Below are 67,550 nucleotides of genomic sequence, written 5' to 3' on the forward strand. Positions count from 1 at the left end.
TACCAAACTATATGTTCTCCTCCCTAAGGCTGTGTCAGCTGGGGAGCATATTTTTAGCTCTGCCATCAAAGGAGGCTTGATTGCTAGCTACTGTGATCTCAGCAGCTCATCACTGGTGTCATCTCCAAAAGCCAGTGTTCATCAGATTGGAAAGTAACTCCCAGATGCAGGAAAGAGACTCAACAGACCTCCTCATTAAAGATAAAAAAAAAAAAAAGAAAAACTTTGATTTGTTGGTCTTCACTGGAGCAAGGACAAGAGGTAAGAGGACTTGTGGTACTGAGTATGGCAGCCTGAATGAGGCTGCTGGGTTGTTACATCTGGAGTCCTCAAGAGAGGAATTGTCAAAGGACTTATTTGAAAATCCGGCTCTCCTGCCTCCTCCCTAGCTTGACCTGCCTCTGGCCCTTGTTCTCCAGCTCAGCTTCCAACTGCCAACTAGATTTTAATCTCTCTGTTTATTTCTTTCTCTGATGCTTTGCTTCATTTTCCTAAATAGATACAAGAAAGTGGTTTCTGGTTCCTTCCTGAGAGACATCACTGCCAGGCAGGGGCTGCAGACCATGCTCCACACTTGGAGGCATGGGCGTGCTGATGCCTAATAACCTCCCCAGCACCTGATTCTGCAGATCACAGCCTGTTTTTCTTTTCAGAGAGCTTCAGGCTCTGAAAGATCCTGTCAGGAAGTCATTGATGTTCCAGTAAAAGGGTCGTCATTGATGTTCCAGTAAAAGGGTCATCTGCTTCCTGACAGGCATGATGGGAGAAACAAGACACAAGTAAACTTTCCCCACGTGAAGTGCCATGGCATGACAGTGAGAGTTTGCTGTTTCATCCTGATGGAAGGAGGAGGATATTCTCCTCCACAGCACTGGTAAATTCTGTCCCTACTTAATGAACTCGTCATTTCTACAATCTGTCCTCCCAAGGAACTCTCCCCTTGTTTCCATCAAACTCCAAGATACAAGGAAATGTTTATGTTTCAAAAGCAGCTTAAATGAGTGGAAAGAATTCAACTATTACCAATAAACACTTCAGAAAGTGATTTAACACTCAGTAATACATGTCAGAGTAAAATAACACATTCAGCAATGCAAGTTTGGAAGCCAATCACGCTGCCAGCTGAGATGGATGAGGAGCTAAATTGCTCTTCTAGGGGCCTTGCCAAAGGTTTTGTCCTGTGACACCACACATGGTATCTGACTGCGGAGCAAGGCAGATAATGACATTATGAATGACTGTTTAATTGTGAGCCCAAACTTTTAAACTAAATATGGATAAATCAATAAATAGATCGCAGCTCTTCACACTAAATACTGGCAATGGCATTTATAGGGCAGAGGGATTTTTATGCTGGAGCAAACTGAGGAGGAGAAACTATTTACTTGAAATGTAACAGAAAAGTTCTGTTTGCTTTATTTAATACACTTGTGCAGCTTTACTGATGGATTTCTGCCTGTGAGCTTGCTGCTTTTTCCTTGCCATTGGAAAAAGTTACAAGCTTCCACACCAACTGCAAGCAGGGAAATCAGCTCTTGGTTGTCCAAGAGATGTCTTACATGTCCCTGTGGAAAATCACGATTCCTCTATTGAGGGAAAGTGTCCCTATTGTTCACTGCCAAACAGAACAAGAGAAGGTGGAGAGCAAGGAAGCAACACTTCTTAAGAAAGGTTGATTTGGGCAAATAAATAGTATGTTATAGACTGTCATGACTGCATAGAAGACAGGAATGAATTTGTTTGCATAAAACAGAAATCTGTTGGAGATGAAGGTTCCTCAAATATTAACACTCCACTAAAGATGGCCTTACTGCCATATCAGTTCCATGAAACCAAAGACCAGAAGCATTTTAAGTTTTTGAACTATTCAGAGCTGAGGACAGGGTACGACCCTGCTCTGTTGGTGTCAAGGGCAGATCCTCTAGCAGTTACAGATATTGTTGCAGTCAAAGGCATCTTCCCACTGCCTGCTCCTTGCCAAAGATGCATCCGTGAATGACCACCAAGCCGGGCTCCTCTCTGCAGAGCTGGCCCTGGTGTTACTGACGTGGGATGGAATGACTCGTGTCAATGGCACAACAGCTGATAGGGATAAGGCATTTCATTACAGAGTTAGAAACATGGTGACAAAAATGAAAACGAACAAGTGTTTCATCAGATCTTGTCTGGAAGACAGTGTTGTTCCTGGTGCCCAAACGAATTCCCTCTAGGGCTCCTCCTGACTCTTGCTGACATCCTTCTCAACATGCTGCTTCACTGAACTGACCCGAGAGAATTTCACAGCTTTTAGGAGAGAGGTTCTGAATTCCCTGAGAAACACCCTATTTCTCACGCTAGGACACTCCTTCTGGTCACATCATACAAATTTTGTATTACAAAAGGCACCATTGAACAGTTCTTAATTGCCAAGTGACCCCTAGCACGTGATTAACTTTGAATAGACACCACAGGTGGGGATGCCTCTAACTATCCCATGCAACCATTACTCACATGCCAGACAAATACAAGAACAGCTGAGACGTGGCAACATCATCATTTAAAAACAGCAGCATCAATAACTGTTGTTCCATATTACAGGCTGCTCTAAGGGTGCTCCAGAGTCACGGAGTCTCTTACCATACTTCCAGGCTTGACAAAGCGCATTGAAATTTGCAGAGCAAAGGCTGTGCTTTGGACACAGGAGGGTCTCCGAGCACTAGAAATTTTGCCTCTAAACCACTTAGTTTGCTCTGAAAATCCCTTCCCATTTGATTTCCAAAGCATATATGTCTGTAACGAGCTAATGCGCATAAAGAGAGCAAAGGTTTGGGCTTCTTACTTTTCTTTGTCTTAAGGCAATATATACAGCTGGCATTCAGATCAATGCAGGGCGAGCTGGGTCCTTCGGTCAGGGCTCTGTTCAAATCAAAGACGTGACACGCCCCTGCGTATGCCTGTGCTTCGTGCTGCTCCTGTAAAGGCCAGACCCACCCCCTCGTGGCTCTCTGCTTTGCAGTAACGTGTGCCCTCTCCCATTATCCATGGCAGCCCAAGCGAACAATGTCAAATGGCACCATGTTTTATTCAATGTGCCCACAAATGTATCGGCAGAAACATTGCTCTGAGCTTTTCACAAAGGCTCTGTAGGGAAATACATACCAGACCAGGAAAGAAGCAGTTCCCCTAACATACACTAATACAGGAGGGGCTGGAGTGCCATTCTGCTGAAGGAGGTCACAGGCAGCTCAGCGTTTCCCTTGATACCAGGTGTTAATCTTATCATCGTTACAGCTAACATGGTCTGAAACCAAATTATCTTTTGTTTGGGCAGGAGCTGTGGAGTTGGTGCTTGCATGCCTTTGTCTTTCTGCTCTGTTATTCTGTGTTTTCACCAGGGTGTCTGAATCTGCTGGATTTTAAATAAGGCCTTAGGATCAGCTAACCTGGTGAAAATCAGGAATTACTGCAATAATCCAGAAAAAAGAAAGGATTCTGGGTTCATATGGGTGAGCAGAATTTGGTCCCTTGCATTTGAAAAAACAGAGCTTTGTCTTCCTTTCAGTTTTCCCTTATCTAGCCTGAGATTCTTCAAGTGCCAAAAATAATATTGCATATTACTGCCAGAACATTTATCTTCTCTTTGAGCTCATTTCAGAGAAGGGTTTTGTTCAGGAGGGCTTGGGAGGGGAAGAAAGCTAGATTTTTAAAGCTCATCGTTATCTCTAGTCTCAGTGTTTTGTAAGTTAAAAGACAAATCAGAAAAAGACAAAGCCACTCACACACACCAAGGGAGGTACCAATTTATCTTCAGACAACACAACCTCTATTTAATTTTCTGTCCAGACACCCCAGCACCCTTTGCCGAAGTGTTGTATGTATATGGGGCTGAATGGGGTTGTGGGAGGAAAGCATTTTTCTTCTGCTAATAGCAATATCTTAGTGTCACTCATGATTTATAGTGAGAAAAGAATGCTTTTTCTGGTCTACGTTCTGCTCAGTGTAATGAGTACAGAAGGAATAGTGCAGATGCCTCATGGAGCTCACAGGAGGAGATCTTCATTAGTTCAGTCCTCTCCAGTGTGGTAGCAAAGACTGTGAACATTAGAGGAGAAACCCTTTTGTTTATAACTAGCTTATTGAAGTGCACAGGCATGGAGTTGTCACCGTGTCACTCTGCTAATGTGTCACAAAGTTTCAGACACTGTTCATTGTCTGGATGCACAGGCAGCTCAGCTACAAGGTGCTTCTCCTTGCTGCTGCATGGAGGGAAGAAGGAAAATAGGTAACAGAACAAGATTTCAAGATATTCAGGAGAGGATGGGCCTCGATGAAATCTGGAGGTTAATACGGTTCTTTATGGAATCGCAGGTAGATTGTTGGCTCTATTGGGACCAGGATGAGTAACATCAAAAGGGGAATGAACTCTGCCATGGTGCAGGAAGATCAGAGCCTCTGTCAAACTAGAGACAAGTAAGAAATAACAGCAAATGTGGATCCATCATGTCCAGTATTCTGTCTTAGATCGAAGCAATAAAAGATGCTGTTTAGGGAAAGCATGCTAACTTGGCCACTTTAGTGGTCCATTCCCCTCATGCCCCTAGCAGCAGCCATAACTGTAGTATTAGAGGTGTTAGGGGGACATCCCTGTCTAGACCATTTAGTACCCATTTCTAGACTTTTTGTTTGTGATTTTGCCTAATCCCTCCCTGACTGACAATTCTGTCTGCTTCCACAGCCTCCTGAGGCAGCCAGTTCCAGAAGTTCACTCCCCACCATGTAAAAAAGTACTTTCTTTTATCTGTTAAAACCAATCCCCTATTAGTTTCAGCAAATGCCCTCTGGTTCTAGTACTGTGGGACTTGCTGAACAGCAGCTGAACTAGTGCTGACCCAGTGCCTTCTTCCTTTTGTAAATCTTGATGCTGTCTGTCCTCCTCCTCCAGCTTTCTCCTCTCCTAGCTCAAGTCACATCTTCTCCTAAGGCAGCTTCTTCATCCCTGTTCATCTTACTTGCTCTTCTGTGGACCTCCTCTAGTTCCACAAATATCACAATGGGCTGAATTTTGCTCATAATTCCTGTGAAGGAGTGGGATCTATCAGCTCTGTTCCAACCCTGCTTGAGATCAGCCATATGAGGGCTTTTAAGTATGTGTTGGGGAAGGACACCTTTTGACAAAATGTCAGGCTGCCTCTCCCTGGCTGCAGCATCGCTGTATTCTTGAAATCTCATTACACTGGTCACTGAGTTAGTTCAGTGAATCATGAAATGCATCCCCAGTTTTGTTTTTGATGTTGAGAGCCACAAGGGCAGTCAGACCGCTACCTCACCTTGAACTCTGTATCCGACAGATTTACCCAGGGGCAAGACTGGAACCTGAATGATCCTGATCCCAGACTAGTGTCCTAAATCACAGCTTCATCTGTCCATTCTACAAAACAGAAAAACCAGGAATTGTGCATTTCAGGAAAAGAGTGACGAGTTTTTGTTACTTGGCAACTGTCGCTCCCACGTATTTTGGAAGAATTTCAGAACATCCTGCACCTCAGAGAAATCAACCAGCTTAGGTGAGGAGGAAGGGAACAGGCAGCAGATCTCCAAAACTTGGAGCTGGGAAGATCTCTTGGGGCTCATGGAAGCAAAAAGTGCTTTATGTCTGCATGCTCCTCAGCTTGTCTCCTCAACGTGACTGTCTGCATCAGTTTCTGGGCTCTTCATGGTGAAATAATCCGTTGTTCTGCCATTTCTGTCTCACAGAGGCATTTCACAGTCATCTGAATGTGCTCTAATCCACCTGCCAGCTGCAATCAGCACACAGCATGATTGCATTCCTGTCAGCCAAGATTTGAGCACCAGAAACAAAAATCTTCAAAAGACGAATCAGCAAGAGATCTGCATGTGAAAACTGGGGAAGGGACAGTCAAACCTGTGGGCTTGGTGAATGTATATACAGCGATAGCAAACCTGGGCAATGAGGCCAGAGTAAAATTTGACTTGCTTCCTGCAGTGGCAGTTGACTTCAGACAGGAATTCAGACATGATTGTTAAAACAATAATTTAGGGCTTCAGTTGCTGGGAGCTAATCTCCAAGGTTGAACTCAGCAGATGGCTGTGTAAGTGGACACTGGCTAATGCATTTATGCAGTGGTTCAGCATTTTTGGTCCAGTATTGTTACTGACAACTTTGCTATGTGAAATCCCATTTCTCTTTCCTAGGTTAGATAAAATAATCTAGTGGTTTCAAAGTGCAGATCTCAACTCTCTGAGACAACCCTGCAGTACCCAATTAAGTAAAGCTAAGAGAGCAAAACTAGCATGGCAAGAACTGACTGAAATTGTCTGTTGCTTCAAGGAGTGCAGTGACACGAGATTGCTATGGTGGCAAAGACATCTTACTAAAGCATAGGGTTCCTTGGTCTTTGTAAGGTCTGCCTGGTACTACTGCAGTCCATCGTTGTGTGAAATTCCAATTGGCTTCATGCAAAATCAGTGAGAGTTGGGTTGTCAATACCCAATAGTTTGTTTGGAATCCTGGTCTTTGTTAGCTCATGTCATTAAAAGGATGTGAGCTAACCTCACTGCAACCCAAGCAGCTAGAACAGCCTGGCAAGAACTTCTCTCTCTGAAATGCAGCTATTGAAGTACTTCTCATAGATTTCCCAGGCAGCGGGGAGATGTTCTGGGGTATTTTAATCATGTACATACAATAAGAATAGTATAAGAAAAGATCATAGGAAATAAATGGAAGGGAGTTGGAACTCCTCTGGCTAAACTGTTCCTGTTTGCAGGGTGTCTCACCTCTTCCAGGGCTCCTGTGATGGAGATTTCATCCACTCCCTGCACAGTCTATTCTGAGCCCTTCCTAATGTCTAACCAATAAATCTCCCTTACTGCAATCTATTACTTCTTGTCGCCTGGCAGACACAGATAATAGTTTATTACCTTCTGTACCGCACCTTTACATATTTAAAGGGTATTATCACGCATCTCTTCCACCCCCTCCAGACTAAACCAAGTCATTTTTCTCTGTCCTTCCTCACAGGGCTCATTTGCTGTCCCTCTGTTCTTGCTGCTCTCCTCTGGACTTTCTGCATTCAACAGTGCGTAGTTTTGCAGGTAAACAAAAGGACTGAAGGAGGTAAAAAGGTTCTGCAGAAATCTTAGGCTCTCTGAGCAATCGCTCTGTATACTGGAATGCATAATTGGGAACTGCTGCTTTCCAAACACAGTGACTGCCTCTACTCTATGGCAGGAGACCAGGGGTCTTTGTTTCGCTGTCAGCAGAGCCATTTCAATGTTCTGATTCATCACCAGCTGTTTCTACACAGGTAAAGGCAGCAGCACTTTGCAAGCGCTCACAGGTGAAAACAACCACGAGGCAAAAGTTTCCCTACAAGTTGCATCAGTCGTGGAGTTTTGCACCTTGTGGGTGTTGCCTTGTGTGTGCAGCTCTGGGTATGTCCATAGCACAACCATGCATGTGGCCCTGTTCTCTAGGACACAGGGACACAAGTGACAGGAGGCCACAGTCATCATCACCAAACTTGCCTTTCCCAAGGAACCTGGTGCCTTGCAAGTGCGTCCCTCTCTGAGTCGACCTCAGGACTATTTCTTGTGCTGCCTGGCAGCTTTCTGCACTCCCCATCCCTGTTGTGAGCGCAGCAGTCGCTTCCTTACCCCCTTTCATTTACAAAGAGGCCCAGGGAAACTTCAGGCTGCAGTTGGATCCCCACTCTTGGACCCAGTGGCACTGGTGGAAGAGGTTGCAGTCCCCAGCCCCACCAAGGTGCCCGAGCAAACAGCTCTGCCAGCAGACCAGCAACGCAGGGGCAGTGCTGACTTCTCACTGTCCCTGGTATCCCCTGTTCAGGGGACCTTTAGTTGCTACTTCTTCCACTTCGACTCAAAGAACAGCACTTGTATTTCCTTGTATTGTGGATAGGAAGTAAAATTCTTTTCAGCTAGTTCTCTCTTCCAGCTTTGTTAAATCCTAGATGAGCTGATCTTAAACTGCTGAGCCTTGCTTTCCTCTTATGTGAAACAGGACAAGTGCAGCACCCAGAGGCTTGTAAAACATGTTGTGTGTGCCAGCTGAATTGCGCTACTGCAGTAAAAAGCATTTTAAGTGAACACATCTTACAATAATTATGTTTTCATCAGTCGTGTATTAAGGAGGCAGACCTTACTTAGAAAGTGCTGTTAAATACTCAGAGAAAAGCAACTTTTGAATTCTCAGGGGTAAATATTTATTCCAGACTCTCAAAAAAATAATGATTTGTGAATCCAGGTGTGGGAGGGTTTTTAATGGTGACTGTGCCCGGAATTTTTCAGCAGCATCCACTGCTTTCAATGTGGAGTATGAGTATTGACTGAAGGATGACCGCAGGCTTTGCTCCACTGCTCATAACTGTTTCTGAATTGTTCGGACAAGAATGATTCTAAAGAAATACCAACACAGTTGTTTTCTGTTCCAAGGAAGCTAATTTAAAAAAAGCAATTTTTAGCCAATTCTTATTGTTGTTGTGTGCTGCCTTGGGCTTCCCTCCCTGATGATTGCTAAGATGTGCAACTGGAAGAAGGAGCTTCCTCTGCTGAAACCACTTTGGAAGATGACAAGCTCTGGGCTGCAGCACCAGTGAACAGCCTGAAGAGAAGGATGGGGTACCCTGGCTGCAAAGCAAATTTACAACGTTGTGTGCATACCCCAGGAATCAGCAAGAAAAAAATTTAGGAGCCACATGGAGGTGACCTCCTGAGGCAGAACATCTATCACAGCCAGATTAGGCAGCTAGAAAGCAACCTGCTGTCATGGCTTTTATGATCAGGTCATGTCTTCACTAATCTGTGGTCCACATTGCATCAATTATTAGTGGAGACATTTATTTCTCTTTTTAGCAAAATACTTTTTTTTCCCCCACCTGTGACCCTTTTATTCAAGGGTCTCGAAGCAGCTCACGCTCCCCAGAGGCTGGAGTCTATCCTGGGAAGTGATTGAGCTGCTCCTTGTGGAAGTGTGAGCTGCAATTCATAAGAAATACATTTGCAAGTAGTTCAGTGAGCCACAGAATGAGGAAAGCCGCATTTCCTAATGGCCTTATGCCTGCTGCCTGTTTCTCTGGCATCTAATAATATGTCAGCTCACGCAAGTGGCACTCTCTACCTGCTGTGTTCTTGCACAAAACTTTTAAAATACAACATCGTGGAGACCTTGACCCCTCTGTCAAATTTTGTTGAAATTCATCAAGAGGTTTAAAAGTTAAATGTGGCTTTCTACCCCATTGTCACTTCATGAATTTTGGAGCCATGGGGCATGAGGGTAATTGGCTTTCTTGGGAACTGTATCTTAAAGTTACCCTCCACCACAGGACACCCCAAAAGATGTCAGTTGTTATGTGAGCATTAGCAGCTCTTCTCTTTTTCCTTAGAGGGTTGTGTGTGTGTGTGTGTGTGTCCCCTGGAATTTTTAACCTACTTCTCCACTGTTAAAGACAAATCACAAGTCTGATCTCTGGCCGAGACTTCTCATTAACAAGCACTAACGGGCATGGCACCAGCTGCACGGGAGTCCTGTCAAATGGAAGAGCTGGGGCAGAATATCCTTGCTCTCTCCAGTGCACTCGTTAATGTTTTGTCTCTTCAAGTTCTGTTTCAAGTCATGCGTTCCCCTTGGTTCCTTACAGGGCCATTCCATAGATGAATGGATCCAACTCTGAGCAGCTGCTTTCTGTTTCTCAGCATATATTTCCCCTTTGCTACAGTCTTCTCATCAGGTCTGGTCATGCCCCCATGTATTCTGATATTTCTGGTACCCTGCACCATCTTAGGAGAAATAAATTAATAATCTCCTTCCTCACATGCACACCTTTCACTGTGCCCACTCAAAAACCAGAATGCCAGTTCTGTGGCAAAAATTCTTCAGTTATGCATTCAGATGACCTGTGATTTATAAAAGCAAGTTAAAAATGAGGTTCCTAAACAGAATTTAATATACCCTTGTTGCAGTGGTTCTAACTCAGTGCAGATTTGATGTTTTCAATCCAGTGTTGCAAGGATATGCACTCTTTTATCAGTCTGTTTTGATTTAAATATTCTTATCTCTGTTGGACTGTAGGCATTAGGTTAGCTCAACCTGCTGTATTAATAAACTGTCTCTTGGATGTTTGTAGCCCTTTTACAATAGCCAGGACTTCTTGAGTTTTATGGTTAGTACAATGTTATACAGAGCTCATTCCTTCTATTCCTGTGTGATTGTACTAATAAATATGAGATAGATGCCTTTTGGCATTAACAAACAGGTGCAGACCCTACAGTGTGACAAAAAAATTATTTTGGCTGGGACTTTCCAGCGGTATATTATCAGAGGGGATCGTATAAACAAGCCAGCACTTGTTAGAAGGACGCATGGGGATGTGACTTCATTCCTGGATATCATCCTACTTTACAATCCACAAAACCTCTATAAGACACTGGAGCTCTGAAGGCTGGAGGCAGCTTGACTGTGTCTCTCCATGCGAACTGTGCTGCACAGGGTCTGTTCAGGGACCCTCCAGAGTGATGAGTATGCCAAGTCACTCCGAGGTATTACATGAAAAGAGACCCTGGCACTGAATTCTGCTTGCCAGAGACTTGCAGACATTTAGAAATGCTCTGTTGTGCAAGGCAAGCCACAGCTCAAAGTTCTTTTAATTCTTGTAATCAGCAGACAACTGCTGAATGTGATAAGGGTTTCAGCTCAAAATGGACTAGGGAACAGGGAGGGGAGACGGCAGAGACAGTAGACAGATACCAGGTAGGAGGTGCAGATGTTAAAGCTTTGATGTTCTCCCCTTCAGTGGAAAGAGCGGAGGCAAGATTAGCAGTATTGCACTCAGTAATGGTGTTATCCTGTTCAAAACACCAGGAGATGCAGTTGTTCTGAATGTCACTGTAAAAACGTGAACTGTCAGGGTACTTGATTCTCCACTCGGTTGCTCTGTTTGAAACCAGATTAACATCACAGATACCAGGATCGCACCTTTTGTATTTGACAGCTGGAGCTGCTTTTTGTATTCAAGAAAACTGCCTCCTTGCTGGGGTGGCACTTCCCTACCTGTCACAGAGCACCAGTGTGGCATAAGCCATCAGCTACCACTGAAGGGGAAGCCGGAGGATTTCTTTCCTAGCTGTGCTACTGAAGGTTGGGCAGTGGTGCACACCGTCAGCATCCCAGATGTACCTGAAACGTGACAGAGAGCAAAACAGAGCCCCATTATTTCCACACACACTGCAGAGCAGGAGAATGAGCAAGACTCTGGAGGGATTCACATGTACTCTATATATCCCAGACTAGCCGTACCGGTATCTGAGCTCTTTCCAATATACCACTAAGTGATTCACATCTCTCCTGTTGTTCATTCTCCCATTGTATCTCCAGGGGAAGATGTGAGTGTAAGGAGTGTCTTGTTCTGGTGGCTATCTCTTAAAAAAAAAGTATTTCATTATCTTGCAGGAGGCAAGATTAAAAAAAACAGCCTCATTGCTTTGGGACCAGAAATTAGTGGAGTATATCATGGCTCCTCGGTCCTGAGGGAGCTCATTTTGCAATCCCAGCTCAGCTCCAAGAAGGCTCTGCTGTCTCCCACCCAGTCAAGCTTTACTCTTTATTGCAGGCAACCAGCTGTGCCATGCCAGGAGAGAAGCCGTTGACTCCTGCTTTCTCTCCTGGCACTGCACTGCCTTTTACTATATGTCCACGCTGCAGTGAAAAGTGTGGCCATAACTTCTGTCAGCCTTTCTGAGTAAGCTTTAATCTAGCAGGGGTGAGGACCAGCACTGCTGTGACACAGCAAGGCTCAGCCTTCCTGAGGAATCTTACCCAGCTCCTTCAGAGGAGCTGGCTGCTGCAGCTACACAGCAACCAAATCCCTACCCAGGCCGGCTAATTTACAGCCGTGTGCACGACACGTGGGTCTTTTGTCTGCATTGTAGACAAAGACTTTAGACAGTCTCAGCCAGAAAATACGGGCCAGGGCCAAGACCTTGACTCAAAGATTCCCTTTCCTTCCTGGCTCTCTGCATTTCTGAGAAAGCATTAAGTTACAGTGGGGGGGCCACACTGGGGTCCTGCTGTTTTGGTGACAGCTGTGGCTATGGGCAGTGGTGCTAAAAGGTGCAGTTTCACAGGGATAGGAACAGATGTTTATCTGGATCCAGTTCACCTTTCTTGGGTTGAGAATATTTTAGGGCATCCCAAAAGTCATGCATGACTGTTTTGAACTCTCAGGGATGCAGGTGTGCAGAATGCTGTAGGATACAGGTGGAGAAAGTCTTTAAAAAATGTATTATTGTATGGTCATTCCCTGTTTGTTAACCTGGGACTGCCCCCCCCCCCCCCCCAACTGATTGAGATGGGGTTAGAATCAATGATCTGCGTCAACCAGTGAGTGACTTCAGTGGGTTTGTGAGATACCCATCTTCAGGTATTCTTTTTCATCTCTTTGCGCTTCAGTTCTTTCATCATTGAAATTGGGAGGGAGAAGCAGTGTTTACTCACATCACATACCCAATTACTGTTGCTGGTAAAGTGTCATATTAGAGCTGCAACACAAAATGCCAAGTCTTTGAGTAGCTTTTCCTTCACAAACCATGTAGACCAAGTCAAGCTTGTCATACTTAACAGGCTCGGCACAAAGGACACTAATTTCATAAGGTGATGCCTTCATAAGGGGCAGCTCCTTACTAATGAATGCATTTACTGTTCAGTGAAACACATTTGTGTACTTCACAAGCTGTGAAAGGATCTAAGCAAACACACTGCTTGGATCAACATGGATCAAAATCATTAACATGTTCATTAAAGAAAGAAGGCAGTTATCTTGACTGATTTCAGAAAAATGTTACATGCCACTTAACAAAACTGTAATGAAATAAAGCAATATGTCCTGTCAGAGAGAGCAGCACAGCGTGAACACTGGAAAATAATAACACTTTCCCAGCTGCAATCAGCAGGAAGGACAGAATTCACATGCCTTCTGGGGGTGAGCTGTCAGGCCCAGCGCGCAGCCCTGTGCTGGCTCCATCTCGTACTCACATTTACTAGAACCAAGATAACGACTCCCTCCTCTCACGCAGGCGCTGCTCCTGTCAGAGCGCAGAGCTGCCGTGCCGTGCCATGCTGGAGCCGCTGCACTGTCACGGACACCGGCTTTCTGCTTTCTGCAAGGCTGATTCTTCCGCAGCTATGTCAGGACCTGGGCGCTGCCACGGGTGTGCCACAGAAAGACCGTGCAGCATCTCAGGGCTCCATTGGTTTTTTGCAAGCAAACAGTGAGCACAACTTACAGATAGCGGGAGAAAACTCAGAATCTGTTTCTTGAGGCTCTCTGGGGAGAACTCCAGCTAAAACAGGGACAATGACACACTATTCCTGATGTTCCTGGGGAATTAAAAATGTTTAGTTAAAGAAAATATATTCAGGACTCTATAGAGAAAGTGTCAGACCTAGTCAAGTCTCTGCCTTTAAGAGCCACCAGCACTGTCTTCACCCCTCTCTAATAGACTGACGGTGACATGGGGCCTCGGGGAACTTTTCCTCGTCCCTTAGATAGTGGTGAGCTTATTCTTTAAACAGGAAGTCGTTTAGCTTGCAGTTTTCTAGATAGGTGCATTATCCATATGAAGTTTGAGTGGGTTTTGCATACTTGCCCATGTACTGTGTGATATACTGTGCAAAGCTGGGGGTATTTCTTCCTGTGAGCTTTGAATGGTTATGCTCCAATTTCACTTTCCAAATCTGAACAAAATTAGAATTTTCAGTTTCAAAAGCTATCCCTTTTCCTTTATCTGCAATAAAGAAGGAATGGGAATGCTTGCCTAGCCTTTTCTGTACTGTTCATTATTTTACACAAATGTATCACTAGGTTTCTTTTCTTCATAAACTCTCTAGACAGTCTTTTTAACTGTGGCTCTTCTCATAGCTTTCATTATTTTCATCACCTAACATATAATACTTTTATACCTCATTTAGTAGAAAACCGTGTAGAGATCAAATTTTAGTTTAAAATATGAAGGTCATCTCTAAGCCTTGTTAACAATTTTATTGAAATAACTAGAATAGAGAAGTAACATGAATCATTGCGCCTATTTTATTGTTTAAGAAAAATAGAATAAATGTCTTGAAAATGTTTTATGTAACCTTTTTGAAGGAAACGTATTTAATTTACTGTAAAATATGTGCTAGTTTGACTAGTCTTGAACAGATTTGGTTGAATGGCGACTCAGAAACCAAAGCAATTTCAAAGAAGAGAGGCGGGTTCTGTTTTATAAACACAGAAACCCCAAGTACTACGTGCAGCTATAGCAGCCTCACGGAGAAATTGAAATTTTTATGATCCTGGAAGATTAAATGAGAGGTTGGTACAGTAACTCTCTCGGTTTAAAGGCTGCTTTGTTTTGGATAAAACAAGAAGATACCTTTTGCTACCCAAATCAAATACATCACTTTCAGCCCCTTTTCTTGTTTGATAATTGTGTGCTGTGAGTTACCTGTTCATTAAAGACAGCCACATTTAAGAGCCAAAGCTTTGTTGTTTCATAACCCCCACCCCCCCAAAACCTGTGTATATAATTAGAAACATAGCAAATGTTAACATTTCTGAGATCCCTGATGTTTGTTCTTGCAAACAGCTCCCAAACACGCCAGAATTCATCAGAAATACAACAAATCCTATTTTGCTTTTCCACTGGTGCCATTTTAAAAATAGTAACATCGTTATTGAAACATTTCTGAGGGAAAAGGGGCTCCTTTACCCTGCTAGAGACAGACAGATGCTCCTTCTTTGTCTCCAGTCCTCCGACTGCAGCTCTATCATGCTGCTGCAGCTATTATCAGCAGAAAGGCCACGAACGGCGGGGTGAAGCGGGAGCTACAGCAGATGTGTGCAGAGCCACAGAGGAACCAGTTCAGTGTGCGTTTGCTCTCAAAGGAAACCATGACCAGCGTAGTGTCCTAGCAAATCTCAGGGAGGTTTAAAATGACTCAGAAGGACTAAGGAAAACTGTCCCTGGTGACGATCGCTGGCCACAGGTCCGCCCGACGGCTCTGAAATCCCCTGCACACCTCCCTCACCATCGGCGAGGCTCAGAGGAGGTCCCATGGGGGTTTTAAGCCCTCTGCCTCCACTGTGAAAATGACCCCCCCAAAGTTCTCGGCAGCGTTTTCCTCCTCGCTGCTGCGCTGTCTCAATCCCACGTAGCTTTCGTTTCAGGGGCCGGTGTCATGAAAGCCTCTTGGACACTGGTGCTGTTTGAGGGCTGACACGGGGATGATGTTAAATCGCACTCAAAAGATGCCTCAGCCCCACGTTACTTGCACGACAACATTAATTGACTGAATAGAAGGGATTGAGCCTCGGAAGGCTTTGCAGGTGAGGGAGCTGGAGGTGGACGAAACTAATAATAATCTGCTAAGATTTCTGATCTATTTAAGCCGACTCTGAAGTCAACTCTTCAAAAATAAACGCGGGTACCCGCCGTAGTTCAGTGTGCCTGGCTGTCTTTTGAACTCCTTCAAAGTGGCCCTTGTACTTTAGCAGGGAAATGGAGAGGGAGATCCCTGCGTAATCGCTATCGTTACCTTTCATTTCTTGAGGTGATGATACATGAAGTGTCCTGGGGGGAGAGTGCCTTTCTCCCCCGGACACAGCAGGTACTCCTTTCTAACTTTCCTCGGGCTTACAACAGACAGCGCTACATAGCAGCTTCCCCCATTCCTCAAAATACTATTACAGCATAGTTAAAATAATTTACATGCTGTTAATATCATTTTTCCAACATGCCGTATGTCCACAGGTGAGTCAAAATGCCCATTTTTTGAAAGAGTTTGAGTTTCTAATGCCATTGACAGCATGTACGCCGTGAGAAACTCCTCTGTGAACGATGAGGGAAACACGGCTGCTTTCCTTCAAGTTTTTTTTCTCTTATTTTTTCAGTTGTTCATTACCCCTGTGAAGCCAATCAGCCTTTTTTATTTTTTTTTTTCCAAATATTTGGCTAGGTAATAATTCCACCAAAATTCTAGAGGTTGTATATTGATCCAGATAAAAGTACAGATAAAGATCCAGATAAAAGCTTCGGAAAAGTACGCGGGTTGGATGAAGCCACGCAGCGTTTGACGTAGAACGGAGAGCTTGCCACCAATTACTGCACGTAAACACTAGCAGAGCACATAAACAGCTGCAGGGCTTCACGAGAATAAATAACTGTTTGCAGATTTAATACTGGCCGTCATATGACTGCTTTGTGGTTTTATTAATGACTTACAAGACAAGAGGAGCCCTTATTCTGCTCCTCCGAGATCTGAGAAGACACGAGATAGATGTGGTTTACATTTCTCTAAAGTTAGAAATCGTGATGTAAAACACAGAAATAGACATGAATAGAAAAAAAAAAAAAAAGCCAAAACATATAATTTGAAAAGCGTGTGTTAAAGCCATAGCTGCACAATATACCCCTTTCAAAAGGTTCAAAGGAAGAGGGTTAGGGGTAGAGAGCCCTGTAAGGTGAAAAAGCAACTATTTTGTCATGTATGGAAACTTTTTCTTCAAAACTGAGTGAAAAATGTCGGTAAACCGATGCGGCAGCCCCGCACTGGCCTTACGACCGGCTGGCTGGGGAGCAACCACCGCCTCAGCTGAGCGGCACGGAGCTTTCCCGGATTTTCAGCTGGATCTGAATTTCGGGTTGCCACGCATCACCGGGAACGGGAAGCGGGGCTGACTGCACGGGTGGGCTGACTTCAGCGGAGCCCGGGAGCAGAGCTTCGCCCCGGTGCCTCCCCGCCTCACGAGGGGAAGGGGGGAGAGCGGCTGGGGACAGTCAGGCCAAACGCCCGCCCGGCACCACCGGCAGACGCGCGGAGGCGGTGTCCGTGCTCTCTGAGCGCTCCCCGCCGCCGGCGGCCGAGCCCTGCGCTGACCGCGCTCTAACCGCGCTGCGCTCCCCTAACACCGGCTCCCGCCCGCCCGCGCCGCCCTGAGGAGAACTGGCGGGAAGGGGACGCCGCGCGCAGGCCGGAAGCCCGAGCCCTCCCGGCCACCGTCCCGCCCCGCCTCCCTCCCGCCGGCGCGGCCCCGCCCCCCGCCTGCCGTCACGCCGCGACCCGGATGCAGTTGCCGCGAGCGCTTCCGGTGGCGGCGGGGGGTCGCCGAGCCACGGGTCCGGTGCTCTCCCGCCCCGCCCCGCGGCCCGGGCCCGGCCTGGCAGCCGGCCCAGCATGCCGGGGCGGCCCGCTCCGCCTAGCCCGCCCGCCCGCTCTTCTCTATGCGGCTGGCCCGTAGCTCCGCCGCTGCCGCCTCCGCGCCGCTGCGCCCCGGCTGGGACGTGACCGCAGCTCGCTGCCTGGCCGGCCGCTCGTCCCCGCTGCTGCCCAGTGAGTGGCCGAGGCGCCGGGGCCTGTCCTCGGGGGGCACCTAGGAGGGGGCGCGGAGGGAAGGTTCGCCGGGGCCGAAGGGGGACCCCGCCGCTTCCCTTCGCCCTCGGGCGCTGTGGAGGAGACGGGGCCTCGCTTTAACGGGCTTTGGCTTGCCCGGGATTAGTGACCGCGTGGGGCCGAGGCGCGGGTCATGCGTGGCTGCAGCTGAGCGCAGGTAGTGTTGCCCGTTGTCTCCTGAGGCTTCTCGTGTCCTCTCCGCCTCCCAGCGCCGCGGGGGCTGGAGCTGTCATCGGCGCTGAGCGAGGAGCCCCGGAGATCTTCTGGTGGGTAAGAGGATTATGAGGCGTCCATGCTTATTCAGCCTCTGGCCTCGCATTTGTGAGCGTGACCGGGATATCTCCTAGCTGGACACCTGCTTGCTGGGCATAAGGCTCGTTCTAGACTTCCAAACTTACCTGAGAGGTTTCTGGGCAAATGTAGCTTTTAACTGCAGATGCAGGGTGTCTGCACTGAACTGGTGGTTTTGAGGTCATAGTAAGAAATGTGTTTCCTTCTAAAAATCTATAAATAGCTAACACGTAGTTATCTTGGGTAATTAAAGTCAATCTTACGTGCCAGTGATGCTGTTGGTTTATAAAGGTGATTAAGAGCAGCTTTTGTTGGGAGAAATGTTGTATAACTTGGCGAGTGCATAACATAAAATATGTATTTTTAGCAATGGAGGCTCCATATGATGGCACCGAAGTAACCGTGGTAATGGAGGAAATAGAGGGCTCTTACACTTATGCATCGCCGGTGCCGTCTAAGAAGAAAAAGAAATATAAAAGTACTGGTGATCATGGAGAAAAAGCCAAAAAACCGAGGTAAGTTCTTTTTGTCTTCAGTTAGCGCCTGTGTAGGGTGTGGGAGCGGTTTTCCTTGTTTCTGATAAAAGTGAACTTTGCAGTGCACTTGGAACACTTCATGGTATAAAACTTCATATATAAAACATTAGCTTGACACTTTGGGCCCACTCTGACATCCTTGCCTTTATGGGTGCTACCGTTGCTCGATCTAAAGTTTGTGTACCCCAGAATAATTTGCCTTAGGCTCTTTCTCCTTACGTCAGAGGTTCTCCTCGGAATCTTAGTTCTCATTTGGTTAAAAAATTGCATTTATGAGTCAAATTGAATGTAATGTGCTTGTCATTTGACCTTGAGACAAATGTGAATCTTGTGGATTTCTCTTTCCAAAGGAATTTATGTAGAACGACATTAACGTTTCGGTCTCTGGTTGTGTTTCAGATCTGCTTACCTCCTCTACTATTACGACATTTACTTGAAAGTTCAGCAAGAGCTCCCCCACCTCCCTCAATCTGAAATCAACAAAAAGATCAGTGAGAGCTGGAGGTTGCTCAGTGTGGCTGAAAAAAGCTATTACTTGGAGAAAGCCAAGCTAGAGAAAGAGGGATTGGACCCGGTAAGTCATCTTTCTGGCAGTTCTTTGCCATGTGAAGAGAGAGGCACTTAACTGCAGCACTGTGTGTGGGAGAATCACTTAACTGCAGGTTGCAGTTTGTATTTCTGCTTGGGACAGCCTATAAAGAAGCAGCGCGTGAGGCCACTGCCTCTTGCTTTTGCCTTCTGTTCAGTCAAGGGATAATGTGTTGAAATTCAAGATGGATGTGTCTAGTACCTGCTGACAGGGATGGTAGTTATTTTTGTGTCATGTCGTCAGGGTGATTGATGGTACGGTGGATGATAAAACCAGGGCTGAGAGATTCTGCAGGCTCTGTCATGTGGAGAAATTCCCAGCAAATTACCTCAGGAAACCATTTGAACTTTAGGCACTAAATTAGCAGGATTGAGAACTGAATCTCTTCCTTTTCTTGTATTCATTTATTCCATACTCTGTTTTTGCCAACAGAACTCCAAGGTGTCCACTCGAACTGCAGTAGTTCCAGACATTCCAGGTTTCCGTAAGATTCTTCCTCGCTCAGATTATATAATTATTCCCAAAACCACTCTTCAGGAGGACAGGAGCAGGCAGTCGCTGGAACTGTGTGTGACACAGGGTCAGGCAGTGTCTGAAGGGTTAACAGCTTCCACCAATATCACAAATGTCTCCTGTGATGCTGTGCAAAACATCCTTTCTGTGGACTCGAGCCGTGTTGGCATTTCCGAGCAGTGCATTGCCATCGAAGGACTAGCAGAAGAGACTGCATCCTTTGGTCAGCCAGATGCTGTGGAAGAAGTGGTTGCGTCAGAGGTTCTCTCTCACTATGTTGGGCCTGTGACAGAGAAAGTGGCTGGAGATATCCTCTTGGATGAGGCTTCTTTGGAAATAGAAGGGCAACCATATCAGACAGCTCGGGTAGTTATTGAAGAGACTCTAGTTAGCAGCTCCACAGACATCTCCAACGGGAGCATCGCTGTGGCCCGTCCTCAGGTTTCAGATGGTGTGTCTGTGGTGACCGTGGTGACTGGGAAGGTAAGTTATTCTAGTGACACTCAGCCTCCTGTCAGCATCTCACCTGAAAAGTCCAAGTGCTGTTCAACACATTGTACTTGACGTCTTTGGTGGCTGCAGGAGGTCCTGTAGTGCCCAACAAGCTTGTGCTCAGTGGTGAGGGAAACAGCAACTTTTGTAACTCAGTGATTACAGCGTCTCTGCTTGCATATGCCATATGTCTTCTCTTGCCATATGCTGATATAACTTGTGTCTTAAGATGACTGCTTGAAGTTTTTGAATTATTTCTTATAACAATACTTGGAGTGGGTTTCACAGTTGGACTACAAGATTTTGGGGAGAAAATATGTTACCTCTGTGCTCCTGATAGCTGTTTTCTTGGTTGCAGAGAGGTAGAAGGGAGTCCTTTTAAGTTGAGGTGTTAGGGATCGGTTATAGAAAACCTTATTCTGTGAAAAACTGGATCTGCTGTTTTCAATTTCAAGCTGTGAAGAGTTTGGTAATTTTCAGAGCAGACCTGATAAGGCCATTGCTTTTGAAATGATCACTCTTCTTTCCTGCTTTCTGGTCTCATTAGTCCTTAAGACATACGTTTGATGGTAGTGTTCATGGCAGGGTGGGACACAGGTCACCATGTCTCTTGTTTTCTGCATGTATTTTCCCTTTGGCTTCATTTTAGGATACTGAAGAGAGTAGTTCCTCAACGCCTGCTACACAGTTTATTATGTTACCTTTGCCAGCTCATTCTGTTGTGGAGAACCCAGCATCAATTAAATTGGTAAGAATTTCAGACTCCTGTATGGTATTTTAAGGTATGGGTGTATTACCATAGGTTTGTCTTAAAGATGTTAGAGTAGGAAGGGTTTGATCATGGTCCGGTTCTTAAAGATAATCATGTCAGTTGATATATTTCTTGTCCCTGGTTTTATGCCTCGTGTATGCTGATGGGGGTCTCTGACTTCCTAGAGTGTCTTATACAGGCCTGTTTCTGCTGCCTTCTTCCTCAAGGAGTTCTTGGAAACAGATGAAGTAGATAATGCTATCACAACACATCTGGCCAACAGCAGTTTCTGTGTTGCCCTTTTCAGGGTCTGTAGCCATCTGTGTCCTCTACTTGGATGCGTATTTTTGTCTTCATAAAACGCCAGTGTCTATCCCTTTAAGGGCAAGAATCTGCTTTTGTGACAGGAACATGTGATCTCCCCAGTCTCGTGGATGGCTGTCACTTTGGTCACATGACAGGAGAGGAGCAGTGACCTAAGGTTTTGAGAACCCATGTAAAAGGCTGTGTGGCCCATTGCATGAGGAAGAGTAGTATTATTTCTCTAATCTAACAACTCCATCCACCTGTATTTCTGTAGCCGTTGTAGGGCTTCATTGTACAGTCAGCACTGCAGCTCCTCATGCTGTATAAGCTGGCATCAAATCCTGTTTTCCAGGTCCTCTACGCTTGCAGCTGGTGGAACACTGCAGATATTTATAGTGGTGCATAGCATGATATTCTTCCAGGTGTCTTAGGGAGAATGGAAGTACCTCAGGCTTTTGTTCCTGAGGAGAAGTACCCAGCTTAAATTGTCTCATTTCTTTGACAGCAGCACTTGCATTTCTAGGAAGAACCGTGCCTCGTTAGGGACTTACGGCACAACAGCTCCCTCAGGAGTGTTGAGTACAGAATATTGAGAAGTACCCATCTGGCAGAAACTCAATGTGTTAATGCAGTTGTCCTGGCAAAGATGACAGGTTCTGCTTTAGTTGTCTTTATAAATAGCATCTGGTCGTGCTGCTGGTGTTACAGTAGTTTATAGCAAGTTACAGTAAAGCACGAGGGAGTCCTTGACCACTGCATACAACAACAAATTACTGACAAAAACTGCCTCTGCATCATGAATGCTTGTCTTCAAGTCTTGTCACCCTGTTGACATAAGTCTGTTAATCACATCTTGCCTCGCTGCGGACTGCTGTTTGAATCATTTTTATACCATCTTATTATGACTTTTTCATACTTACAGGAGAACTGTGACATCATTGTAAATGCAAGGTTAGCTTCTGCAGTAGGTTATATGCATTGTTCATCTCTGCTCTGCAATTTGATCTCAATTCTGGTAATACTGAAGGCTGTTGTATAGACTGAGCATTTAGAGTCAGAGTAGTTAATGGTGCTGACTCACTCTGATCCAACCGTGTGGTGGTTGATCGGTGAAAGGAATAACAGTGGAGGGCTGTGATTTGCTCAATAAAGTTTGTAAAGTGCTTACGAGGAAGAAGGGAGCGATGAGCACAGCTTTGTGTTTTTCAGATCTGTAGAGAAATTCTTGACATCTCTCATTTCAGACAACCACCTATACTCGCAGGGGACATGGAAACTGCACCAATCCTGGCTGTTCCTTCACTTACGTCACCAGGCATAAGCCACCAAAATGCCCGACATGTGGGAACTTCCTGGGAGGGAAATGGATCCCAAAGGTAAATATGCCTTTCCTTCCCTGGTTTTCAGACAGAAAGTGCTGGTTTTGTGAATGCCTGTGATATTTCTAGACCTGTAGATCTAGCAGAGGAGGTCAGATATGCCAGAATTGATCCCTGCACTTGTGTTCCAATGCTTGTGCTGGACCAAGTCACCATTGCAGAGGACACTCAGCCAAGGTGAGACAGACCCAAAATCACCACACCTTGGGTAGAGATGCCACTTGTAATGGTGTCAGTTAGAATAGATGAGGCTGCATTTGGTAACTCTCTCTCACTGAGATGACACATATTTTTCTGGCCCTCCGCCTGCATTATAATTCCTGTGATTGGAAGGCATTGCCTGTTCCGGCTGCAGCCCTAGCTAAGCTCAGGGATTTGGTTGAACCATTTGTTTGTGGTAATTTATCTGTGTTTGAAGTTATTCTACAAATTGAGGTTTTCTGTGGTCTTTCAACATCATTTTTTCAACAGAAAGGAAGAACAGTTCTCAACTATACTTTGTATACGATCCTTTGGGAGCTAGCTAATAAAGTTGATCTAGTGGAAGCTGAAGTGCTGTTGGGTATTGTTGACTCATGGCCGTGTGTCTGATCATTCGTGATGTTCTGACCTTTGGCTGGAAGGAAATTCCCATGTGTTGGTTGAGTTGTGAAGTTTGTTTGAGTGGAAAAGTCTTTCTCCACATGATGCCTACTCTGCTTAAGTTATTGGCATCTCTACTAGCTGTATACAGCAAAAAACACTTGCTCCTTAAACCTTGTCCCTCTCGTGGTAATTAGTCAGCTCTGAACAGATGTGCATTCATTAAATTTCTGTCGGAAACAAGGCTCATGAGGCACAAGTTAAAGGATGTTCTCAGTGTGAAAATTTGCATTGACGTTCAGTGGCTTTATGTGGATTTGTTCGGAACCTGCTTTGTTTTGTGTCTAGATCCGTTAAGCATTTGGGGGCAAGAACTTTTTTAGGCAGCTTACAAACTCTGTAGTGTCTGAGCTGATGACTGGGCTTCCTATGTGGTAGGATACAGATAGTGATGATGGCTTCTTAGCTTTTGTTCTGTAAACCTGCTGAAGTAGATAGATGGCTAACTGCAAAAATGTGTTTCTGCCTTAATATGGCATGCCTGCTCCTGTTAAATCCTACATTGATTAGAACTGAAAGGTTTTAGATGGAGTTTTCTTCCTGGCTTTCAGTTTTATTCTGCTCTTCTGGGAACACGCTTGCATAAACAGTTCCACTTTTGTGTTATGGTGTCACGCCTTGGGAAAAGCATGCACCAGCAGGTTTTTTTAACCACTAATAACATCAGTAGAACTGAAACTAAATATATACATACCTTCCTGTTCCTTAGAAAGAAAAATCACTAGGTTAGAACATGTCTGTTTTTAAAAACCTAGATTATCCTTCTGAGTATGAACTCTGTAGAGAGCTTAGAATTTTGTTTATCCTGCCAGAAACTCTTGATTCCATTTCTGGTATCTTTTTGCGTATTACCGATTCAGTGTTCCATTGTACCTTCATTGACCCCAATACATGGCTTCTGTAGCCTTAGTCTTGAAGGTAACATTTTTCTTAAAGTCAGAAAACCTTCCTGAGTAATTCTCTGTTTCCTGACTCGCTCAAATGCGTGCTTTTCTGAATGCACGTATCCAAAAGATACAAGTTCTCTATCCCTTTGGTTCCTCAATAGTGTGGAAGAACAGACAGCGTCAGAGAGCTGAAGCTGTGAAAGGGGAGCGTAGGAGGTGGGCCCTTGTTACAGAGTGTGGTGGGTGAGTTTGCGATGTTGATGCTAATGGTGGTATTTGAGGGAGTTTAAGAAAGACTGATTCTTCTAAGTAAACAGTGTCTAAAAATAATACATGAAGGGCCAGGAGGCTAGATAAAATGTTAACAGGGACTTTGCTGTCGTAGGAGATGATGTCTTTCTGCTCTTGTACAATTCACTGCTTAAACACTTAGGATTTTGCTGTTTTGATCCAGCGTTAAATAGGCCATGGCAAACCTGGCATATGTGAAGGGAACTTACTTATCTGTGAAAGCCTAAAGCTCTGAAATGTGACTATCTCTTTGTTTCCAGGAAAAGCAATCAAAAAGCAAATCTGAGCCAAATTCAGGCGCCTCTCTTAAAACTCCGGCAGCTAAAAGAGGTCAACAGTCAGTATTCACAGAACCAGCAGCTGTTAGCGAGGGTACCTCCAAGTCTGCCTTGGAAAGCTCTGAAGCTGTCAGCCAGCTGCTGAATGCTGTGCCTGCTGGAGGACAAATGCAGGAGACTGAGTGGAAGGAAGTGATCATCTCTGAGGCTCACATTCTTGCAAACAATGTGCTTGCTGAAGACAGAGGGAGCACTGTTGGAGTGATGCTGGGTCAAGAGAGCCAACGGCAAGGAGACTCTTCTTCAGAGCAGGCAGAAAAAGATAGCGTAGGGCTGGGGATGCCACCATCTTCTGAGGTGTCGAGTCCAAATGCCTCTGCAAAAAAGCCAATGGGGTGAGTCAGTTTTCCATATGTTATGGGAGCGTATGATGTCTGTTGTATGCTGATGGGACAAATCCAAGAAATTGAAGGCTGTTGGCAGTGCTTCCTGTAAGATCTCTTCCGTTTACTGTCTGTTTTCTGCCAGTTCAGGATTATTCCTTTGAGATTGTTTTCTCCATTAGAGCTAATCTTCTTTTAAAGTGACAATTAAACTGCAGTCACAGGGCAGATGTAACCTTAGCACTATTTCTCCTTTCTACTGCAATAGCTGTGATTATTGTGCTAATAAAGCACAATTCAGGGAAGAGAAGAAAATTGAGGATGAGAGGGAAACCATGGAATTTTTTTCCAACCGTAGCTCTTGTCTTTCAGAATTGATGCTCCAGCTGCTACACACAAAGGACAGGAAGTAAAGAGTAAACCAAGACCTAAGCCCTCCTTGCTGGCTGCAGCAAGACCCATGCGAGCCATTCTGCCCGCACCAGCCAGTGTGGGGAGAGAAGCCAGCACTGAGCAGCCTAGCAGCAGACAGGCCTTTGCAAATACCGGTAAAAGCAGTATTCTCTGGTATGCTTTGGGAGTGGTTGTCTTTCCTCACCACGTTGAAGTGGTCTCTCTCAAATAATAAGATATGTCTGAAGGGAGGTAGTGACCCACCCTAGAAAAAAACACTCTCTTTTTCTCTGAGAGTGCAGGTAAATGGGCCATGAAATACCTGCTTGGGTCATTTCAAGTTCAGAGGAAAAATCTCACATGACTATGGTGGCATTTACCAAAGATGTCAGAATGAAACAGGACCTCTTTTCTCATATCTAACCTGCTGCATTTTTTTCCTCCTTCAAGACAAGCATTCCCCTGTGAGAACATCAGGCTTGAAGCCCAGTACGCTGAAACAGTTGGGCCAGTCAATTCTGCAGCCACCAAGTGCCGAGGAGCGAAAGGTACTTGTGCTTTGTTCTTCAAAATGCATATTATTTTCCTGTGGTTTTTTTTTCCCCAGATGAGGGATATGACTTGAGTGGTGAGAAATAGAACATAAAAATATAGCAGCTTTATGAGGATGAGATCTGTGACTGACAGTTTTTATGAGATGGCTTGGAAGCGTCACGAGTGCTAGATGGCTGAGTGTAGGAACTAAACTGAGAGATGCTGATGGACAGTCCTTCTGTTGGCTGCTTTGAGAACCTCCCAGCTACTGCCAGAAGATGTTCTGAGGATCTGCCAGTGCTTTGATAATCAGAAGTGCAATACTGAGCACTGAGTCTTTCACCTGTGAAATATGACTGAGTATGCCAAGATGCTGGAATACTTCTGTTTGAATTGTAATGCCTTAGTATGCAAAACAGTGTGTTGTAGTCTTCTGATATCAAATGAACATTAATTGATTTCTTGGGGGTAAAAAATGCTAATAGGTATTGCTTACAGGATGTATGTATTCAGTAGTAGGTGTCTCATGGGTGTTGTTTATTCTGCTTTCAATCTTCAGCTCCACAGTGCTTTGACCAGCAGGGCATCTCAGGTTAAAGTAGTGGAGGTCAAACCAGACATATTCCCTTCCAACAAGTACAGCTGCACCGTAACTTTGGTGAGAATTTTTCAGATGGCCTGACTTATGCAATGGGGAGTGTCATCTCTGGGATGAGACTGTTCTGTGACTTTTGTTTTACTGACTTGCAGAAATGTATCTCGTATTTAATGTGAGACAATCTGTACTTTGTATGTCATCTGTTGACCTAATCCAGGGTGACTGTACTCTGTTGCAGTCATGTTTGGGACCTTGTTAAGAACTGGATTTCTCTTCATGTCCCAGCATAATCCACATCCCTTCCCTGAGTTCAGCAGGGAGGATGAGTGGTTTCTGAATGAGTTTAATTTGTGAGTGTTTGTGTTTTCTGGAACTGGTGCCAAAATGTTTGAGTGCCAATTAAAATATTCTGTGTGAAGTGACAGGGCCTGCTATTTGACCTTTAAACGAGGTGTTATAAACTGGTGAAAAAGCATATGATACTCAAGCAGACTTTTCTAGAATCTTGTTGGCATCTAAAAGTCAAGGTCAGCAAATGTCTTTTTTGTGTCATTCAGGATTTGGGATTGGCGACATCACGTGGCAGAGGGAAATGCAAGAACCCCTCTTGTAGTTACGTGTATACAAACAGGCATAAGCCACGAATCTGTCCACGCTGCGGATACAATCTTGCCAAAGACAGAGCTGAGAAAACAGCAAAATCCCTGGTAAGGTTCAGAATTGTTTGTCTTATCAAATGGCTATCCTGGGGTGGGCAGGGAAGTACCTTAGTTCGCACGTGCCCATGGGAACATGTTAATTTTTTTTTACATTATGGTGAACTTTTCTAACAGAATAATGTCTGATTGAAAATACTTGCGATGATGTTTGTACTGTCCAACTCCCGCAACAGTGGTGCGTCAGGCTGAGAATGAGACTGAGCGTGCTCAGTTCTACCACTGGATGTCTCTGTAGCTTGAAAATGCTTACGATGTGTCAGTACATGCTGGGGAAATCACCCCTAAAGTCACACTTGTTCTCTCAGCTTTGCTGAACTTCAGACTTCATCAAGAAACTCCCAAATATGCTCTGCTTTGTGACCAGTTTGTGGCTAATGTCAGTTGAGTTAGTACATCTTGTATTAGAGCTTCCTATTTTTAGGGGTTAGTAGTGCAACTTTACTTCCAGCCTGAATTTATTTCTGGATGTAGCATCTTTTTCTGTTGTAAAAAGATGTTTTTCAGTTGTCTGCTGTTCTACATGGATGTAAACAATGAATTCTGTTTTTTGTTTGTTTGGGGTTTTTTTGCATTTGAAGTTTCAAAGGTTAGCTTTTCCCATACAGACTTGTTTTGTTTTTTAAAAAAAATAAAAAAAGGAGCTATCCTGTTCTTAGCTGGAATGCTGACACAGCATGTAGACAGGCTAGGTGTGGTAATGTGTCTCTTCCACTTGCCTTTTTTTATTTTGAAGAATGTAACTTTGTGTAGTGTTTTTTAAAACAAACAAACAAACTGAAATGGCCTGTGTGAAACTCACACATAAGCAGCTGTGTAAGGAACAGCAGTGTGCTTAGCTCAGCTTGCATTTTGAGAGGCATGTGGCTTGTCTCTTCCTCATTTAGTTTTTTCTTATTTTCTGGTTCTAGATCTGTGTAACATTCCTATCACACAGTTCATTGTTGTCTCTGTGCGTTTGGACTGATCATTTACCTCATTGCTAGACTAGACAGAAAAACAGGTTGAAACGTTGGCAGAAGAGTTTAAGTGATTAAACAGATTAGCCTGTTTGCATTCTTGCTGTTCTTCTGAACCTCCTAGAGTTTCATTCTCCTGTGTTTGTGCATTTTGTCTTGATAGCATATGTGTGTTGGGGGGGGTGTCTAAGGACTATAGTTGATCAATTGTAATTGATTAGTGTATTCTGTACGTTGCAGCACATAGTTCTCATTTAGCGCTTGTCTCCTCTAGCTTCTGGAGAGGTGTGCAGACTGCTGTGGCTGTCTGAGCATGTTATGCAGGAGTGCTTGATAACCTATAGAGAAAGGCAGTTACAATGGCCAGGATTATTGCAGCGTTTATGTACCTGTTGATGGTTGTCCTCACCCTCTTGATCCTCCAGCTCTGCACTAACACTCCAGTTTAGTGGCAAACCTGTGATGGTCTAGCAGTATTATTGGAGTTCCTGAAAGGCTGGGCTGTAATAAAGTATTTTTGGTGAAGTAACTTAGGCTTGAAGCTACTGTCTGGGGTCAATGATTGAGCAGTGGAGTAGAAGTCAAGTCTACTGGGTACAAAGGTTACTGTTTTTCTGCTACCTTTTACGAATTCTTTGGGCTTCTTAATATTTCATCCCTATGCTTGCCTAGTTGAATATGTGAGTGTTTGACTTGCTTTCTAGGAGGTCAGTCCAGGTCAGTCTGATGTGCTGAACACCAGCGAGCCCCTAACCCCATCCCAGAAAGAGATCCAGCGTCAATCCACCCTGCAGTTGCTGCGCAAGGTAATGCAGATCCCAGAGAATGAATCGGAACTGGCCGAGGTCTTCACGCTCATCCATGAACTCAACAGCTCGCGGCTCATCCTGTCCAACGTGAGTGAGGAGACAGTCACCATAGAGCAGACCTCCTGGTCAAACTACTATGAGTCTCCATCTGCGCAGTGCCTCCTCTGTAACAGCCCATTGTTCAAAGGGGGACAGAAGTAAGATTCTGTTTTAGACTTGTGACTCTTTCAAACTCATGCTGATACTCTATGTTGCAAGCGTGCCTGAAATAATGTTTGCTTTAGCCCCTGGTACTGAAGCTGGTGTAAGTGACACTGAATGAGCTACATGCGTGTGGAAAGGGTTTAGCTGGTTAGCAGTAAGCTGTTTCTCCTGTGCAGTGTAGTTTGTCATAGTTACCATTTCTGAACAGTGGGAGCACTTGATCAAAGAGTGACTGCCAAGTATAGATGGGGTTTTTTTTGGTTTTTTGGTTTTGTTTTTTTTTTTTTCTTGAAACAGTCTTTTCATTAGTCATCCCTTCTTTGTTTTCCATTCTGATGTTTTGGGGCTGGCAGAGGCCAACTTGTGGGATTATAGATGTGCATTATGTGATTTCCCTTTTCTCTCTCTTCCTGATCTGAATATCCTGTGTGGATCTTTTTGCTTGTGATGTTTTCCTTCTTTTCATGGCTTAGCGTGGGCTTGAGTGAATCCTTTTTTGGAACAAATATCCAAGTTGAAACCTGAAGGACTTTCAGAAACTACCAGTATATAGGCTAGATTACCTTAACTAGATTTGTATAAAAGCCTGTAGGATATCTCCTCACTGAGTCTGCCAAACATCCTCCTGTTGCCGAAAGCATGAGCCGAAACGTTTCCCACAGCAAAATGTCGGGTAGTTTACTGTTGTGTTTCTTTCTTCAATGAAAAAGATTTTCTTGATACCAATTATGGATGTTTGCTTTGGTCAGGCTAGTACTAATTGAGATTTTTTCCAGCAGAGATACTTTTTATACTCAAAAATTTTTGCAGAACAGTGCTATCTTGCACCCTGTCGCTCACCTTGTGACTTAACCAACCTGTGCATTGTAAATCCTTGCTTCTACGCTGGGCTGCTTTGCAGTGCTCTGTGTGTGGGACTCTCATGCGTGCCTGCGTAGGCTCTAATTAAACCCCTGCCAGTGGGAGGGAGCTAGCTTTGACTTTGATTCCTATTTTCTCAGGTGGACAGCTATATTTCTGCCACTAGGGCACAACTGGCTTTTTCCTGTCTGGACCTCCTCCTCGGCAGCTGTACTGTAGAGGAGCAGCCCTTTCTGAATCTTTGTGCATGCAGGGACAGGCTGTCAGGTAGAATGCGTTACTAGTCACCATTTGTTGTCCCACAGCAATAGGGCTGATGCTTCTCCCAGGGCAGCTGGGGCCGCAGATTTTCTCCACCTCTGAAATACTATGCGCCCAATGTATGGAGCTGGAGAGATGTTCTAGTGCGGTTAAAAGAATGTGAGCAGCGACCTGACTCTGCCAGGGGAATCCATTTTAAAATGTAACTTTTTTTTTTTTCTGGTGTGAAACGGTGTGAACTGGCTTAGGCTGACATACTAATGAACTCATTTCAGTCCAGTAATAACTTAAAATGTTGTAGTTGAAAAACCTGTTGGCTTGACTCTCTGAGTTGTCTTTTGTTGTCTGTTACAGTTCCCTTGCTGGTCCTCAGGAGTGCTGGCTGCTGACAGCTAATAGATTACAGGTGGTTACAGCTCAGGTCAAAGTGTGCTTGAACCTGCAGTGTCTGGCCCTCCATAGCTTCACTGACATTTACACAGGTAGGAAAAATGTAAGCATACCAACTTACAGTATGACTACAGTTTAAACCCTTCAGAAGCCTTGGGACTGTATCAGGGCATTGTCTTTGCACAGAAAAGCCTATTCCCTCCCCCAGTGTATTAATTTGAATTATTTTTGACTTGCACTATTCTTCTGCTTCTTTTGGAAGCAAGTCTGTATTTGTGAGGAAAACCACATATAAATAAAACACATATAAAAAGCAGGTCCAGAGGAGGGCCACAAAAATGATCCGAGGGCTGGAGCCCCTCTACTACAAGGCCAGGCTGAGGGAGGTGGGGTTGTTCAGCCTGGAGAAGAGAAGGCTGCAGGGGGACCTTATTGTGGCGTTTCAGTACTTAAAGGGAGCCTATAGGAAGGATGGAGACAAGCTTTTTAGCAAGGCCTGTTGTGACAGGACAAGGAATAATGGATTTAAACTAAAGGAGGATAGATTTAGACTGGATATAAGGAAGAAATCTTTTACAGTGAGGGTGGTGAAGCACTGGAACAGGTAGGTAGTGGAGGCCCCATCCCTAGAAACATTCCAGGTCAGGTTGGACGGGGCTGTGAGCACCCTGATCTGGTTAAAGCTGTACCTGCTCACTGCAGGGGGTTGGGCTGGATGAGCTCTAAAGGTCCCTTCCAACCCAAATCATTCTGATTCTATGAAATGCTTTGATGAGGAAGACACTGCCTTGCTTCACTGGTGTAGGTCTCCTCTGTGTAAGTGGTAAATGTTGAGTTCTGCAAGGTAACCCCTGAGATCATAGTCAAAGAGGTCTCTGCAGGGTGCTGTTTCTCAGTGTTGACTAGTGAGACTCGAGTGGCAGTTGCTGTGGACCTCCTGCAAGGGAGCATGGAGCTGAGGAGAAGGATTGGCTGCTGTTCCTTGTACCTTTTTAAATTTAAAGGCAAGTTTGTGAAAGGAGCTAATCCTGCTAATGTGCAGAGGGAACAGTCCCAGAAGCACTATCCACATGTTTCCATTATCCTCTGAACCGTACTTGTATATGTATGTTGCCTATCAATAAAGAATATATTTCTTTGTGAGGAAGACCTGGAACCCTACAGACAATAACTGTCTTGTTTTAACTGCAGGCCTTTTCAATGTGGGTAACAAGTTGCTAGTGAGCTTGGATCTTCTGTTCGCAATCCGAAACCACATTAAACTTGGTGAGGATCCCAGAGAGGCTGTTGGCAATATTCTTGACTCTGTTCAGGAGCAAACTGGTGGGTTTTCCTTCTTGTTTTTTTACCATAACACTTACACCAAACTGTGACCTGCTGATGATTGTTAGGTTATAAAAAGGCAAAAATCACCTATTTTAGTGTGGTATATTTCTGTTAAATCACTTCCTAAACCCAGGAGTACCTCTGTGACCAGTTTTTTGTAACTATTCTCTGGAGGACAGGTTTGTTTTTATTCTGCATAGGAGAATTCTACTACCTCTCCACTGACTTTAGGAAGTGAAAGCTGTAACAGTGGCATGTTCTCTTTTCAGAAAAAAGCCTGAGCCCTGATGAGCAGGTTCAGCTCCAGGAACTGCTGTGCAATGGCTACTGGGCCTTTGAATGCCTAACAGTCCGGGATTACAATGATATGATCTGTGGAATCTGTGGCATAACCCCCAAGGTGGAAATAGCCCAGAGGAACGTGGAAAATGTCCTGGCACTGAAAAATATAGAGGTAGGCTTTTCACAAACTTCATATCCTGTTCATGTTCAAAGCAGACCATAATGACTTTTGCTGACTCTGGTCTTCATAATGCACGATAATTACATGAGGCCTTTGTGAGCAGTTTTCTGCTGATGCCTGGCAAGAGGATGTGGCTGGAGTGGCGATGCCTGCACTTCCTCTTAGAGGTGTTGGTGTATGGTTTGGGGAAAACAAGATCTTCTGTCCCTGGACCACAGCTTTTGTCCAGCAGCCTCTGACAGTAGGGACCTTGGATGAAAGTTGCTGAACTTGGCCTTCTTCCTTTGACACGAAGGCGTTCGGTTTTGTTTGGTTTTTTTTTTTTTTTTTTCTCTCCTCCCCCTGCCCCCACCAGCAGTTTCCTCGAGGTGCTGTCTTCTCTAATGGGGAAAAAAGGCCTACTAGTAGTATACAGCATGCCTGTCTTTTATGTCAAATAAATGGTTTTGACTCTTGCCCAACAAAAAGTGATAGTGGGGAACTCTAGGAGCCTGACATCATCTTACATTTCGACTGAGCACTCTCCTGTGTAGTCCTCATGCCTTGAGTGAGGTTGACACAAAACTGTCAAATAAACTACGGTTATTTGTATTTGACCAGTGTGTTTCTTGCTCTTTCTAGTTTACTTGGCCAGAATTCTTGCCATCAAGTGAAGTGAATGTAGAAGACTTCTGGTCCACAATGGAGACAGAGGTGATTGAGCAGATGGCTTTTCCTTCTAGTATCCCCATCACAAAGTTTGATGCCTCTATTGTTGCTCCTTTCTTCCCTCCACTGATGAGAGGAGCGATGGTGATCAATACTGAGAAGGACAAGAATGTGGAAGCACAGCCAGTGCCAGGTAACTGCTGAGGTTGTGCTTATTAAGGGAGTGCTTTATGTGGCGGTGACTTCAGTCTTTTGGTCATGTTTAGAGTTGAGAATTGATGATTGCGTGACTCTCTTAAAGTTATGCCTCCTGAGAGAAGGCAAGAATGCTGGGGTGAGTTCACCTGTTCTCAGGATACTTAGCAGCTTGAGCCTTGGCCTGCCCAGTGAAGCTTGAATGCACTGGTGTGCTCTAATGCATTTGAGACGGGGGGGGGACGTGAGAGCGCTGCACCCCAAATGAGATGTGGTCTGATTGCAGAGGGATGCATGCACAACTTGAATGCTGGTCAGTATTTCATGTTAGACAGATGCTTGGACTGTGAAAGCTGCAGGCAGTGCTTGGTATCTCAATATCATGATCTGTATTATAAAGGGTGAATAAGTTTTTACAGAACTTGAAAAAAGATGGATGTGTTACTCCTGATCAGTGTTGTCAATATTCAGTATATCCAGGGCACTGACTGCATGTAACAAGAAACCATGAGATGAATGAGCTCAGATGTATGAGAGCTAAACTTAGTTAGCACCCGGTTCCTTTTACACTTTAGGTATTGGGTATAAGAAGGAAAACTGGTTTGCAAGCTTAGCAAGTATATGAGTTGGCTTTGCAGACAGGGCTGCAGCTGTTTTAGAGACCTGAGCTGCAGAAGGGCTACGTGGGCTTTCATGGCAGTGGAGCTCCAGAGGAAGAACCAGGGAGGAGATGTGAAGGGTAAGCCTGGAACTGCTTAGTCCGAAGGCTGCAGTCACGCTTCTCTGCCTCTTCTGTCACTTGTTTATCCTTACGTCAGTCCAACCAGTCATTTAAAGGTTACAAACGACAGGATAGGCAAGTGCTCTTGGAGTCTGCAGCTCTGCTGGGCTCAGTCTGGTAACCTCGCTAGCGAAGGGTTTGAGAGAACTGTGGGCTGTGATGCGCTTTGGAAATAGGACTGTTCATGGCTTTCTCTTGCTGGCAGTTGGTTGTGCAGTCTTAGCTTCTGTAGTCTTCAGCAGAAATTATTTTGGTGACTTCCCTTCCTGAGAATGAGTGCTGAGACTTGTTTCCTGCCTTTGCAGGTAATGGGAGTGCCTTGGTGAGGCTCCTTCAGGAAGAAAACTTGAGGCTTGAGCTGATAAGCTCTTACAGTGAGGAAGAGCTGCAGAGCTTTCTGACACAGTGTGGCATCCCCTGGGAGGCTTCAGATACGAAGGTAATGGCTTGTTTGCCCACATACAAGCCTGCAGGAGTGGAGCTGTCCTTCACTGTCTTTCTCTCATTCACGCTTGCCATCCTAGATAATTAACTTCTCATCTGACTGCACTAAGGGCAGGGCTGGGTTAGAAGTGAGTGCCTGCAGATTATGGGATAACTTACACATGGTGAAATAAATTGAACCTTTGTGGGCTAGAAGAAAGGAAGCCTGTAATTACCTTGTCACAGGCTCAGCATCGTATAATTGCTTGTCATCCTCACGGTGCTGAGTGTGGGATTAGGAAGTTACTGGATGAAGTGCAAATTAGGATTTGGGAGACCTTGCCTGCAGCCTTCTCCCTCTCTGGAGGAGTCCATTAATTTTAGCCACATACAGACGTTCTCTGGGGCCCGTCTTTTCTAGGACCAGCTCTGCTACTCCCTCCTGGCTCTCTATGAGTTCGTACAGAATGGGACAAGCATCACACAAGCCTCTGCTGATCACACAGGAGGGAAAATCTACAAAGTGTGTCCACATCAGGTAAGGAAGGCTGGAGTCAGCAATGTTTTTTCTTACCTTGCTACTCACTGTTATCCGACTTACCAGTGTGAAACTCCCTCATTAAATAGAAGCAATGGAGTGGGCCTCTCTAAGCCTTGGGAATGAAACACGCTGCCTGGGGGGCTTGGAGTATGAGCAGTCCTGCAGGAGATGTCAAGATTGACTAGTGATCTGAAGCCTGGTTTTGATGTTGCTGCTGAGGTGGAGTTGAAAATCACCTGTTCCTGAACAAGATAAAGTTGATGCGTATGAGGAGGAAACAGAATATCTTTAGAGAAAGTAACTGTCTGGTTACTGTATTGTCTGGAATACCTGAAAGGAAGCTTAATTTTTTTTAAGACTCTTTTTTTTTTTTCTCTAGCTTCTCAGTTTTATTGTGTTCTTTGGTGTTAATCCTTTTCTTTCCAGGTTGTGTGTGGCTCAAAGTACATAGTAAAAGGAGAAAATGCCCGGGATCACGTGGACTTGTTGGTTTCCTCACGTCACTGGCCTCCAGTGTATGTTGTTGATACGGCCTCTTCTGTGGCACTGTGTGCAGACGTGTGCTGTCCTGGCCTGACTTCCCAGATGTGGGGGAAAAACCAGGGCTGCTTCTCTGACCCCATGGATCCTCCAACGGTTAGTTATGTGCACCTTTGTACTCTGCTATGCCCGTCCAATATGGAAAAGTTTCAAGTGAGATTTAAAATTAAAAAAAAAGAAAAAAAAATATATGTAACTTGCATTGTGCCTTAAGATAGTTTGACCTGATAAGTGTCTCCTAACTCACAGCTTTGCCAGCGCATAGCTTCTGAGCATAGTGGAAAGCGTTACGTGTTGCCTGGGGCATTGTGTTAGGTTCATGCTCCTTAATAGGAAGAGCTGTGCTGGAATTGCATTGTAACGGTTCAAATCATGAACTTTGGAGCATGTCGCTTATTTTGACACAGCAATTTGCTTCTCTCAGACTGCTGTTATTTGAGAAATGGGAGAGGAAGAGGGTTGCTAGTGCCTTGGGATTATCTCTGAGGGCATACGAGTGAGGAGGGAGCGTACAGAAGCACCTTTGTGGCATTTGGGGGGGGAGGCCTGAATCAGTCAGCCCTCCCTCCATCCTGGATCCTGGCTGGAGGTCAGCCAAATGGTAGTTTTGTCTCGGTTCTTAGCTGTGGGAAGCTGCTTCTTGCTCTACCTGGTGCGTGTGTCTCTCTCCTCCAGTATGTGTCCTGCCCTGAACTGCTAGACCAGCACTACAGCGTAGACATGACTGTGGCTGAGCACTCTGTTCAGCACCCAATCACCAAGTCGTCGGTGCGCCGAATTGTTCACACGGGTTCGGAGCAGAACAGCCACCAAGATCCAACGGCTCAGCATCACTGCATCTCCCTGTGCCGAGAGCTGGAGCCTTACAGCGCCATCATTGCTGCTATCAACGACAGCAAAACTAGCAACATCCGCCAAAGGCCCATCATCTTTGAGAACGCCACGCACTATTACCTCTACAACCGCCTCATGGACTTCCTCACCAGCAGGGAAATTGTGAATCGGCAGATCCAGGAGATCGTACAGAGCTGCCAGCCTGGGGAGGTGGTAATTCGCGATGCTCTCTACCGGCTCGGAGTGGCCCAGATTAAAACAGAAACAGAAGAGGATGAAGAGGGGAAGCAGGAGGATGATAGAGGTTGCTGAGTAACAAAACAGCGTGTTGGTTTCTCTCTCTGGTCGTGCGGATGGGTGGGCTGGGCCAGCTTCTGCGAGGTTTGGGCAGCTGTCTGGCTTGAGAGTTTATTTTTACAGGTTGGAGATGCGATGCTGGTGGCTTTGATTGCTGTTAATGACCAAAGAGCTGTGTGCTTCCGTAGTGTCGTGATAGCTGCTGTGAGCATGGGTGTGTCACCCGCCTTGCTGAAGGCTGCAACTGCCTCCCGAGGTGTGCGATGGACCCACTGTTCAGTGGTGTGAAATGTTGCCCTCCCTGCAGCTGGCGAGTGGAGAAGGGAGAGGCATTTCTGGTAGCGGGGAGTAGGCATGGTCAAGCGCACAGTTTTTTTTTAATTCTGAATCTTGCTTGCTGACTTGTGCAGATTGGTGGCAGGGCTGGGGTGTGGGAGCAGGCATGAAAGGCAGACAGCTGAGAAGATTTCCCCCAAAACATTCTGAATAGATTAGCTTAGAACACTGACTTCTGCTTGGAAATCTTGCAGAGCTCTCATATGCATTGGCTGCAAGGAGTCTTCAGTTGAGGAAGAGGAGGAGGAGTCATGCAGCTTTAACGCACCGTATCTGGGGACCCTCCCTGGAGGCTGCACTCCTGGGTCCAGGGTTGTGGGTGCTTCGGCTGCAGAAAGTTTCTAGAATTGTTTGTCCCTTCACATGAGCACTAATAATTTAGAAGCTGAAACGTACAGTGAGTGAAAAGTGTTCTGTATGTTAAGGTAAGACTTGACCGGGCGAGCCCCAGGGGAACCAAGCTCGCTGGAGGGCTGTATGAGCGCTGTGTAAGGTAGTGGCTGTGGAAAGGGAAAGGACACTTAAAACTTGTGTGCCATCCCCGTGGACACTTTTTTTTCAATTTATTTTAGCAGTTTCATTCTGTTCAAGGACTTGTGTTTCTGTTGTCTGCCCTTAGAACAGAATCACAAAGACTGTCTGTGGGATCAAGGAGAAATGACGAATGCAGTGTCACCAGAGCGAGCAGGGTTTGGTATCCCGCCCTCAGCGGTGGCACTGGGAGAGCTGCATCCACATCTGCGCTCCCAGCACTCTGTCAGGTGTCATGTTTGCCCTGCCCGTGTCTGCACAGCGCTGTGTGGGTCAGAGGAGTCTCGTGCTGCCCAGGTTGCTCCATCAGCTCCTCGAGAGGAGTCAGGCTGAGACCTCTGCCCCTGCAGCACGTCTGACGAGCACCTCGGGCCGCCGTTGTAAGGCTGCGGACGTTTGCTGCCAGCTCCCTTCTGCTGTTGCAGGTGGAGGTGGATGGATGTCTGCTGTGACCCGCAGAGAGCTGGGATGCTAGACTGCTAAGTTGCCATCTGGGGAGTTTATTTTGTCTGAGTGAGCAGTGGGGAACATGCAGAGGCTTGCGGTGTGGTTGAAAACTCCCTTCTGTGAAGGGGAACTTATTGAGTACCGTACTGTTAAAGTAAATGTATTAAGTCTGAGCAAATGCAGTAATTATGGCTTGGGGTTTTTCTGTTAAGAACATTAACTTATTATAAGAGACATTAGTGACTTTTTTCAGTCAGTGATAAAGTTTAATAAATTATCTCCAATTTTGGGGGTGAAACTGGCCAAGTGACTTGGTTTTTTTGTGTACAAGATGTGGAGGGCTGCAGCAGGAAAGGGCGCATGTACACCACCATCCCTGTCTGCACTGCCGTGGTGGGGGGGAAAAGCCTGGTATTCTCAGAAGCGAGCTCTTCTGAGAGGAGCAGCTTGAGGAATTGCTTGGGCCACCTCACCAGAGCGTCAAATAAAATTATCCTGCTAAGGATGTGTAGGGGGCAAGAAAGTAGCTTCTGCAGATGGTTGACTGCCCCAGTCTGCCTGCTCATGTTCTGCTGTTCCCTGCACAGGGCAGGGTAGGAGAAAGCCTGTGGCAGGTGATAGTAATGTCTCTTCAAGACATATTCGGTAGCCTGGGCTGCAGCTCCTGCTGCACCTACGCCAGTGCTGCAGGGGGTTTGGCTGCAGTAAGCTTGAGTCCCTGGTCACCAGCACCCATCTGCCTCTGCCCTGGGCATCCCACTGCCTTTCCCACACAGACTGCTGCCACACATGTGTCTCATACACAGTGACCCTTGTCAGATGTCCTGTCACCACAATTGAAGTTACTCCCTCCTTACATCTGTGTATGAGGACTACTTCATTTGTCCCAATTACAGACAGGCCCATCATAGCACAGTGCTTTAAAACCTCACTTTTAATAAGTTTTTGAGAAGCGTGTCTGAAGAATTGGAGCAGAGCTGCAGTGTGTGAGAAGAGGGGCCAGCGCATCACCCATGCTCTGATCTGTTCCTCTCTGAGAACAGCCCTTAAAGCCCTGGAAGAGACTCATCTTGTTAAAAAGCTTTATTCTTTATAATGCTGACAGATAAAAATACATTAGCTTTTCATTTAGTAAAGGAGGAATGAATCACTTGGTGTTAGCATAAACCCAGGTTTAATATCATCAGAAGTGGCCACAACGTAATTGCTCACAGCATGACAGAGGCCACCTGCCATACAGTAGTTCTGTCTCATTGTAGTTTGCCTGAGCCTTGTCAGTGCTTGTACCTGGAATACTGATCCTTTACCCACTGGGTCAGGTGAAGCTAAGAAGGTTCATTAGCTACTTCCGATAGCTACATAGGTGGCTGTGGGCATTAAAAACCCTGAGCAAAAGTTAGATGAGAAATAAGTTTAAGGGCATTAGGCCCTAGCTTATGAATAAACTTACCTCAGCTCTACTATTAAAAATACACTTGGAAAAATATGTACAAGAGCCTATCCATAATCGGGACAAAAGGCAGTGATTGCTACATATTTAACAGTTCAAAAGTTTTGCAGGATATGTGTTGTGTTGATCATTTCCAGATCTGTTTAAGCTGCCATTCTTTCCTGGATTGGGGTTGTGTTCAGTGCTCACACAGAAGAGCACTGGTTACTTCTGTATTTTACCTGAGAAGTAACTGCCCCTCTGTTACCGGGGCACAAGTTCACATAACCCTGGGGTTGTCTCCTTGGCTCACTTCACCCAAACACTCCCTGCAGAAGCATCAGCTGCAGAGAGGTGGATTGCATGAAGAAATGTAGAGGTTAATGCATATTTAATGCTAAGTAGGGGCTTTACCTGTATCTAAACATACATTCTGCAACATCCAGGGTCAGACTGACAAAGGGAAGAGAGTAGGACCACCAAGAAAGAGGGCTGCTTCTGGTGCGTGGAGCCATTCCAGCTTCAGGGCTTAGTTCAAGATGTGCTCATAAAACACAAGGGTTCAGTCGTGATTGACTTTTAGAAATGCCTTACTTGGCTGCAACTTGTATTTAAAAAAAAAAAACTACAAAATACAAACACCCCACAGCGCGGCCTTCTGCAGGTGTCAGGGACCTCTCTGTACCTCATAGAGATTGAGTGTGGTATCGTCCTAACAACTCTACGCTACGCTCAATAAGGCCTTAGGGACCCCATGGTGAGTCCCGGTTTTGAGTCTCTCCGGTGCTGTCCTGTCAGTGAGGGAGTCAGTAACGCTCGTACTTCAGAAAGCACAGAGAGGAGAGCCAAAGCAGAAGGTGTCAGTGTCCTAGGGCAGAGCAGAACCGTGCACTCTGCAGAGCCGGGAGGACAGGGATCTTCCTCGGGGTGGCGGTACCAGCTAACAGAACTGATAGTTGTTGCCCTTGAGAAGGGGCTGGCCACTCTCCTCTTGCTCGCAGGTCCCCTCACAGCAGCCGGAGGTATCGCAACCGCTGTCTTCCTCACCAGTGGAGGGGAGGTTGGTGTAGTCCTTGAAAGCAAAAAAAAAACCAAACAAAAAACACCCCCCACCCCCGGTGTTATTTCAGTCCCTCCAAGGGTGTACGACATCATTTCTGCACCGATGACCAGCTGGGGATGCCAACTCAACACGATGACCAGCTGGGGATGCCAACTCAACACTACCGTTTGCTGCGCCCACAGGGCATGGCTAGCTGCCAGGGCAGGCATGCCTGCGCTTTTGCGGAGCTGCAGGACAGCCCGTCACCAGGCAGCGCACCTTTTGTCCAGCTGCTCGCCAAATCCAGGGCATCGGGGCAGGGCTGTGGCACTGGCAGTTGTACGGCTACCCCTATTGCCGCCCACAGAGGTTGCTGCAAAGCAGCTGTATTTCTTTGTCCAGCCTCCTTTGGTCAAGGTGGGGAATGACTTAACCCTTCAGCATGGGGAAATCTGGATGCCTCTCTGCACTTTCCACCAACACTAAACTGCTCCCATCAGTTAAACGTAAGGGATATCACCAGGAAAGTTGTCCAGGAGCTATGTTCGTGTAGGGGGAAAGCAGGCCTCCCTTCTCCTCCCCCAAAAGTCCTCACCTGCTCCTTATGCACCTCCAGTTCTTTCTGAATGAAGCAGCTGATCTGGTCGAAGGTCGGCCTCTGTGTGGGCTCCAGGCTCCAGCATGCCTGCATGATGCTGTACCTGCAGAGCCAAACAGGGACAGGGCATCTACACTGTGCTGCTGCAGAGCTGCTGGAGGGGCTGCACCCCCAGGCTCTTCCCTGCAGCACTTTGTATTTCAGGCACACAGTACTGAGCAGTCCCTTGTCCTCCTGTCTATAAAACCCGTGGTCAGTGTGTGTGCAGTGCTCCAGGGAAGGGTGAGCACAGAAATCGATAAAGCAAAGTTCTCTGATCTGTCAACAAGGGGCTTTATGCCTCCAGTACTTTTTTCTTCAAGGTTAAACTCATTCCCCTCCTGTAACCTACTCAGGTTTGTCTTCTCACAGTCCTAGGGTTAAAAGTAGCTGACTCAAAACCAAAAAAAAGTCCACCAAGTTCAGGAATGTAGACATATAACATGAGCTCTCCCATCTTCCTGTCCATAAACAAGGGAAATATTGGATGGAACATTCTAACAGACTACCCCAGGTCTTGCTTTCCTACAGGAGCAAGGAGCAGCCTGGTAGAATCCAACCTGGACCTCAAGGGCAGATGCACCTGGGGGCAGCAGGCAGACCTGTGCCCAAGGTCCCTGTGCCATCTCCCTGCCCGCCCCCAAGGAGTGGCTGCAGCCACCCTGTCACCCATCATGTGACTCGGCGCATCCTCTCACATTTCCAAGGGAGCGAAGTCGGGCCTGGCCATCTGGTATCCCTGCTTCACCATGCTGTAGAACTTGCTGTTCACCACCATGCCGGGATATGGACTTTTACCTGTGACAGTAACAGGAGCAGAGGTGGCTCTCAGATCAGAAGCTTTAACACTCCAGCCTTGTGGGGTGAGAAGAGGCAGCCTGGAGCATCGCCTGAGCCAGTGCTACTCGTTCTCAGGGAGTTCTGAGTTAGAGCAAATCATCCAGGATCCATTGTTTTTAATGGTCCCTCTGGAAGCATAACACAGTATTTTATAGCCCTGATAAAACCTAGATTTTTGTCAACCATCCTCCTTTCTTGGAAACTTTTCTGCAGAGACATGAGCGCAGTGGTAAGCCATGGAAAACAAGAGAGGTTTACAAGCTCACTTCTTTCTTACCGAGGGAGAAGATCTCCCAGAGAAGGATGCCATAAGACCACACATCGCTCTGCACTGTGTAGATGCAATCAAAGATGCTCTCTGGGGCCATCCATTTCACGGGCAGTCGGGCCTGGAAGGGCAAAGAGTCCTGCAGACTGGGACAAGCTGGCAGCTTATGCTACACGCTGTTCGTGCTCCAGCTGCACCCTACTCTTGTGCCTTCTCTTGTCCCCATTTTGATTACTTACATTGCCTTTTACAACATAGTTCGAGTCATTCATGATATCACGGGCCAGGCCGAAGTCACAAATCTTGGCTACCCGTCCATCTGACACAAGCACGTTCCTGGCTGCTAAGTCACGGTGGATGCACTGGGGAGAAGAGAGCACAACTGAGACCCAGCCAACATCCCCCAGCAGTCCCAGCTAATTCCCTACAGCCCGGGCCTGTCACCGAAACAACACTTAATAGGGGCAAAGGGAACACGTACTGCTTGAAAAGCCCCTGTAAGAGGCACTGTGTCATTTACAAGGAGTACGGGCTCTCTTTCAACCATTTCATTTGCAGTGCTAAGACAGTGTGACGTTTCATGCCACGTCTTTTAATCACTCATGGGGCCATCATGTTCCCCATGGGAGGAGGCTCAGAGCCAGGGGCTGTTGACGCTGTGCCCTCATCTCTGGAACAGTCATACGGTTACTGTCTGATACACTAAATGAGCCAGCTCTGGCAGACAGCTCAACGGCCACTTTCAGTTCCTTGTCCCTGGGGCAGCGGGGAAGCTGCCAATACAAGAAAGCTTCACATCTAAGTTCCTGACTTCATGTAAAAGCTGGGGAAAAAATGTTGAGACTAGCACGATGCACAGCCCTGGGTTCCCCCCTGTAACACTACCCTGCCATGATGGCCTGCCCAGAGCCCATGGCTCTGAAGGGAACACCGGTCACCGTGGCCCAGCATGTCTGAACCCAACAAATGGAGCACAGAGGCCCATTTCCAGCAGCAGCTTGCTTAAGCTTGGCCACCCCATCTAAAAACACCCCGAGCCTCGTGCAGACAGGTTGGCTGGTGCCCGCTGGTATGACTGGTGTTTCCCAGTTGTCCTCTTGGCACTCACGTTCTTTGATGCAAGGAATGCCATGCCCTGGGCCACCTGGCTGGAGAACTGTAGCAGGTCGGAGAGATTGAGGGGACGAAGGTCCTCCCTGGCTTCATCTTCCTCTGAGCTTTTCCCTGAAATCCAAAGCGAAGTTTTAGAGTTGCTGCAAACCTGGTGAACTGTGCAACTATGCTGTATCCTGGTTCCCTGACCAGACAGCATCATCAGAATAAAGAAATCATAAAAACACAGAAATGAGCCTTTAACTCACCCCTGGCTTGCGCAGAATCTGATGACGCTGAAGATGATGATGATGACACAGGCCTCATTTCAACATACGTTTCCAAACCCTGGCTCGAAAGGCCACTGTCACTGAGTCAGAAGGAACAGAGATGGAGACAGGCTGTTAGCAACCCTCCAGCAGTACCTTCTGCACATTCACTGAGAGAAGAAACCATATCCCTGCCTGCAGGAAGTGGCTTAGCTAGAGGCTTAAGGGCAAAGGGAGAGTCAACACTGAGGCTGATTTGGAAAGGGGACCTAGGTGCCCTATGGTATGGGGCTCCAAGTATTGCTCCCTTTTTGTCAAGGGACTACCCTTGGCTGATGGGGAGCACTCAGCCTCTTGTCCTATGAAACCCATGTGCCCAACAGTGCAGGAAGCCCAAAAGTTTTGATTCCAGATTGTGGGAGGGCAGACTGGATTGAAACCTGGATTTGTTGTGGGATATTCAACAACTGCTGTCAAGGACTTTGAAAAACTTGGAACTGTAACCAAGTCTAAACACATGCAACCCCAGTGGCTTTTACATCCTGATATTCTGCAAGTCCTTGCAGAATTTGGCCTTAACCTCTCCACAGCACAGCCGTCCACACACTTCTCCCTGCAAACACCCAGGCCCTGCATTGCTCAGCCCTGTGGCCACCAGAGCTCTGCTTTTACCTGTGGATGTATTTCTTCTCTAGGTCAACGTTTTTGTAGTCAGCAGCACTATCTAAAGAGGTGTCCAGGGCAGAATCCTGGATAATTATGGATTCAGCCTTCTTCCGCAGGAAATTCAGTAGATCTCCATAGCGACAGTACTCGGTGATGACGAGGATTGGGCCTGGGAGAGAGGCAGAAAGGGTTCATTAAGAAGTGATGTTACTGTGACCTCTCTTGAGGATTGCTTTCCCTAGGAAGGGCAGCAGATCCCACACTGCACATAAGCATGCCTGGAAATAGCCAGCCCACAGGCCCTTGCAAAGTTGTTAGGTTCAAAAAAGACTGCCAAGCTCATCAGCTATCTCTGTTGTGAGGCTGAGAGGTAACAGCCTCGCAGGAGCAGGCCACGGGAGCGGCCCATGGGGGAAGCAGGGCTGTGGGATCCTACCTCCATAGGTACATGCTCCCAGCAGGTTAACAATGTTCTCGTGGTGTCCCAAGTGACTCATGATCTTCAGCTCAGACATGAGAGCCTCCTGCTCATCTGTGTCTGCCGATGCTGCAAGGCAAGAGGAAAACGACTGTGTGAAGGAGAGAGGGAGGGACAAGGAAGAGATGGTGGGGGAGGACGGAAAAAGGTGTAGACAGAGAGATGGAACAAAAGGAGGAGACACACTCGGAGGAGACACACTCAGAGAGGAAATTCTGTCCTCTGTCTGTGCCTATCTGTGCCTCTGTCCACAAAAATGACAGCAGTGTGATTCCAGCACCCAGTACTTATCACAGAAACATCTAAAAATGTAGATGTTGCAGCCTGGGAGCACCAACACGTGGTAAACACACACTACATCCTGCCCAAAGGAGCTTGTGGGATTTCAGCCTTTGCAAGTTGCTCTGGACTTACACTTTAGCATCTTCACAGCCACTTTGAGGGCCGAATCTTCTTTGCCTAGCCCAAAAGCAGTGGCTTCTACCACTTTTCCAAAGGCTCCTGCTCCAAGAGTTTTTCCTGCAGAGGGGGGAAAAAAAAAATGTGCTTATAAGATGCTTTATAGAAAGTGTTTGAGCAGTTGTCCTGCACATAGTGTTGAGGAGGATGCCTGGCAGGTGGGGTTTCCTGATAAGCCCAGACAAGATGACACATCCCTTAGTCAAGAGCTGGTTAACATCTGAGGGGAACTCTACTGAGAGCAATGAAGTTATGAAAGAGGCCATGTCCAAACACGGGCTCACCAGTCTATGCATTAGGAATGACCCCAGATGCAAGAGGAGGGATGTGATCCTCTCAACCTTCCTTGGAGCAATAGAAGGCTGGAGGGAGGTTGTACCCTAGCATTTGCCACCCTGTGTGCAAGAGGGCAGCAAGGCCTTGTTAAGGATGTTGCTATAATGTCTGGATGCAGCTTTGGATGTTGCCCAGTTGCTTTGGCTCTGTCCTTGGAGCATTTCAGCTCTGTGGCGACCTGCATGCCACCAGGCAAGCAGCAAGGAAGGTTTCTTACCAAACTGGAGGTTATTCCTGGGAAACTCCCATTTTTCATTGTATGGCAGCTGAGTAGGATCAATGAAGATGTAGTTATTCCCTTCACAGGCCTCAATGATCTTCCACCGCACCTGGTACTTGGGTTTCTGTAAGGAAGAAACTCAGTTATTCAGTGTTCCTCAAGTCCTGAGGGTTCCCCAGTCCCAGCATGCACTCTAGCTCCCACCCGGCAGGCACAGAGGGAAGACTTAGGGTTCAGTCCATCAAGTATTTCTTGCTTTGAACCTGCACTGAGTGAGAGGGGCTTTGTCTGGACAGCCTGGCTCCTCTGCTGTTACAAAGTCCCCCCTGAGTCATCACCCATGACTGAGGGAGGCTCTCTTGCCTCTTTCACTTAAAGTAGCCCGTTGCCCTCACGTGGTATGGCAGAGCTCAGAGAGCCAGCATGTCCCACCAGACCAGTGGCTGAGCTGTGCCCAGCTGGTACCAGATGAAGGTGTCCTGCTGCATCTCCTTCCTTGGTACCCTGGGTTGCTGAGCACAGCCGAAAGCTGGAGCTGGCCCAGCCCCGCTTCCCTTACAGAGGAAAAAAGAAATGGAGAAAGAGAAGTAAGAATTTCTTCTCTTTTCCATGAATCTCATGGCAAAAGTAACCAGGCAAGGACAGAGAGAAGCAGTGCTGGAGCCAATGGGCAGAGGCAGTTGCCAGCTTGTGCTGGGGGTTGTCATTCATGTTGAGAGGGCTAGGGAGCCAGGCTGGAGGCACAAATACAGAGAAAGGCAGTGAAATAGCTTGGTATGAGAATACTGTGTACGGGCTTTGCTCCTGTACAAGGAGACAGGCAAGGACCTGCAACCATAGTGGCAAAGGTGGTTGGAGGTCCATCAAGACAGACACAGGGAAGCATGAGTGAAGTGACCATGGCTGTGATGAATCACTTCATGTCCCAGCTACTGGGAGGTGTGTGCTGAAATGCTTCTCCTCACCACTTCCCCTGGATAGTTTGCAGAGAAGGATGCAGCGTATGGGTAGATGCTCAAAGCTAGGTTAGCAGAGGCATGAGGGACCATAACTGAGGCAAACAGATCTGCAGTTTTGATGCAAAGCATCTGTTTTTTTCTCCCCCACAGTGCTGCTTTTTTCTTTGCTTAAGAGTTGAACATCCATGCCCATGCATGCTGTTGAAAAAGGTCCCAACAGGATGCTCCAAGCAGCACAGTTTCTGGTGGAGGTCTCCCATAAAGCATGTCACATGCACTCAGTTTATTTGCTGTTGTCTGCTCCCAGAGGGTGAGCATTGCTGCTTTCTGCTCCACGATTGACCTAGCACTGCAGCAATCAGCCATGGCTCAAGAAGCCCATGGCTGAGATAGGTAAGATTATTTATAAACACGTCCTGCTTCTCTTGGGCTTGCAAGGCCTTCCTAAAAGCTATTTCTTCAGAGCTGTGCTTACACATCCATCCATCCATCCCTACCTCCCTCTCTCTCTCTCTTTTTGGCCAGTAGTCCAGATACACAGAGAGCTCTGCCTGCAAAGCTGTAGGTGCTTGTTTGGGAGAGGGCACTGCTGGATCTTCTGACAACCAGCACCAGAACTTTGCTGCAAAATTTGCAGCCTTGATGGGCTGTCAAAAGAAGGTGCCAAAAAGGAGAGCCAAAACCCAGGAGATTCTCACCCACTGATGAAGCAGGGGTGGCTATTGGTTGGTACAGTTTATGGAAACAACAGAGCAGGAATCCAAATGCTGAAAATGAGTCTTGCAGAGAAAATGGGGCAAGTTCTTGTATAAAAATAGTGACCAAGTCTTCCTGGAGACAAACGCCTTCTAACATCATCCTGTTTCCCCGTAAAGACAGCTTTTTATAAAGCAGGGACAAGAATAAAAAGTAGATGCAAGTTTCAAACCACTTTTTTTTCCTCCTTAATTCACTCCATGGATTCATGGTGACCAGAGCAAAACCAGCTGCAATTGACACACAGAGCGAGCAGCTTTGTCTAGCACCAAGGAGTATCCACATTGACCTCTGGGTTACAAGACTGAGGGACCAGGGTGGGAGAGGTCTTAACACACTGGGTTTGGTGCATGAGCCTTGCTCTGCAGCAGGAAACTCCTGGGGGCAGTTGGGGGGCAGTGGAGATGACGGAGGTAGCTTGCCTGGTACCTCCAAGCTGAATGCCCCCTGCCTGTGGCTGCCAGCAGAGGCAGTGTGGTCTCTGAGGCTGGGCAGGCCTTGAGGCCCTTGCTATGCAACAGCGAATCTGACCTGGTTGTACTTGTAGAGGAGGAAGAGCAGTAGGAGGAGCAGCAGGATTGATGTGCCTATGCAGGTGGAGAGAATGGGGCTGAAGAGCTTGTTTGGAGGGGCCATGACACTTCCTGGAAGAGCAAAAAAAAACCAGGGATGAGTAAAACACTGCTGTTTCAATCCCATCTCTGGGCTCATTTTGCTCAGCTGTTCACTTAGGTTTCCCCTGTATGCAACACAACCCAGCTCTGGCCTCAGGGACAGCCAGAAGAGCTGCTGGGAACTGAGGGAATTTCCTGATGCCAAAATCAAGGCTGCAATGGTTCGCCCCGTGCACCCCAATTGCCACACAAAGAGCACCAGGTGCAGGTCAGACTGACTGGGGACCAAGATCTGTGCAGCAAGAACAGGCCCATCAAAAGATGAAACCCCTGGACTCCAGTGGGCTGAGCAACAGCTGGCTGCGCTGCACCCTGGAGCTAGGTCCTGTAGTTGTAAAGTGTTCGTGGCATTGCTCAACCTTTGGCACCTGGCTATGCCCATCCAGCAGTTCCCATGCTGCTCCTAGGACTGGCAAACACCAAAGCCTCCCACCTCCTGTGAAGATACGGGGCTTGTGGAATCTACTCCACCTCTATTCCAAGACAGTAGGGATATACGTATAGGAAGGTGGGCCCCTCAAAGCCCCTACATTCTCCCCCACTCTGCCAAGCTACCAGTTTGTATCTTACTGGTGATGGTGAGCGAGTGAAACATGTCAGAAGCGTTCCCCTCTCTGTTAATGGCCACACAGCAAAAGGTGAAATTGGCACCCAGCTCCTGGAACGGGACAACGCTCTCCACCTCCACCTCTTGGAAGGGCAACATGTTCACCACCTGGGGACTGGAGTCGTTCAGTAGCAACCTATAGTCCTCGTTGTATCTGCAGAGACACCAAGCAGAAGAGAATGAGTGTTCCTCTGCAGCACAGTTGCTCGTAAGTGAATTGGTGCCTGTATCAGACTGGAGAGGAGACACTGGGAATTAGGGTTGCAGCTCTGTGAGACATGTTACTCACTGCCCAGTTAAAAGACCTCTCCCTGAACATCAAAGCTGTGTATAGGCAGAGCCTTAACTGCCTTTATGTGGCTAGAGCTGTGGCAGCAGTTTCCTCCCTGGGGCTGGTACTAAGACACAACTACCCCTGTCCAGGCAGCTTCAGTTTCCCCCCATCACACTGTAGCTCAGTAAGCCTGTGCTCTGCGGAGCCTCAGACCTGTGGAGGTCCCAGAAAGATGACTTGGACCAGCCAGGAGGTAGCTCTACAGCAACCTACACTGGGGCACTTCTCCAAGGGATCCACATGTTCCTCAGAAAAGCACTGGAAAAACATGAATCACAGGTGGCTGAACTCTTCAAGCTTGAGACTTTAGGAATAGTACCTGTCCTCTCTCCTCAGACAGTCCCCAAGAACCTCTTTTTTTAGCAGGGCAACATCCCTGTTGCTGTTACTGAACAGGCTCTGCTATATCGCCTGCAAGCAAGCCCACATGGTGCTGCTCAGCAAATGCCAGCATAGCAAGGGCAAGTGCACAGCTTGGAGGTGCTCAGTCTCTTGGGCATCTCTTACCTGTCAGAGTGAATGGGGCAGTGGTACCACTCAATGCGTGGGGCAGGGTAGCCGATGGCCATGCACTGAAGGATGCTGGAGTCATTGGCTGGCACCTTGATTTTGCAGACCCTTGGAGGAGCTGTTGGGGAAGGCAGATAAACAGTGGATGCTATGACCAGAGGAAGAGCACATTCCCTGTGCTCTGATTTACTTTCCATGTGTGCAACAATAAAACACCAGGAACTCCTCTGCTACACATAGGTTTGGGCTGGGTCCCAGATGCAGTCTGGCTGTGTGTCTTGTGGGCACTGGGCTGGAAGCACCCTGGTACCCCCCCCACTCGCTGCCAGCTGGGCAGCGGCAGCCCCAGGGGAAGCAGGGTGAAAGAACGGGCAATGCCAAGCACTTACATTTCACAGAGATACTGAAGGTGACTGATGCATTGGTCTCATTGTTGAGGGCATGAAATGTATAGAGACCTCCCTCTCCTTCCTGCAGGCGGTCCAGGAGGAGCGTGTTGTTATACCTGCTCACAAAGGGAGAGTAACCACCATGAGGAAAGCTGTGCTGAGGAAACTCAAGCACTCACACAGTCTTTGCTCAGCGAGATGTTGCTGCTTCCTGTGCCCTGGAGTGGGTGAACACTTCCCAGCACTAATCCCAGCACATGAGGGGAATCTGCTACTTTTCTTCAGGGGAAGCAGGGAGCGTCTGATCTTCCTTAGAGGAAAGACTTTTGCCATCAAGTGCACAGCACTTCTGAAAGGCTGCAGGTGAGTGAATGCTCAGTAACAAAGGAGAGTTTAACATCTAAATCATTGCCTTTAAAGGGCTAGAGGATGCTGGTCCTCCTGCCTTTGACAGAATGAGTTATTCCTCCCACTTCTTATTCCATCAAGTCATGGTCCCTAGTGCCCATTCCCCTCTGCCCCCAGCCCATTTCTCACATCCCAATACAAGAAAGAGTTCGCCCTAAAGCCATCACACTTGCTGAGTGGCACAGTTCCTCTTGTAGATTATTTTGGGTTTCTAAAAAAATGAAAGGGGAATTGCCAAAACTCCCCACCAAATGGAATGATTCTCTTTCTTTCAGTCTCCTTTTGGCCTCAGTTGGCTGTAGGCTTTGGAAGAGCAGGACTGTGCCTTCCATAAGGTCTTATCCACATAATAACGTTTCTGGCTTCTCTTGACATAAGGCATACAGTGCTGCTCGGTACGTATACTCTCCAGACCACAGAGAATAGGACAGGTCTGAGGAATAGTGAGGGAATTCAGGTTTTTTACACTGTTCATCCACTCCTGCAACTTTTTCCTGCAAGGAGAGTGTGAACTTGAACCAGTGTGAACCAGGCCACAAACATGATAGTGACTTCCACGAGGTTTTCTAAAGAGAAGTCTGCCAAGTTAGACAAAGGTGGTGTCCTCCTTCACCTGATCAGACTTGCTCACTGTGGTTTGCTAATAATACTGGAAAGAGAAGACAGAAAGGCAGAACAATTCCCCTCTTTTACACCAGAGAGTTTTCTGTGAGCCAGTAGCATGGGGCCTGCCTGTCTCACAAGGAAAGCATTGTTGGAAACATGCCATGGCCAGTGTAGAAGAGAGAGCACATACCAGTTGTTTCTAGAGATCATTTGGCTCTTGAATGTGGCACTCCCAGAGTTCTTCAAGGGGTTCGTGTGCTCCCAGCCCCAGTGGAGAAGTTCTGGGTAAGCCTCAATGTGGATCTGCAGCTCCAGACTGTCTCCCAATGCAACCTCCTGGCTGGTAGCTTGCACCGGGGTCAGGAACACATAACCTCTCTCTGCAGGATGGAGGAGAGCATGACCATCAGCATGCATGTCCAGAGACCTGAAACAAGCTTATACCAGCTTCACAAATGGACCATTATTGGAAAGGGCAGCTAGGAGACTGTAGGAGGGAATGAGGCATTACACAGATTATGTTGCCAAAAGAGTACTTTTAAGTTGCTTCTCTGTCATGGCAGCTTGGATTATATTCTGCCTGAGGAGAGCTAGAAAATCTTAGTGAACTTTCATGGGGAAAGAGGTTTTACATGCCATATCCTAATAAGTGATGAGGCTAAAACTGGATGTCCTGATTGTCCATAGAAGAAAGGCCCCTTAGCTAAACTCCTGGCTTCTCACTCAGAAACAACTTGGACCAAGCCCTCTTTCTGAGCCATGGTATGCAGCAGCTTTGGGTCGTCAACCAACCCCAGTCTATGAGCCGTGAGGATGAATTTTCTGTCACAAGATACAAACAAGTGTATAATAGATCTCAATCCTCTTATGTGGATCTGTTACTGGAAGAGACAAAGATCTATATTCTGCTCATGTGACTTGCCCTTCCTTCTAGCCAGCCTTTCCTGGTCTTCAGCATAATGTTGACCCATTCTTTTTTTTGTTTTAAAGCTGTTTATAAACACACAGAAACTGAGAAGAGCTTTCCAATTTTTCATCCAGAAACCAAAAAATGTCCTCCTACCCCTCAAGACATGAAGGGAACACCAGTTCCTTTCCTAGCAGCTCCACAGTTCTCATGTGAGCCTTCAGGCACAAGCAAGAATGTTTCCAACAACAAAACTAGCAACAGGGTGGAGGCAGAAGTGGCAAATACTCAAGGCTAGGTGTGATTCAGCCTACACCTTCCTGGTGTTTCGGGGAAGCACTCACCTACTACCTGAAGCATTGTCGAGGCATTCCTGAATCCTGCTGAATTGTTAGCTATACAAGTGTATTTCCCACTGTCTTCCATAGTCACCGCTGGAATGGACAGGATGCTGCTGATGAAGTAGTTGTCATTTTCAAAGCTAGGGTTGTTAGTTATCCTGACCTGTCAGGCAGGGAGGGAACATCAGGCACTTTCTTGGAAAGGCAGAGGATGGAACTGAGTATTTATGACAAATGTACCCACCCCCTCCTGTTCTGGGCTACTGAACTTTTTTACAGAGTCCCTGTCACTGAAAGCCATCTGTGTGGAGACCAAGAGGCATATTAAACCTAAGTACTCAGGACAGATATTCCACAGCAGTTAAGGTTATAGCTGTTGTCAGCCTTCTGACTACAAGTTGGCCTTACATTGTGTAATCCAAACATATCTTGTATGTTATTTCAACTCCTTAAAGAACACATCAGATATAATAAGGACTTCTAGCAAACCTTATCTAACCACCTAGCAGTTAAAAGTCAGCACAACAGAGATTTTGAAATGCATTCCCTTTCTTCACCCATATCTTTTCTCTGGGGAACTGTGTGTCCTGAACATGTTTCTTGCTTTATAAGCCCTGGCAGGGCTGGGTGGAAAAATGTTGCCTTAGTAGGTACTGTGGCTCCTGCTCAATGAACTCAGCTGAAACAACATCCTTTCTCTCTTGCAGCAAGATCCTGACAATGGGCAGGTGTTTCTTATCCCTGTGTCATCCCAAGGAAAGGATGGCCGTATTCAGATTTCTACACCTTGTCTGAATAGCTGCTTTGGTTGGGCAGTGCAAGGCTTTGCTGCAGGTGAATTGGGTCTGGACAGTTCTTACCAGTTTCATGCCTCCCAGTTTCCAGGAAAGCCCTATACCCCCTTGAAGCTGCACAACTTACGCTCTTTGCGGCTGTCACCCACATGATGTCATACTTGTGGGAAGGAGCAACTACTGTGCAAGTGACTTTGAAAGGTTCGCCCACAATTCGCACATGGTCTATAGGATCCATCTTCACTGATACAGGCTTCTCCAGTGCTACACAAAGGCAAGCAGGGAAAGATTCAACGTCAGCTGGCTCAGTGACCCCATGCGCTTTGGAGACTCCCCAAGGCCTGGCTACCTTCTCCTTTCCATCCTCTTCAGTCTCTTTACCCCTGGATTTCTCCTTCCCTAGGGATCACCACTCATTTTTGTGTACAGGTCAGGGAGAGCACAGCAGTCAGCACTGTGGGTTGAAAGGGAAGGGCAACCTTCTGCCATGGTTACGTCCTGAGCATCAGGGCCTGAGGACTTACAGGACACGGGGAGACAGGTGGGCTTTTTTCCTCTGTTCTTTGATAGTGCCTGCAAAGATGTGAATGCTGCTGAACTGATGGATACGCACCTGAAGGAGCCAATTTGCCAGAATCTGATGGAATTTTGCCTCCATTAAATACCCTTTAAATATTGCAGGTGCAGAAGGTCTTTCCTACTACTGGCGAGGAGCTTTTCCTTAACTATCTACTGTGGCCAGCTTGGCTATTGCCATCTCCCTGAGGACCGCAGCAACCCCAGTCCTTTACCTTCTTCCACAATCAGCTTTATTCTTGATGACTTCTCTATTTTTCCATTTATCGCTGCTTGGCATCGGTAAAAGCCCTTCTGCTTGCTTTGCACATTGTATATTGTTATTCCTTTCTCAAGACTGAAAGAATAATTGGTCCCACGTGGGAGATGAGAGGTGCTATCCATTATCAGAGTCACTCTGGATCCGTACTCAGGGGCCGTGATGAGACAGGGGAGCTCAGCATTACCACCTTTGTTCACGAAGATCCGGAAAGTTGGGGTGTACCACACATTATTGGGATCTGCGGAGGAGACAAGGTAGGCCAGAGAACCAGATCAGAAAATCCATTGAAGCTGAGAAACACATTCCAGCAAAGGCAAGTCTCCAGCATTGCTGCCCAGTGGGAGTTCAATGCTGGGGCAGCCCTGCTCAACGCCTGCCTGACTCAGCCTCCAAAAACTCACAAGACAAGCCCAATTCCAGCTAAGGCATTTGAGGAGAGCACAGCAATCAACTCACAAATGTATATAGGCAAGAGAGACTGAGAAGTATGTTTACCTCTAAACTTTTCACCACAGTGTTAGTCTTATTTATCAGACCTCCAGCTTCCCTGTCCAGGACAGTATCTCTGGTACAAGGGAAGGGGTGAACTCAAGTGGTGGAGCTACCACAGCATAACTTCTTCTGGGGTAAAAGAATATTTGGGGTTCGGGTCATGTTGTGAGGATGTGATTCATGTGACTGTCCCTTATCTGGGGTACTGGCAATACAGTTCTCCAATTTCCAGATCTCACTGCTCATTATGACACCAAACAGACTTTCATCCCTGTTTTTTCAGGAATGGAAGTCAAGGTAAATGGATTGAGAGGTCCAGGCTGTTCACAGATATGCATGAGATGTAGATGCTCTGTACTCTACCCCAGTGCTTCAGCCATGGGCCCCATTGTATGGGGGCTTACCTGGTTGTGGGTGAGCCACTGCCCCAGTAGGAGCCTGCACTGCTCCCCCAAACACGCACACATCCACAGCCATAGAGAGGCTGTGCTCCCTGAAAGGAGGCCGTTCTGCAAGCATATGTGGGAAGAGGGAAGCATGGTTACCTCGCACAAACAGATGCACAGTTGCAACGCCCTTGTCACTGCTGTTGACATAAGCACATTTATAGGTGCTTGTATTCATGTAAGTGGCCTGGGGAATACTGAGCGTGCTGCTGTTGTGGTTGCTGAATGTATGCTTTTGGTTCTTCCATTCAACTTCAGACTCTCCTGAGCAGTGCAAGATGACTGGATCACCCGTGTTGACGACCAGAGCAGGGAGGTCAGGGCTGATCACTGGGGATGCCAAGCCTACAAAGGAAAAAGAGACAGAGTGAGGATGCAAAAATGATCCCTAATGATGCTCTGTTGGAGTTTGGTAGCTCAGCATCAGGAAGAGGCTGGGCTTGGGATTCTAACTGGCTTATTGGCTTGTGTCACTCTGGTCATTCTCCATCCCACAGAGATATGGCCTGATACTTCAAGGAATGAATTTCAGAGAAGAGAGAAAAGCCCACATGTGAACATTTAGAGTGCTGGGACAGAAAAAACAATCATCTGGAGCTGATTAGGCTAGATTCTAGCTTGGAAAATATTCCTGTTGGGTTTTGCCTCTTCTTGCAACAGTTTTCCTCTTGTGGCAGAGCTGGAGCTACTGTATGAACTTGGTTAGCCTGTAACACCATTTGGTAAAGTTTAAGCCACATCTAGTGTATGGGGCTCTCTTTGTTGCATTGGTGCTGTGATGAGCTAGAACAGACCTGGAAAGCTTCTGCAGAGCAGGTCAGTGCATGCGTTTTAGGAAGACTGGCTTTTTGGTTGCTGGGCAGTGGATTCTGAAGAACATCTACTTATGCCTTATCATAGAGTCAAACAGCATGCTTTCCTCACAGATACCATCAAAACATTATGAAGTGAATCAGCATCATTATTCATATTCAGGGGTGGGAAATGGAGGCACAGAAAAGCTAAGCGGCTCATGAAAGCCCATAGCTGCAGCTGTATATACAGCACACCAGGCTGTGCTTACACTGGTATTGCAACTCAGATGGATTTCTGATGTCATCTCTACTTTGAAGATGGCTTCTCTGCTGGCTGAATAAAGGGGAACCAGGGTCCCACTCCAGCCCTTAGTGTCAGAGGGAAATATTTTTTCCCTGTTTTGCCACATCAGCGAGTTCTTTGAGTCACCACCTATATTTAGGGTGGGGGGAAGTGAGAAATGAATCAGTGCTGCAGGGCTAGGGAAGAAGTGGTACTGCCACCCCCACGCCAGGCCTTCGGGGAGAACAGGAAACACATTGCAAATGGCTATCTGTGCTCAGGGGGCTCTGTGCCCCACTCCGACCCCTGTCCAGGGCTATTCTCCCACTTCTGCTTTCCTTCCTGGTCTAACCCATCCTCATATCTTAAAGGGACAACACACCCAGGTTCAAATAATTGGAAGTAGAAAGGTAGCTGCCCAACTTATCAATTCCTTGCTCTTTGTAGAGGAGGTCACTGTGGGCAGTGGTCCTCTCGGGTGGTGGCAGCAGAAACAACGGCTGAGTTTGGTCTTGTGATGCCTCAAACTCTGCAGCAGACTGCTCTGGACTCACAGGAGCCCTTTAGTTGAAAGATTTTTGTCCAAATGAACTTAAAACTCCTAACTCATTGGGAAGCAGGAGAGTGCAAGGCACCCTATAATGGCACCATTAGTCCAGCCGCACTTGCATATCCATCAGGGGAAAGGGGAGTAGTGGCCAGATGTTACAGCCCTTGTTGCAGGGAAGAAAGAAGAGAAGGCTGCTTATGGTCATGGGTAGCAAAGACAGCTTAAAGCAAATCTGTTCCCAGGTGCTGCCTTGGACACTGTCCCTGTAACACAGCCAGTAGAAGCAGCATGCACCCATCCTCATCCACCCCTGCTCACAGCTCATTTGGTGAGGCAGACTGTGTCCAAGGTACAAATGTGTGTCTGTGCTACCAGCTGTGCTCAGGGCTGTAACACCAGAGCCTGTCCATCAGAGCTCAAAGAGCATCATTTAAGCACTCTCAGGCTGATGACTCTCTCCATGCAACAAAGGGTCAAGAATATGAGACTTAAGGCCCTGGAGAGTATTGCTGGTGCGTGACAACAATCCAGTTGCCTGGGAGAAACCCAAACAAGGCCTGGATCAAATTCACTGGCCCTAGGGAAAGAAGCAGAGGACAGGGAGCTTCAGACCATGGAATATTTGACAGTTTATCTCCCTTTTTCGGGTTTGGTTTTGGTTTTTTTTTTTTTGATGCTTTGTCTTTCTGTGGAAACAGGAAAAGTCTCATTTATTCCAAGAGCAAAGAAAAACATCCCAGAATCCTTTGCAAAGCAACATTTTCTGCATACGGAAAATATGTACGATGTTCCTCCCTCTTTGCTAAACTGTGTTTTCTAGCAGGGCTTAACACATTTCTGTTGCTTTTACTCTCTGTCTCTGGATGTTTTTCCCCTCACCTACTCTCTGCTTTAGCTATCCCTCCACAGCCAGGGCTTCGGCACCATTTAATGGCAGAGCCAAGCTCTTTGACTCAGAGCTGCATTCAAACTGGCTCAGGGAAAGACCATATTGTAACTGGTCCTTGGTTCAGCCACAGAGGGGAGGACAAGAGTCATATCACACCTTGTTGTCATCAACCTCCACTTACTACTGGGACGCTATGGCCACAAAAGGCTCGGGGTAGGTGCTCTCCATAACACTGAAGTGGCAGCCAGCAGCCTTCAGGCTATCACTGGAGGCTCCTGTCAATGGCACAACCACCACACAAGTGGAGTGAGGACAGACAGGGCAGAGACATTAAGTGCAGGACAATGCCAGGTGAAGGCCACCCAAGTGTCCACTCCTTCGTGTGTGCCAGGGCATGAGTCAGACCAGCAGGTCCTTTTCCAGAATGGGGAAGCAGGGCTGCTGGGGGAGCTTTCTCCCTGCTGACCAGCATGCAATCTTGCACGAAGCCCAAGGGATGTCTCTCTGCTGCTCTCCAGCAGCTTCCGCAGCATTGCTGGTAACTGCTGGCCAAAGGTTTTACCACACTTGGGTTGTGCAACCATGACCTCTAGTTACAGCTGCAGGCTCTGTCCCTGCCTCTCCCATGCCAGCCAAAACATTACTTTCCTCTGCTGATGGTTTGGAAATGGTGAGGAAGGAAGAGCGAGGGCTGGTGAGACAGAGAAGCTCAAGAACCTTACCACAGAAGCCAGTCATCAGGACCTTGACTTGGTCCTGGAGGATAACTAGGATAAGGTCCAGCCCTGGGAGGGACCTATACCAGGCCTGAGCTCTCCTTATTCCCTCCTCAGTGATGGGAGGGAAAAGATTTGTTTCTGAGGACACCTTCCCCAGAGTTACCTATAGTATCCAGGGGCAGGGGATGGGGAAAAGGGTGCTTATCACATCTCTGCCTGGGAGTTCTACCTCAGAGGTTTAGATGCATCCACAACAAGAAAAGCAGAAGAAACCCCAGGAAGACTTCTCAAGGTGGCCAAGGACACACACATGAACTGATCAGGTTTCAAGTCCTTCTTCTGCTTGATCTGAAGCTGGGATTTGATCCTGACACTCCCCCAGCAAAAGCCCAGATCACAATGGTCATACCTCATCAGCCCTGGGTACTCTCAGAAGATTCACTTGCAGTCCAAGAGGTAGGAGAAGGAAGTCAGGCTTGGGCTCCAGCTTGAGGCATTATTGCTTTGGACAACCCTGGCATGCTGCAGCTTTGTGCTGCAGATGACCAACAGTGATGGTACTCAGACAAATGTGTTTCTAACACCCTGATATGGCAGACAGTGTCTGATGAGGATGCCACAGCTGGTGACCTGCATTGCCCAGTGCCTCAAGGAACCTTCGGAGAGATCCTGACAGATATTATAATATCTCACAAGTCTATGTCACACCTGCCTAGTCCCTATTATCTTAAACAGAAGGAATTAAAAACACTGCAGCCTTCAAAACCCAGTTCCCAGAACAGCAGACCTGGAAAAAGCCTGCTCAACATGTCAAAGGTGTGACTTTAAGTGAAACACCATACAGTGCAACAGCAAGCAGGATGCAAATTTCCTGGGCTAAAAATATGAACACAGCAGTGGCTCAAGAGGGATACACTGCCTCCCTGTTACATGCTGAATGCTTCCCCCCTAGATTGCCCCTTCCAGGGGGGACTTCCCACCATAGTCTCATCGTGTGGGGAGCAAGCTCAAAAGGACAATGAAGGAAAGTGTCACACAGGATCCGAGAGGCTGCTAGCACTTGAGATGCAAGATTAGTAATACTGGTTTCTGTCTAGTTGCAAACCTCAAAACAGGCTTAGCAACTCTTTCTTGAGGTTGATGGGTTATTGCCTCTTGGCCATCTCTGCAGCCTCAAAAACCAGGCATATTCACCTTTCCCTTCTTGGCTGCTCAAGTTCTGTTTCCATCACGAGGTCTAACACCTGGCCCTACAACCCTGTTGTGCATGCCAGCACCACCAGAAAACAGCAATCCTCAGATGTTTCCAGCCAGGCATAAGGTACATGGGAAGGTGCTGATGCAGCTAACTTCCCCAACTCTTTCACCTGCAGGCCGAGCATCCCCAGCTCTTGCTCCATTTGCGCAAAGGGTTATTTTGGAGACAGCTTCCCTCAGGACGCACTTTCTGCTGAATCTCTTCTTCCTCCTAACCCCCACCCAGACCCAAACAGCAGGAAGTTTCCCTTTCCTATGTCCCTGCTGCTGAGGCTCTTCCTGTGCTACATGCACCTTTCCATAGCCCTTGGCCTTATCCTGGTAGTGCTGCAGGCAGCCAACAGCTAGCCCTCAGCACAGCTGGCTCCAGAGTCAACAAAGACCAGCAACACACCCTCTTTCCACCACTGTCCTACCTCTGTAATGACAGCCAGTTCTGGGTGGTCTTCAGGAAGCTGCTACAGCCAAGTCTGCACTAAAAGCCAAGCTGGTCTCTCTTCCCTGCTGTGCCATGGAGCAGACATGTTCTCTTGCCTGCTCCTTGAACCTGCCCATGCTCCTTGAACCTGCCCACAGCAGCAGTGGCTGCCTCATGAAACAGCCACCAGAAGCAGGGACCATCCCAGCCCACAACAGGCTTTTGGTAGACACAATTGGGAGCCCGGCTTCACCCTCCACCACCAGGAGCCAAGTACCCATTAGTCCAATTTCAGCGTTGCCCTGTCCCCAGCCCCACCAAGGCTGGCACCCTTCCTCACCTCAGGAGGGATAAAGCACTCACACCACTCACCCAGAAAACCCTCACCACATCCCAAACCTGCCCCAGAGTGGCACGGAGACACCGTAGGGCTTTGGTGGACCTACCGTGCCAGATGTCAGCTGCAGTGAACAGCAGGAGGAGAGCAGGACCCATGTCCCCAGGGACCGCGGTGCCCCCAGCGTGGAGCAGGGACGCGGCTGAAGGATCCGCTCAAGCAGTGGGCGCCTCTCCTCGCGGGCACTGCCCCCAGTGCTCCCTTGGCAGGAGCTTCTCCTTTCTGAGCTGACCACAAGTCAAGAAATTCCCTTTTTTTTGTTTGTTTTTGAAATGGGAGGGGAAGAAAAAAAAAAAAAGTGATGCTTTGAGACATCATTGGTGACAAACCCCCTTGGTAGAGGTGGGGCCATGTATGCACCCTGCTGCAGGCCCCCCCCACCCCACTGTTGGGGCCACCCTCAGGAAGGGGTTCAGCCCCAGACCACTCCCCAGGGCTGGCAGGGGCCAGTGCATCATGCCAGGGCCCAGGACAATCCCAATGTGCCCTGGCTACTGCCACCCAAACCCTCAGGGACTTCTATACTCTTTCCTCTTGCCTGGGGACACGACAGGCCTGGCTGGGACCTGCCTTGATAGCAACAGACTCCATTTTACCCCAGCAGGACAAGCTTTACCTCAGGCCTGGTGGATCTTGCTGGCTTTGGGGCCTGAGGATCCACAGAGGAACATGTCTGACTCCCTCACAAGAGGCCCACAAAGATGATTCCACCTGGGGCAGCTCCCAGGTGGCAAAAGGCCTGTGAAGATAACAAATTAATTTGTTTTAACCAAGAACATGATCCCTGGTGCAGAGAAGGGTCCTGTGGCCACACAGGATTACCCCCAAGCCCCACTCCAGCACCATGCAGAGGCAGGGCTGAGTCCAGCCAGCTACAGGCTTGCCTTCACCGCTCTCCCCAGCAGGAAGACATGTTGGGGTCCACCCTGCAGACCCTTCCCTGTCCCCAGCTGAGCTGGGGGACACACAGGGATCCCAGGTCTCCTCCTCTCCCAGTACCTCCAAGCCTGGAGCTCACAGCAACCCTGTCACCATCAGGCAGTCACAGGCAAGGACACTCCCTCCCCAGGAGCCCATCCCACCCAGTCATACTACCTTGCTGGTGGGGAGGCTTTTTGAAGCTGTTTTCTAATTGACAACCTGGCAGGCACCTGGGAGCAGTAATTAGGCACTTTGTTAACCCTCCCCTGGACCACACTTCTTCCAAACCAGGGGGTGAGGGTAGGCTTGAAGCAAAAGAGTTCTCTCAGGGACGCTCAAGTCAGCAAGATGTTAACGGATCAAGTCAGACACAGGGTGCCCCTTGCTCTCTGCTCTGTCTCTGGATAGAGAACCTCATGCTGCAGAAGTTCATGACAGTTCATGGCAGCTCTGGGGTGGGAAGTTATGGCCACCACCTGACAGCATTGGGAAGCACAGGGGAGGAAGGTCCTGCCTGGGGTGAGCTGGAGGGCTCTGCTTTAGCTGCACCCAGCTGCAGCCCCATCAGCGGGGAGGTGACAGGGACACTGGCTGCAAAATGTGGGCAGAAAGAGGGGCTTTTCCAAAATGTCTGCACAGAGGTAGCTGTTGAATCTGCACTGGCAATGCAAAGGTGCCGGGCAGAGGAGTGCCCCTCATGCCTCCACAAACCAGAGGGGAATGGGCTTCTCCAAAGAGGGCAATTAGAGAGGTACCAGCAAGATAAGGTCTTGGGGCCAAGAGATGAGAGCATGGCTGACTGTGCTGGACATGACTAAGAGTCATGGGAACGTGGAGAGAGCTCTTGGTTTTGGCCAGAAGGATGGCTGGAGAGCACAAGGGAGTCCAGAGAGAAGGAAAGGCAGCTTTTGGCCAGAGAAGATTTCCTCTCAGCAGTTTTTCCTGGCATGATGTGGAGAAGAAGAGCATGAGGTAGAGGCAGTGTGGTGTGCCGGGGTGCTCCTGCCCTGAGCTGGGGGGCTGTCGAGCAACTGGGCCACAGGAGATGTCTGCCTGATTATTCTTTCCTCCTTTTGAGCCAAAGGGGCTTTTTAAAGGATGTTTGTTTCCCTCCTTCTTCTTTTTAAGTTTGTTATTTTTTTTTTTTCCAGGAACAAATGCCAGCTTAGAGAGAACTGACTCACCAGTGTGAACAAATATTAAACCAGACAGGTTTAATACAGAGAAGGGAAACAATCTCTCAGCCTCCCTTCTTCTCTTTGAGGAGGCCCCTTGCAGAGCATCTCTGATGGCAGTGGTCCACAGGTGACAAGTCACAGCCTGTACACACAGGTCCCCAAGCTGGGCTGGGCACACCTGGGGATGCTCAGTGGGTCAAGCTGTCTGATGGGGTTCCTCCCTCATGGGTGGCCATCTATTCCTGCCTGTGGGCTGCACCCCAAATCCTGTGGTTGCAAGCAGCAGCTCAGCCACAGGAGCGCTGCGGGGGGTCATGGGCCCAAGCAGCTCTGAGCAAGGGGCAGGGATGCTCTCAGAGGAGCTGCAGCCTTACTTTGAGTCACTTGAAGGCCAGGGACATCTGTGGAGGCCCCAATGGCCAGGAAGGCGTGCTGGGAGATGGCACAAGACTTGCTCAGTGCCTCGCTGGCCGCAGGCTGGCTGTGAAGGGGAGAGCGGAGGCTGCTGCGAGCCATGATTGGGAGCACTCAGGCTTGTTTCCCAGGCTGGGAGTGGGCCTGGGCCATTCCAGCCCTGCAGGACCCCTGCACTGAGTACAGCTGGCCATGATGTCATGCCTGCCTCTACGGCCCTGCAGCAGTCTGGGGACACATGTGAAACACCCATGTCCCAAGTGAGCTGTTGGTATCCAAACAGCTAAAAACCCTGCTTGCAGCAGGCCAGGGTTTCTCTCTGCAGTCTTGAGTTTCTCTGCTTCCCTGAGCAATTCCACGAGGTGCCTGTCTCATCACTGGAGAGGAGACTTCTTTTGGGGTAGGGAAAATGTTCTGCTGGGAGGCTGGTAGTCCCCATGTCTGCCTACGCATTCCCAGCCCCATGAATCCTCCTTGGTGCATCCTGACATGCAAAGGACCTGCCAGGCAGGGATCGGGCAGTGGGAGCCAGCTGGGTTCAGGCCTGAGGTCTACCAATTTCCCCTCCCTGCTTCCCCCCCAAGCCTTTGTTGCAGCCTCTCTGGAGACGAGGTGATTTTTTTTTTCCCCTGCTGATTCAGCTTCTGGAGAAAAATGCCCTGTCTGCCTGTCATGGCCAAGCCGTGCCAGGTGACTCAGAGCATATGTGGGGAGAATCAGCCTGAGCTGGTCAGGGAGCCTGCAAACCTCCTCTCTGACAAACTGAGCAAAGACAGAAGCCCAGGGCAGGCCGTGCTGGAACCGAGAGCCTTGCTGGGACTTGGACCTGTCTCCTGCTGCGGGTGGTGCCTTGGGCTTTTGGGTACATGAAGGGTTTCCAGGAGCTGAGGGAGACACAACTGCTGCCAGTGGGGACTTGCACCAGGGCTGCACGATGCAGCCTGAAAACAGGGTCAACATTGATCTATTTGAACCTGCATTCAAAATCCCCTCTCGCAGAAACCCCGGGCTTTCCAAGCTTGTGGACAGAGCTGGCTGCAAACAGCTCTGCTCAGCAGCCTGGGGTCATTTTCAAGAGGAGCAGTTTCCTTGGAGCCAGAGAGAGGAGAAAACTTTGGGCTGGACTCAGGAGGTGCCTGTCTCCCATGGGGCTGGGGGATCCCAGCACTTCTGGAGAGGTGACTGGGAGAACGTGAGAGGAGCAGGAGGAAAGCAGGGGCACATGCGGACCAGAGGGAGTGGTAGTGTAGGGAGTCAGTACCGTGGGGTTGTGTCTTTAAAGGGTATCAGTGAATTCCTCATCCCAGAGGGAGGGGAGGGGAGGAGAACCCAGCTCAGAGGAGAGCAGGACATGGGGAGCCCTGTGCAATGCAGCGTGGCTCCTGCTGGTGCCCTGCCCCAGTCTCTCCCTTCGCCCTGAGCAATTAAACTACATCAAAAAATCAACAGCACTGTGGTGTCCCCCATCTCCTTCAGCCCAGCACTCTTCAGTCTGGCAGCTCCCGCATCCCTACCCTGATCTGAGCACAGACCCAGCAATGCCCCCAAGGAACATGGCAAGCCCTTGTTGGGGGCTGCTGGCCCAAATCTCTGGCACTGGGGATACACATGGGAACTGTTCCCAGTGTCCTTCCCTCTACCCACCTCCTCCCAGCACAGCACGACCCACAAGCTGGCCAGTTACCAGAGAGATGGGCAGATCCTGCCCTGTTCACAGCCCCTTTTCCTTACCACGTCTCTGGGCTCAGCTGTTGCTTTGCTTTGCTTCTCTCTGCCTGGCTCCCAGCTTGGCTTTTGCTAAGCGTTGGGGTCATGCACAGCGTATTAACATGCTTAGCCTTCACCCACGACATGGTTAAGCTGTATTCCCAGCCCCATCTGAGTGTGAGAAGGTGGCAGCAACCAAAACCAGGCAAACAAAGGAAGAGATGGAACTTTGCAAAAAGAAAAACACCTTTATTTTTAAACTCTTTCTTTAAAAACATATTTGTAAAAGTTTACAGCATAAAAATAATATCTCATGGCTATAGAAGTGACAGTACAAATCCTACAAATACATCTGTAAACCTAGGAAAACGTTAACTCTTTGGTACCTTAGTCCGAACTCTGTTTTTTCCTTTGCCCTCAGGATGGTTTCTAACAGACAGCGTGGAGGCAGGTGCTGCTTCTGTTCAGAGTAACAGCATGATGCCAGCAAGCCAGCACATCAGGAGAGGGAGAGGGCAGAGGGCACGCTTTGGGCAAGCCTTGCAGTGATGGTGCAATCCACAAAGGAGGAGAGGACAGGAACAACGGGACGCTGCAGGCCTCCCAGCATGAGGTGGCTTCCCTGCCTCCTCCCACCCCTGCAAGGGTCATCTCTCCAAAGTGCTGCTGGAGCTAAACTGGAGCAGTTCCCTTGCCTTTGCCAAAGCCAACTGGATCTATCTTGGCATATCCTAGAGACTTCAGCCCTCCGGGTGAAACATGGGGATTATGCTGGGAGCCCAGCAACCCATGTGCTGACCCATGAAATCTGTTTTATTAACGATACCTAGCCTATCCTCAGCAACTCCTGCAGACAGCATGGTACCTCCACCATTACGGTCAGCCCTGGCCACTCAGCATCCAGGCTGGGCTGAGGTCTGCTGCGGAAAGGACCCGTACATGGCCCAGGAGCTGCCCAGCACCCAGTGAGGACCTGCAGCTGCCCTGGCCACTCTCTGCCTGTGCAACCACCTGGGGCAAAGGCTGCCAAAAGGCTGCCGAGGGCTGCCAAAGGGCAACCTTCTTGTTCTCCAAGTGGGAGCGCAGCCAGGCTGCGTCTGGGCTCCCTGGGGCTGGCTTGGCAGCCCGCTGCCCTCCTGTCCATGTGGGACATGCTGTGGTTTGCACTCTGAACTGGCCACACTGATCCTGGCATCTGAGCTTACGCACTGAGCCCGGCCAGAGCCCTTCCTCAGGCCTGTCTCTTGGAGCGTGGGGATTGTCTCCTTAGAGCATTAGCTGACATCTCATTTTAGAAAAAGCCCCCCAAAGGAGACATCTGCGAAATCCCCTTCTCCAGATCTGCCCAGCTTTACACAGACCCAGCTTCCCCACAGCCAAAACCTAACCCACTGCCCAGTACCCTGTATTTGTGCTGCTGCCTCTCCCCCAGCCCAGACCCCTGACTGGGAAGAAGGGGAAGAGCCATTTCTCACTTATGGCTGACTTCCTCCTGGCTGCACATCTGCACTGCACTTCTGCCTCCCGTCCCCGTGGGACTCTGCCATAGTCCCCTTGGCAGGTGAACAGAGACAATTTAGTTACAAGTAAAGTCCGCTGTGCTCTAGATTTCTTAACACGACACAAACAAACACTAAACGTGACACTCTCACTTAGAAAAATAATAACACGCTCAAAACGAGAAGGACAAAAGGATTAAAACCTGTGCACACATCAGTCTGAGAAGCATCTTAAATGCGGAAAGAGACACCGGAGTGTCACATTAGTTTCTGGGATACACTTAGGTATGTATGAAATAGTGACTGGCAGTAGGATTATGCATATACTGGTGCTGATAACGATGTAACAGCTGTAGCGTAAAATATAATCTACAAATAAAAGATATTGCACTAGAGATGGGCCCAAGCTGTGGCACGTGTCCCTTTTTGGAGGGGCTCAGTTTGGGTCCACCTCTAAACACAAAACCACACTCAAACAAAAATACTGATCACTGAAACTAAAAACCCAGAGGGACCGGTTCCCTTCAGAGTCTCACCAGAGAAATTATGGCTACAAAACTGATGGGCCCAGAACAGCCGACCATTTCTCCTGGCCCTCAATGGCCAGGCCATGCAGGGACTGGAATGTCAGCAGCAGAGAGAGAGGGAGCGGGGGGCTGGAGCTGGCTCCCCGAGCGGAAAGACCTTGTCTGGGGGGCTGCTGTAAGCCTCAGCCCTGCCAAGCCCTCTCTTTGAGGAGAGCTGCAGGGATGCTTAGCAAAACATGTTGGTTCTGCCCAGCTGCCAGCCCTGCCTGTCCCTGCCTGAGAAGATCTGCTCACTGCAGCAGGTGCGCATGCCTCGCTAAATGGTGATGGGAATAGTTGAGTAAGGACAGGAAAGTACCACAAAGTGCAAGACTTGGCCCTTGCAATCACAGGGCCAAAGGCAAATATTTGGTCATATCTCTCTGGAGTGGAGAACGGTACCATTTTACCAAGAGTCTGGCATATCTAATTAAAAAAGGAAGAGGGAGGCGGGGTTAGCACCCCGTCAGCAGCCAGAACAGGTTTTGATGCAAAGAATAATTGCAATAAATCTACAAATGGGACAAAAATGCAATAGGCATCCAAGTGTAGCTAATGCCCAGCTAATAGGACAGGATACCTGAGTTCCCCCAGCAGGGAAAAGAAATAGATCTCCTCTTTCAGGACTGTGGAAACTATCTGATAGTGGGAAATTAATAATTTAATTAGTAATTAATCGGTACAAGATGGAGTTTAGTATGGGATTTATGAAGTAAGCAAGCAAATGGCAAAAGGGAGGTTGAGAAGGGGTTAATTGATGGGGAAATCATTGGGCTGGACGGAGGTAGTAAAAGTAGCTCTCTAGGGTTGCTCTTGATGCTAGAAGTATTTAGTATTTTTATTAGTCAGTCCAGCCCCAAAATAGCAGTTTGTTAACAAAATGTGCTGATGACCCAATGTCTGGAACAGCGGGGAGTATCTTGGTTAGAAATGCTGGAAGAGTAGAAAGAAGCTGGTGCTTAGATTCGTCACAGGATGACTCCAAACTATAGTATGCTGTGGCTGGGAAAAGGCCAACATTATCCAAAGCTACGCCAGGCGAGTCAAACCCTGTACAGACCAGAACTATTAATGCCCTATGCGAGATCTGACCTCACCTGGAGTACTGGGTACTTCTGGTCACCTTTCTAGAGAAAGACAAATTAAAAATGGAGCTGGTGCAGACAGGGGCTATTAGGATGACCTGATGCACCATCCTACGGGCTCAAGTTGCAGTGACACAGATCCTACCAAGCACCTTACATGTTAGAAAAATAAACTGGCCTGACCCCAAGGATTTAATGAGTTACTGCT

The 67,550-nt window shown here is 47.6% G+C and overlaps 2 protein-coding genes across 4 annotated transcripts; one reads left to right on the forward strand and one right to left on the reverse strand.

Moving 5' to 3' along the window:
- The first annotated feature begins 17,335 nt into the window (after positions 1-17,335).
- Positions 17,336-38,121, forward strand: HMGXB3 (HMG-box containing 3). Of its 3 annotated transcripts, none has more exons than XM_075715287.1 (20): positions 17,336-17,383; positions 18,102-18,249; positions 18,670-18,844; positions 19,292-19,855; positions 20,514-20,612; positions 22,166-22,297; positions 24,381-24,793; positions 25,154-25,329; positions 25,625-25,722; positions 26,268-26,366; positions 26,864-27,013; positions 28,686-28,987; positions 30,471-30,598; positions 31,698-31,829; positions 32,102-32,286; positions 32,917-33,136; positions 34,225-34,358; positions 34,764-34,880; positions 35,310-35,519; positions 36,099-38,121. In XM_075715287.1, exons 2-20 carry the CDS (start codon positions 18,104-18,106, stop codon positions 36,567-36,569), a joined length of 3,951 nt encoding a protein of 1,316 aa, XP_075571402.1. In that variant the 5' UTR covers positions 17,336-17,383; positions 18,102-18,103; the 3' UTR covers positions 36,570-38,121. The 3 variants fall into 3 exon arrangements, with proteins under 3 accessions (XP_075571402.1, XP_075571404.1, XP_075571403.1); XM_075715289.1 differs by lacking the exon at positions 17,336-17,383 and adding an exon at positions 17,636-17,709; XM_075715288.1 differs by lacking the exons at positions 17,336-17,383; positions 26,268-26,366 and adding an exon at positions 17,684-17,709.
- Positions 38,122-40,223: 2,102 nt separating this feature from the next.
- On the reverse strand, positions 40,224-60,073 carry CSF1R (colony stimulating factor 1 receptor). The gene is made up of 21 exons (XM_009489499.2): positions 60,022-60,073; positions 54,765-55,010; positions 53,681-53,965; positions 53,017-53,153; positions 52,099-52,258; positions 51,038-51,227; positions 49,834-49,949; positions 49,442-49,562; positions 48,564-48,754; positions 47,851-47,963; positions 45,602-45,728; positions 45,004-45,108; positions 44,548-44,658; positions 44,118-44,280; positions 43,446-43,546; positions 43,193-43,308; positions 42,324-42,446; positions 42,094-42,205; positions 41,675-41,774; positions 40,935-41,040; positions 40,224-40,369 (listed from the first exon to the last, which is right to left on the reverse strand). Exons 1-21 carry the CDS (start codon positions 60,068-60,070, stop codon positions 40,238-40,240), a joined length of 2,904 nt encoding a protein of 967 aa, XP_009487774.2. The 5' UTR covers positions 60,071-60,073; the 3' UTR covers positions 40,224-40,237.
- Between the last annotated feature and the right edge of the window lie 7,477 nt (positions 60,074-67,550).

The sequence above is a fragment of the Pelecanus crispus genome, chromosome 8, assembly GCF_030463565.1.
Source record: "Pelecanus crispus isolate bPelCri1 chromosome 8, bPelCri1.pri, whole genome shotgun sequence".
NCBI lineage: Eukaryota > Metazoa > Chordata > Aves > Pelecaniformes > Pelecanidae > Pelecanus > Pelecanus crispus.

Coding starts and splice junctions, on each gene's coding strand:
- HMGXB3 (XM_075715287.1), top strand. CDS start 18,104: ATGGAGGCTCCATATGATGGCACCGAAGTAACCGTGGTAATGGAGGAA. Junction 31,830..32,101: donor CTCTGTTCAGGAGCAAACTG/GTGGGTTTTCCT, acceptor TTCTCTTTTCAG/AAAAAAGCCTGAGCCCTGAT. Junction 32,287..32,916: donor TGGCACTGAAAAATATAGAG/GTAGGCTTTTCA, acceptor TGCTCTTTCTAG/TTTACTTGGCCAGAATTCTT.
- CSF1R (XM_009489499.2), bottom strand. CDS start 60,070: ATGGGTCCTGCTCTCCTCCTGCTGTTCACTGCAGCTGACATCTGGCAC. Junction 53,966..54,764: donor TGTGCATCTGTTTGTGCGAG/GTAACCATGCTT, acceptor TCTCCTCCGCAG/ATCCCAATAATGTGTGGTAC. Junction 43,547..44,117: donor GAGAAGAAATACATCCACAG/GTAAAAGCAGAG, acceptor CTTCTGACTCAG/TGACAGTGGCCTTTCGAGCC.